The 70,358-nt window shown below is 36.2% G+C and overlaps 1 protein-coding gene across 2 annotated transcripts; it reads right to left on the bottom strand.

Moving 5' to 3' along the window:
- Window positions 1–5,343: 5,343 nt before the first annotated feature.
- MBIP (MAP3K12 binding inhibitory protein 1) lies at window positions 5,344–27,466 on the bottom strand. Of its 2 annotated transcripts, none has more exons than XM_030813641.1 (9): window positions 27,247–27,466; window positions 23,467–23,586; window positions 21,457–21,681; window positions 21,277–21,373; window positions 18,734–18,799; window positions 18,349–18,501; window positions 14,835–14,932; window positions 7,553–7,591; window positions 5,344–5,969 (listed from the first exon to the last, which is right to left on the bottom strand). In XM_030813641.1, exons 1-9 carry the CDS (start codon window positions 27,373–27,375, stop codon window positions 5,865–5,867), a joined length of 1,032 nt encoding a protein of 343 aa, XP_030669501.1. In that variant the 5' UTR covers window positions 27,376–27,466; the 3' UTR covers window positions 5,344–5,864. The 2 variants fall into 2 exon arrangements, with proteins under 2 accessions (XP_030669501.1, XP_030669492.1); XM_030813632.1 differs by having other exon boundaries at window positions 5,344–5,972.
- Window positions 27,467–70,358: the final 42,892 nt, after the last annotated feature.

Here is a 70,358-nt window from a genome sequence, read left to right on the forward strand (position 1 = left end):
CTGTATTTTTAGTAGAAACGACGTTTCACCATGTTGGTCAGGTTGGTCTCAAACTCTTGACCTCATGATCCGGCCACCTCGGCCTCCCAAAGTGCTGGGATTACAGGCGTGAGCCACTGCGCATGGCCTTAAAATATATTTTTTTAAAGTTTTGGCCGGGCGCGGTGGCTCACGCTTGTAATCCCAGCACTTTGGGAGGCCGAGGCGGGCGGATCACGAGGTCAGGAGATCGAGACCACGGTGAAACCCCGTCTCTACTAAAAATACGAAAAATTAGCTGGGCGTGGTGGTGGGCGCCTGTAGTCCCAGCTACTCGGAGAGGCTGAGGCAGGAGAATGGCGTGAACCCGGGAGGCGGAGCTTGCAGTGAGCCGAGATTGCGCCACTGCACTCCAGCCTGGGTGACAGAGCGAGACTCCATCTCAAAAAAAAAAAAAAAAAAAAAAAAAAGTTTTAAGATTCATTGGAACTAGATGGTAAATGGTGATGAGTATTTTTCCTGGCATGAGAGTTAAGATATATTTTTTTAATCTGAAGATCTTAGTAAAGTCCAAATGCCTAACATTAAATTTTTAAAATAGTATCAATTTTTTTAAAAAAATCTATCATATATTTAGGCAACATAAAATCACTTTCAAAGGATTATTTTTTAAAAGTAGCTCAAAAAAATTTGAATACACGTGAGATTGCTTTCCCCCCACCCCCTGACACTTCCTCCAGGAGACCTTGGCCACAAAGAATGTATAAAAGTGTTAGAAAATTTGGGGATTGTGAAATGTTCACATGCTTCTGCTTTTTGAAAAAGTAAACATGCAAGGCTGGCAAGCCTCTTTCCCTATGTAAAAAGTAGGGACAGTGATTCAGGGCTCAGAAGAAATGAGCTATCAGGCTGTTGTGCAATGGCTCATGCCTGTAACCCGAGCAGTTTGGGAGGCTGAGGCTGGTGGATCACCTGAGGTTGGGAGTTCGAGACCAGCCTGGCTAACATGGTGAAACCTCGTCTCTACTAAAAATACAAATTAGCCTGGATGACAGAGTGAGACCCCATCTCTAAAAGAAAATAAATAAATAAATAAATAAATAAATAAATAAATAAATAAAAAAAATAAAAAATAAAGTCTAAAGCTTTAATGACATAATTTTGTCAAATGATGGCGATTATTGCAAAACATTTTCATTTTTAAATTTATAAGCACCAGTTAGAATGATTTTTTTTTCATTTCTACATCTTTTGATTTTTTAAATAAACTTTGTGCACATAGCTATCTTTAGCATTTTTCAACTTAGGAACTATGTCAAGTAAATTTTGATGGATAAACATCATAAAAGATCAAATACTGTTACAGCATTTAGCAAAATTAAATGGTCCAGGTTCTTGTCACAAAATATTGCATGATTAAGCTCTTCTCGTTGAGTACCTGGTTGGAAACACTATTTCCTTGTTGTCCTTGGAAATATATGGTTCACTCCTTCATTCTTGCGTATGAGAAAACTCATCTAGAACATGCATCTTTAGACTCATGGTCTGAGATTTTGCTTACATGATCAATTTCACCAATGTCATCTAGGGTCTAGAGTACTGCCCTCTGTCTCTCTGTGTTCACCTTCTGCTTTAATAATTGTGGAAATTCTTCTGGTTTCTTCTACTTGCTACTATGGGCAAAAAATGAAAAATCCTGAACTCTTAACTGTATTCACTGAAAGCTTAAACAAAAAGGACTCTAAAGATGGTGTTTCTCCAGACTTTCATGCCTTCTTGAAAGATGATGTAATACTTTTGACAATGCTATATAAAAACTGAAGGATGTTATAATAATGATCATTTATTTTCCTATCACATTATCCTTTTAGGTAATTCCATCAATGTTCCATTTCCTTTTTATTTTAGTCTTTATTTTTATAGCATAGTTTGGAATAATTGATTAGTAATGATTAAATAATTCCTAGGATAATGGGATAGTGAGTTTTGAAATATACAGAAAAGATCTCATGTCTTAGATTTATGAGTCCAAAGAACCCATATGAGATTTACAAAATAGGAGCTTTATTCTATTTTTAAAAAGTAAATTTTCTCTTTGTCATTTGGAGGATATCTAAGGAAGAGTAAAAGTCATGAAATATTAATTCTTACAGTTAGAGCTGCTCAAAAAAGAAGCCCCAAACTAAAATTTTTTACAATGAACCTGGATGCTATCTCTTGGATCATGAAGTATTTCCCGTTAATGTCACTGAAAAAAAAAAAAGTATTTCTTATGGAACTGAAAGTTTTATAAAGGCCAGCTGCATTTTCATCAGTCTAGGTAACAGGGTCAGGGGTCTCAGCTCATGCTTTCTTTATTGGAAGTGCTCTTCATTCCCCAAAGGTCTGGGCACATGTGGCTATTTTGTTCTTGGAGATTCTACCGTTCAAGCCACAGGTCATTGTTCTGGGGTGGACAGTTGTCCCAAGTTGAGAATATGAACTCCTGTTCCAGATTTGGAATCAAAAAGAACAAACAAGGGATACTGGAAGCAAAGAGCTAGGTCAGAAATAGCTCCACGGAGCCCAAAGCCCTGGGCAAGCCTAAAGTGCAAGGAAGCAGAAAGGAGGAAATCTTCAGAGAAGCCAGCCTCCAAAGGGAAAGAAGGGCGTGCAGAATCCAGACAATGTGGCCCAGTGAGGGATAAAGGGTAACAAAACCTGCCTCAACTTCCTGCAGTTTGGATTCTTTACATTCTTTATACCACCACCCCTTTATTTTAGAATTGGCTCCTGTTTCTTGAAAACAGCAAATCTCTAAAACAGAAACTAGTGCCAGGAATAGGATTGCTCAAGTAACAGATCCTCAGTGAAAATGTAAAACTAACCATGGAGTTAAAGCAAAGAGAAGGCATAGGGGTAGGGGGTGGACAGAGAGGATTCCCTATTCTATGGAAAACTGGTACTTTGAAGGTAAGTGATAACAAAAGAGCTGAACAATGACCTATTATCTCTTGGCACCCAAACCACATGTGCAGGTTGTCTGGCTAAAAGCAGATAGAGAAAGGCAGGGAAAATGACCTGTTTCCAAAGGGAAATCTGCTGAGATTGCTGGAGACCAGGTCCAGATATTATTCATGAGTTTGAAAAAGCTCAAGAGGCCAGCAATTGAAAGAATATCAAACAGTACCCAGACTAGTGTGGGAATCCTAAGCCTTTCCCACAGGATAAACATGTTGATGCCCAATCCCAGCCCCACCAACCCCTTGTAAAACACTTTTATAGACTGGAATTTAACCTGTGGAAGGGAGGGATCTATAGGGCAGACTAGGGAAGAGGTGCTTTCCAGTCCCTGCAAACAAGCCTCTTTCCAATCACTTGTGCCCCTTTATTCGCTTGAGGATAAGGCCATTAGAAACAATGGGAATAGAAAGCTGAATAACAAAAATCCTGAAGGTAAAAAGGTCATTAGGCAGCCTTGTGATGAAGGGAGCAAATTTATCCCACAGAAATTCCTGGCATCACGTTTCAGTCAAAGATGTACTCAAGACAATGACTGAGAGCCCACTAATGTTCTGGGGTAGTTATCACGAGAAGAACCTTAGTCTTGGACAAGTACCTATCCCAACTCCTATCAAGATGGTGTTGAATCTTGAGCCTCTTCTGCAGGCTCCAGACTCAAGTAGAAAAGGCTGCTGGCACCAGACAATAATTACTCAAGTGGAGAGGAGACTCCTCTCTTAGGTCCCTCAGAAGGTAGGCCTGAGGACAATGGAAAGAGGGAATCATAGTGAGCATATCCTAGGACCCCCAGAGCATGACTTAGCAAGTTATTCTATTACCTAGGCAAGAAACAGACTTATGGCATTTATTGGTCTGGACTAGTGATCAGTGTATGATCCTGTTTTCTAAGTTCCTTCCCTACCACCAAGTCAGCCTCCTTTTCTAATTGATAGTTTTTAATTTTCATTTTCCCTACTGAATGGCTGGTGTGCTGATAGTAAAATGTGTCACTAAATGTGGAGGATGTCTTTCTGACAGGATGATGATCACACGGACCAGAGGCAGAGTGGGTGACAGGTATTTGGAGCTGTACTTATAATACGGGATCATGCTAGAAAAGAACATCCTGAGCGGTAAGTTTGCTCTGCAGAAATGAAACAGCGGTAAGTCATTGGTGGAATCCACCTAGTCCTTATCTTCTTGGGAATGATTCCAATGCCTACATTTTCTATGAGGTGACCACAATTTCAGGGCTGCCACAAATGGTTTCACAAGGTTGTGTGTATATTGCAAACTTCTTATGAAGAGGTTTGGCCCCATCTGACTGAGATGCCTGGTCACATTGAGTCTGGTTTAATCTCTGGAGAATATGAGCTAAGAAACACAAAACATGAGGTAAGCAGCAGTCACTGGAGTTGTGAAGTTCTAGAGCTGAGTTCAGAGTTTGCACCATAGCAGCTCAAACACATTAACAAGCCGAGGCTCTTAAGACAGGACTAATGAGGACAGGACTAACATGTCACTCCATGTGGGGAAGCAGAGATAAAAAGGTGTTCAGAGAAACCAGTCCACAGAAAGATAATACAGTAGGTACACAGATGATTATGTGTAAGATTTTAAAAACAAAGGTGGAGTGACAGAGACAAAGGGAGAGGGAGAGCAGAAAACAAGGTGAGTAGAGGACAGAGACAAACAGAATGAGAGGCAATCAGACATAGAAAGAGATTAATTGCTGGTGACTTTCTAGATCCTACAGGGTTTCACTGTACTTCCTGCAATAAAGTTCCAGATTTCTGCTCCTTTTTAACAACAACTCTTTTCCAAGCTATTTGGTAGATTTCTGATGCTTGTAACCAAACCTTTTTTGTTTGTTTTTTAAGACAGGGTCTCACTCTGTCACCCAGGCTGGAATACAGTGCATCACTGCAGCCTCGACCTTCTGGGCTCAAGCGATCCTCCTACCTCAGCCTCCCAAAGTGCTGAGATTACAGAGTGAACCACCAAACAATTCTTGACCTGAACAACTGCTCCATGAAAGAATTTCCACATAACTGTAGCTGCATCTTTCAAATGTTTAACTTGTAACCGTGGTAATGTATATACTGCCTAATGTAACTGGGGTATTGTAAAGGTGAGGCTCTCAAAAGAGAGGTACTATAATTTCTTTGTAATATCCTAATTGCTGTCCAAAAACAGACCTGGTTTTATAATATTAACATTTACTGAGCAATTTCCTTGGGATAGACAGTTTCAAACATACATGATCTCACCTCTTCTTCATAACAATCAATAAGGTAGTTTCTATTATTGTCATTCCCATTTCACAGACTGGGAAATAAGGACAAAGACAGATTAAGTAAATTGTTCAAAGTCACACAGTCAAAGGGATAAAGCTGGATCTATTGTTTATTTACATGAATACTGACATCTTAAAGATTAAGAAAAACAAGTTCATACATGCATTTAAAATTCATTTCAGTCAATAAATTTTTGTTGAATGCTTATTATATGCAAAGTACTGATTTAAACTAGTAAACTGGTTAACATCAATGTTACAAATATAAAGTCCTTTTAAAGTATCAATATCAAAATAAATCTTCCTTTCTGTGATCCACAAAAGAAAAAAGATGTATCAGCACTTGTAAATTAAGTTTTTCAATTTCCAAAATACCTCCTTTAAAACAGAAGGGAATAAATTCCAACAATGCTGTTTTCAATGCATTCATTATTTCAAAACTTACTGGAATATTTGAAGATTACTTGCTGCAAGCTGGACTTGTGAAAATAAACCTTGACTTCACAAAGAAGTCTACATTGATAAATACATATCCGTTGAATTAATAACAGTGTAAGTTACACATATGTATACAAAAAAGTAAAATGACAAGGATGAGAGGAGTTTTTCATGGAAGGTGGTGGGTTGCCATGGATTCTGCTTCTCTTGATTTTCTGAGGAGGGCTTGTTTGAGGGCACTAATTTTCTCATCAAGTTCAGCCAGTGAATAGTTCTGCTGTAAACAATAACGACACAAATTGCTGAATAAGATTCTGAAGTATCTTAATGCAGATAAAGTGCCAAATGAACTATAAATATTTAAAATATTCAAAAGCATGATCAAATGGTTTTTTCCCTCATGAGAATAATCTTAAAACTGAGCAACTATGTATGTTGACTATATCATAAATTTAAAGGCATAAAATAACAAGGCTTAAATATTTCTTTTTCTCTTTTCTAATGACTAAGCTCTCCTGAACCTTTTATACTTAGAAAGAGTAAGTTAAAAAAAAAAAAAAAAAGCCTGATTATTAGACACTGGAGCCTATTTGAAGATGGGAGGAGGGAGAGGACTGAAAAACTGCCTATCGTGTATTATGCTGATTACCTCGGTGACAAAATTATCTGTACACCAAACCCCTGTGACATGCAATTTACCCATGTAACAAACCTGAAAACCCCTTGAGCTTAAGTAAAAGTTGGAAAGAAGAAAAATGCTAATTATACTGCTACCAGGAGAAAAAAATCATTTGAGACATCAGCTATCCCTTTTAATGGAAAACTTTCTATGTTGATTACTAAAGTTAACCTGAAGTGGAAAACAGTGAAGAAAACACTTCTTTTATCTTCCAGTAAAAACTGGATTTATTCAAGTCTATCTATGTGAACACCCTCACTTATATTAATATTTCTAATTTAGACACAAGTATTATGTAGTGGCTATTGGGGGTAAAGAGAAGGGGAAATTGGGACTGAGTGCTAATAGATACAGGGTTTTTGGGGGGCAGTGATGGAAATGTTCTAGACTTAGGGGTGATGGTTGCACAACATAGTGAATATACTAATAGCCACTTTAAAATGATGAATTTTATGTTATGTGAATTGTATTTTTAAAGCAGCAACAAAGTGTTACAGTTTACTACATAAGAGAATAACTTTTAAAAACCTGATTATTCTCATAATCAATAGTAAAAAAAGTTAACTTTAAAAATAGCTGCTTAAAATACCTAGAAATTCTCTCTTGAGGGATCAACTACAATCATTTACTTCTGGAAAAAATAGTTGCTATCAAAAAATTTACTCAGAATTTTACAAGAAAAAATATGCTACTCTTAAAAATTAGAAAGTTTTCTCCAACTTTAAATTCACATTACCACTGTTAAATTCTAGCAAAGCCTATTTAAGGTTCAACTAATTAGTAAAGTAGCACTTTAGACAGGGCTGGCTGAAGTCAAACTCTGCCAAACACCCTTTTTGATCCAGGTGCTGCTAACTACAAGTGTTCACAAAAGGAAGGGATGGGGGGAGACTGAAATTACTTGAGCACTTGCTATTTTTAAGCACTTTGAGAATGACACATCCTTGTACTACTAAAAGCAGGACAAAAGTTTTATTTATTTAACCTATCTGAGTCATTCCACGCCCTTAAAATAATTTTTCTATTCAAGCATATTAGTTTATACTGCCCTTTTCTTCAGTCCTAAATTTTACCAGGATATGACCTAAAAGCAACCGTAGTAGAAACTTGTATTAATAAGAAAGGTATAAAACTAATCAAACTATTTCAGAAACCAAAATGAAAATGCAGTAACTTACTTGAGGTGGTTGAACTTTTCTTCTTTTTCCAGAAAAGCTCTAGATTTAAAAAAAAAAAAGTAATCAATGTTTAGAAAAATCTAAGCATCATTTTTTTTTCTTTATAAAATACTGTACAAATTATATACAGCCTTGGGAACCCTGACAGAAAAAAAGCCAACCAATTTACCAATACCAATTACTGTCTGTAACCAACATCTACCTTATATTCTGCAAGTTACCCTCTAAAGAGGATGACATTAACAATATATAATAGTAATATTGCAGCAACATGCTCATCCTTGGCAATACATATTTTCCCATCAATTACCAGCTTCTAATGAGCCTGAGTGATTGCGGAAAGAGGTGCTCTGGGGATTTTCTGCTTAGTTTTTTTCCATAACTTTTCCATCCCAGGGTATTGAACAAGTGAAGTGACAACAGACAAAGGAAAAATGGAATCTGGTATATGAGGCCAAGGGGTGAAAACACACACACACACCCTGGACTGACTACAGTGGACACTGTGGTTGTTTATGCAAGCAGCTATCTATCCACTACTTCTCTGTGTGGCCCAAGTCAATGGCTTCCCGGTCTTGTCAGTGACTGAAATGGGCATGGGTCCAGTTCTGGCCAATGAGTAAAGGAGAGTTCTGCTGGAGATTAAGAGCAGAGCTTCTGGAAAAAGCTTCCTCACTTCTTTTGAGAGACAGCCCTCAAAGAAGGCAGTTCCTCAGGATACTGCTGTATCTGGGTAAGACACCTGAAAGTGCTGTACCCATCTTGCCATTTGCCTGTGAAAGAAGTTAACACCAAGCAGAGTTAAGAGGGGAAAGAAACCTATCTTCTTACAATTATGATTTAGCCACTGAATCAATTAAATCTGAAGCTTGTGCTACCATGGACTTCCTATTTTATAATTTACATAATGTTTAAGCCAGTTTTGAGTTCAAATTTCTTAGTTGAAGCTAACAACATTCTCATTGATCCACTAATGAGCCTTTTAAACTTTGGCCTAATGAATTCTTTCTAGACTTTTTCTTAGTTTCACACAAGCACTAGCTTTTGAATGGCAAATTAGTAAATGAGTATATTTGACAAAGAAACTGTGAATGTCAGAGACAAAATGTTCTCATGAGCATTTCTGACTATTGAGATTTTAAAGACAGCATTAAAACTCACATTTTCCTTTGTGTCAAAAGTTGATTCAAAGAACATCTAGGTATGCTTCTTATCAAGTTACAATAAATGGGAAATCATTAAGTATTAGAATTAGTAATTATGAAATAATACAGCTCAGATAATTATGCTCCTTCCTTTGCCAAACCAAGCTGGATACCTGTGGTAGGGCCTATGGGCAAATAAGGAATCAATGTTTAATTTGGTGATTGATCAGTCTCCTAACTTCCTAAGAGGTGGCTTTTTATACACTTGATGCAAATATAATTCCCCTTGGCCAGGCGTGGTGGCTCATGCCTGTAATCCCAGCACTTTGGGAGGCCAAAGCAGGTGGATCATGAGGTCAGGAGATCGAGGCCATCCTGGCTAACATGGTGAAACCCCGTCTCTACTAAAAACACAAAAAACTAGCCGGGTGTCGTGGCAGGTGCCTGTAGTCCCGGCTACTTGGGAGGCTGAGGCAGGAGAATGGCATGAACTCGGGAGGCAGAGGTTGCAGTGAGCCGAGATAGCACCACAGCGCTCCAGCCTGGGCGACAGAGCGAGACTCCATCTAAAAAAAAAAATTCCCCTTGTTCTCCTATCATTTAACCTGTAATATAGTGATAGTTTCTATGCTATTAAACAATCGGATAACTACTGTAATCAAAGCAAGAAATATTAGAATGAGGAAAATAAGGTCATCAGTGGCTCACTGACTTAAAAACAGTAAAATGAGGCCTTTTGGGCTTGTTTTAGGTCTGAGCAGAATATTTTGATAAGAAGAATACTTAGAAATACCATATCTACCGTGGATACACTAGATTAACTTTACTATTTGTTTTAGGTATAAGGAAATCTCAGTACAGTTCCTGACTTATGATGGCTAGATAAGGTTTTTCAAATTTACAATGCTGTGAAAGTGACACACATTCAGTAGAAACTATACTTCAAATGCTGAATTTTGATCTTTTCCTGGGCTAGTGACATGTGATACGATGCTCTCTTGTGATGCTGGGCAGTGGCAGTGAGTGAAGCTCCCAGTCAGTCCCAGTCAGCCATGGGGTATGAGGGTAAACACTCGATACTCTACAGTGTACTGTGCTGCCAAGTGACTTTCCTCAACTGTACACGATAGGCCAGTGTACACATTCTAAACATGTTTTAGGCTAGGCTAAGCTATGATGTTCGGTAGGTCAGAGGTGTTGAATGCATTTTAAACTTAATAATATTTTCAGTTTTTGATGGGTTTATTGGGACATAACCCCATCTGCATAGAAGTATAAAAGGTGGACATTTTAACAGGTTTTGGTACCTGAGAGAAAATAGTTGAGAGCACAGCACACTAAAGAGCTGGAGAAAGGTACTGCAAAATTGTCTCTCCTTACTCATTAGTTTACCTTAGCAGGTTCCTAGTCATGCATCGCTTAATGATGGGGATATATTCTGAGAAATGTGTTAATTTTGCCATTGTATGAACATCATAGAGTATACTTATAGAAACCTAGATGGTACACACCTAGGCTATATGGTATAGTCTATTGCTCCTAGCATATAAACCTTACAGCATGTTTCTGTACTGAATACTGTAGGCAAGTGTAACACAATGGTATTTGTGTATCTAAACACATCTCAACATAGAAAAGATACAGTAAAAATACCATACTATAATTTTATGGGATCACTGTAATATATGCAGTTGACTGTTGACTGAAACATCCTTATGCAGGGCATGACTGTCATACACACATTCACGCACATGCACACACACACATGAATCCAGGGAACCAGTGCTCTAAGGAAACTCAAGGGTAAGGAGGCCTCTTCCATGACTGGCTACTTTCTTTCTTTCAGTTGTAAAAGGAAACTGATTCTATGCGTGCAGTATCTAAAATGTTTTTCTTCCCTTCTAGTCCCAGAGCCCTGATTCAGACCTTCATTTCTCTCTGGCTTGGATAATGACATGTTTCCTAAACTAGTTTCCTTGACTCCAATTTCACTCCAACTCAGACTTTATAATGCCACCAGACAGGGACCTAAATTGCAAGTTTCTCTCTTTTTCTAAAACTTAATTGTGCTCCAATGATACTAGAAGTGCAAACTGATTAGTGTGACCTTCAAGGCCCTCTGAAATACGTTTACAATCTAATTTTCTAGCTGAATCCAGTTGTTCACTCATGCTTCAGACCCACCACACGTTCACACGCACATGGCCTGTGTACATGATGTTGATCTGGTTTTCAGCATTCCCCTCCCCCGATACTTCCCTTAAGAACCAGGACTTACTGTTACGGACTAAAAATTACACTCAGTCAGTGCTTTGAACAAAGTTAACACATCTTCAAAGTCCAATAATGAGCTATCAGCCAAGTCCTATCCATTCATTTGCACATCTACTCGATATCTACTACACTGTGTCTCAAAGATGAACAAGACATCATTCCTGCCCTTGAGAGTTTCAAAATATAAAGTGAAAAACATGTATAAACATACGAGTGATAAATGCTATAAAATGAACAATATACTTGTAAAAGCATGTTGGTGCTTACTGTTTTCAAGTATCATAATTTAAAATCAGTAAGTCTTTGGAGATACTCAAAGGTCATTCTTTTAAATGGACTGTTAAGGCCATGCCCTTAAACTTTTGAAAACATTACATTTAAAGCTTTCCATGACTAATGTGAAGAATAAAGATCTTTAGAACTCTTATATCAAAATGTCCAAAAAGTATTATTAACTTTTGTCATAAATCCTGTTTTATACACATTGTAACTTACTTTGGAGTTTTATGTCTGGTCGTAAAATGAAAACTTTACCTAATCTGATTACGTTTTATAAAACAAATACAAATGACATCTTTTTTCCCCATAAATATTTGTTTTTCTATGCTACGCTTCAATGTTACCCATGATAATCAATCTCTATCCAATTGCAAGAAGCCCCCCATGTTTAGAATTCATCTACATGTGAATCTGAATAAACACATTTCAATGGAAATCTTTTCAGAGTTCAGGAGTTCCAACAAAAGTTCAATCCTTAATAAATTGAATGGGCTCAACACTTTCCTATCTTTAGAAGCTACAGGACTGTGCTACATATGTAGTTTCTTCTGTATACTTTTGAGAGATAAATATGTAAAATTATGCAATTACCATGCATGTACTCCCAGCATGATGGTGAGGGTGATGAATAATGTACTATGTCCTCTGTAAGGTACGTGCTCAACTTCTCCTGTTTGCAAGGACACTCAGAGCTGACTGTATTCTAAGTGAGGTTCCTAAAGCTGGCTCATTTATCCTATTACAGAAGGATGATGAGTATGAAATCTTCTTTCCCATAGGGCTTGTGTCATGTATGTTCACAGGCTTAAAGGTCAGAATGAGTCTGAATGTTTAAACCTTTCCAGTGTTTTGTTCTTCCTTGTAGCTCACTACTAATTTGATGTGTCACTTCCAACACTAATCCAGAAGCAGTTCTTCTAAAAGATATATAGTTTTTTTAAACATATTTGGAAATAACTTTTAAAAAGCACCTGTTTTATCACAGGTTGCCACCATCCATCCTTTTCTGAATGCTTAATACATATATGCCAATCTTCTGTTTACATTTACAAATGCTTCCTGCCCCTGAAATTAGGCAGCCACCAAGCTTCAGACTTCAGGCCTCAGACAATCTGTGTTCCTATCCATGGATGGACTCTCACCACTACGCAGACTCTCCCAATTGTCCCAAGTGTAAGTGCTATATCTCAAAAAGCTTACCTGGTATTTTTACCTTCATAACCTCCTCTGCCTTCAAATTCACATTTCCCACAAAAGTATCTCTCTCTCTAGATTTTCTTATTTCTATCAATGATGGTATCATTTTTCCAACCAGAAACTGGACTCTATCCTTGTTCTCTGTCTCTTTCCACATCCAAACATCAGTATTTGTCCATTTTTTTTCCCTACTTGCATTAATCTTTTCCATTCTCACTCATGTCCCTATTTTAGGATCTAATGTCACATCTAAGCTAGCATAATACCATCTCCTTGTCCTTAATTTCTCTCTTTTGTCTCCCACAACTGTATTAGATAAATCTTTCTAAATATCATGTTCACAAATCACTTCTCTGCTCAAATGCTTTCAGTAGATTCCCCCTGCTCCCTGCCTGGAAAATAGATTTTAAACTTCTGAGCATAGCACTTAAGGTCCTAACAATTTGGCTACTTCTACCTCTTTACCCACTCTATCCTATCGGTAACAGATCAAAACAAAACAAAAAGATTATGATGTGGAGGGCTTGTTCTTTTGTTAAACATATCTATAAGTTTTTTTTTTTTTTTTTCTGAGACAGTTTTGCTCTTGTTGCCCAGGCTGGAGTGCAATGGCACGATCTTGGCTCATCGCAACCTAAGCCTCCTGGGTTCAAGTGATCCTCCTGCCTCAGCCTCCCAAGTAGCTAGGATTACAGGCATGCGCCACCATGCCCGGCTTACTTTTTTTATTTTTATTTTTTTGTATTTTTAGTAGAGATAGGGTTTCTCCATGTTGGTCAGGCTGGTCTTGAACTCCTGACCTCTGGTGATCTGCCCGCCTTGGCCTCCCAAAGTGCTGGGATTACAGGTGTGAGCCACTGCATCTGGCCTATGTTAAGTTTTTATAAATCAGAATCAGAGAGAAGAGAGGAATGATGCTGCAGCAAGTTCTCATTGGAGGCATCTGATTTTACTATACTCTATTGTAAGATCGGTTCTATTGTTAATAAGAATTATATTAACAAGGTATGAAATTGAAATAGAAAAATAACTTTCCTAGGTTATTGCCTTCTTTAATGAAGGCAGTTAGAATGGGAAAAACTTATGGTAGACTACTGTAGGAAAAGTCATTAAAAATCTTTGTGAAGTTTCCTAGGAAGACATTCAAAGAATAATCCTAAAAGTGAGAAGACCTTTGTAATTATGTAGTACAACCAACACATTTTCTAAAATTAGACAACTTGAAGATCAGAGGAATAGAGTGACTTTTCCATGTTTATACAGCTACTTTGTAGTTTTAAAACTAAATAAATGCCAATGAGGTTTTTACCATGTGCTAAGCAGTATGCTAAGTGTTTGATCGGCATTATCTCATGTGATCTTTGCTTCAGCCCTTACTATTTTTATAAACCTCATTTTACATTTGAGAGCAGTAAATCACTAAAACTCTTCTCTGAAATTTTGTCATTTAGGACTTGCTGCTCCCTTTTGTTACATGACCTGCCTTCTTCTTCTGGAAATACTTCTTTTCTGTAACTCACTCTAATACTCAATCTATAACTTTGGAAGATTGCTGTCATACCTAAAATAAATTTTAAATATATTTTCACCACTAACTTATATGATCCATGCTAAAATGGGCTATCTCACATAATTTTTCAGAAATAGGAGTTTTGGTATAATCTCACTTTGATATTATTTTAGTTCTAATATGGTACTGCTTTAAAAAAAAAAACAAAACTTAAAGAAGGCAGCTATTATATATAATCACCTCAGAAGACTGACAAAAACACAATGAGCTCAGGATCATTTTTCTGAAAGACGTTGATGTGCCAAAGATACTAACTTACCAGCACAACACTGTTTCTTAATGTTCTTGGAAAAAGGGGTAAGAATGAATGAATGCTAGAGTTAAGGAATTACAAAAACATAGAAAGTCTAGTGGTTAAGGTAAAGAGTAAGAGTGGCAGCTTGAGGTGTGTGTTTGTTTAGTATTAACTGCATATGAGCTGAGAGAAGGAGCCTGTTGGGGAAGAGAGATTAAAGAGGCAGAGGGATCACTGAAAGAGCAAGGTTACAGAGGAAGCCTCTGTTTTACAAGGTAGCAAGTTTAGAGTGACAGGCCCAACCACCACCCAGGCTGACTTACTATGCCATGAAAATGGCCTAAGTTTGAGAATGTGGGTAATATATAATAGAAGTATCCCTTTTTACAAATTCTAAATTTTAAAAATATTCAGAACCAGAGTTTTTAAGGAACTAGATATATCCCCTACACAGGACTGTGTTCATTCATCTTTGAATTATTAAAAGTGTTTTGCTTATAGATCAATGAGTGACTGTTAAACCACCAAGAATCCAGAATACAATAACATTTTCATTTATTTTTAAAAGACACTTATACTCACTACAGACTGAAAATATTCAGGAGAGATGCCTTCCAATTCAAGGATTTTATCCTCAAGTTTTTTAATTCTCTGATAAATGTCTCTTGGCACTGGACCACCTAAATACATTAAAAAAAAATTCTGAGATACTATTGAGTAATTCTTTCTTCTCACAATTTTTATTCTTAAAATACCATGCAAAGACACTTATGCAAACGAATGGAAAATACTTCAGAAAATAAAAAACAAAAGTAAAACAGAATGAAGTCCTTAGGTCATATTTTTGTATTATACACTATCGGACATATTGTACTACATTTCCTCTCTCCAAACCCCATTTATGCTTCCTCTATTCTAGGAGTTTCATGTTAAATTCATTTTACAAGATATTGAATAGCTTCCATATAGAACAATTTATATTTCTGATAGCTTTGTAGTTACATGGGAGGACAAAAACGCACAGTGACAAATGACGATAATTCAATGAAGTGGTTGCAATATGTCATATTCCTCAATTAATATTTCTCCCTACATGCCATATTTTTTCCTTTGACCTAAAAGAATGTAAAAAAGGGGCTTTACCATACATAATTCTAAACTAACAAACTTTCTGAGGAGGGGGAGAGTAAATTATGGCCACTCAAATTTTAAATTTATGATTATATCAAGAATCCTTCTACTTCTCACCCCCTCCACACTGTGGCCTTTCTGGTCCAGACACTTCCACCTCTCCCTGGATTATCGCAACTCCCAAACTGGTCTCCCTGTTTCTGCCATGCTTCCATAGAGTGTATTCTCGACACGGGAGCCAGTGATCCTCTAAAAATGTAAGTTAGATCACATCATTTCTCTGCTTCCAATACCTGATCATTTCACTCAGATTAAATACTTCCAATACCTGATCATTTCACTCAGATTAAATACCAAGGCCCTCACAATGGCCTACAAGGCCATACACAATGTGGATATTCTCCCTATGCCCACATGGTTCCAGCCACTTGATTACTTTTTTCTGTTATTCAAAGAGGCCAAGCACCCTGTAAGCTTTAGCTGGTTCCCTCTACCGTCATAATCCCAAGTCAATTTCAAGTCTTGGCTCAAAAGTTACCTTATCAGTAACGCCTTCTCTGACTATCCTGTTAAAAATACCAGTACTACCACTCCCCTACCCAGCACTCCCTTATCCTTCTTACCTTAATTTTCTCCATTCCATTACTACTACCCAACATTCAGTATATTTTCTTTCTGTATTGTTTGTTTCCCCATTCTAATGTAAGCTCCAAGAGGACAGAGTTTTATCTGTTTTGTTCATTAGGTAGGGCTGTGCAGCTTGTGCACTGCACAAACCTAGGAAGCATCAGTTCATAAGACTATAATCCATGGCAAAAAGCTGGTGCTTAATATTTACTGACTGAATGAATACATGATTAGCCAATCATTATGCAATTAAAGAATATGGATAAATTTTTATATCAAAATTGTCAACTTGTTATGTATAAAAATTCTAAAAATTTTGAGGATTTTAAAAAATCTTAGGACCTTGGTTGTCCTTGTTCTTAAATAAGTTAACTTAATCATTTGATTTTGCTCTTGCTGCTCCCTTTACCTACAATGTCCTCTGCCTTACTTCTGTATCTTTCAAGAGCCAGTTCAAGCTTCATTGGGTGACGCAGGCACTGCCTAAACCTCTTCATTCGCATAAAGGCTCCTTGTGCCCCCACCATTCTTCAGTGTTCCTGACTTTTTTGGGACAGACTCTCACTATATTGTCCAGGCTGGTCTCAAACTCCTGGACTCAAGCTCTGTTCCCCCCTCAGCCTCCCAAGGAACTGGGATTATAGGCACACACCACTACACCCAGCCTTTCATTACTCCTTTAAAACTCTACTTCACTATTAATCTTTTTCTCATCTAGATTATAAAGTCTTTGAAGCTGGGGACTATGATTATATCATCTCAGTATCCCTTGTGCCTAAAATAGTGCTTGGAGCATAGTAAGCATTCAACAGATATTTTTCCAAAAAATTAACTATTTCATACTATTGAGACTTAACCAGTCAATCCTTTTTTACAGTGGCATTTTAAACCCATCCACTTCTGAGGGAGGAGATTAATTCTTAATGCCAGTGTCTTATTACTCTCAAAGACTTACTCATTCTGTTTTCTTCTTCTACCTTCACCTGGCTAGTATAGCTTCAGATAGCTAGTATACTCCAGCTATACTGGATTCAGGTATCTCCTGAACCATATTTTGTATTTTTGTCCTTTTTTGCAAATGGTGTTTCTTCTTTTTGGAATGCTTTGCTTCTGCTGTTCCCTCTTTTGGGAATGCTTTGCTCTGGAAAATTCCTACTAATCCTTGAAGGCCTCAAATGTCACTTCATTAGGATGCCATCATCCCTTGACCTACCCTGAGAGAGTCAAACACTAACTTTCTGTCCCTCCGTACATATATCTGCAAAGGTGAAATGAGCAACTGTTCATTCGATAAACATTTGAGCACTTGCTTTGTGCCAGGCACTGTAATAGATACAAAGTAATGAATATGACAGACATAGTGCACTCTCACGGACTATCTAGCAGGAGACAGAATTAAACAAACAGAACCATGATAACTGCTTTAAAGGGGAGCAGGGAATACCAGATGCTATATAAGATTATACAAAAGGTGAATCTGCACTGGTCTAGGATTAGGAAGAAAAAGCATGGACAGAAGGGCATGAGTATAAAGATCCTAAAGCAGCAAAACGAGTGGGAGATGGGAAGCCCAGAGGTGTAGCTGGAACTACAGATGTGGACAATACTATGTAAAATTACAACTCCCTCCAATCCCAATCTCCACATTTTTAGCTGGGAAGAAACAAGATCAAACTTGAGCTTTAGAAAAAGCAATCTGGCCACAGGGCAGAGAATGATCTAGAGGAAGTCTAGTGGCAAAGAAACCAGTAAATATCCTTCCATCAGTCCAAGCCAGAGGTCACAGTGGCTTCAACTCTGGTAGTAGCAGCAGAGATAAGACAGAAGTGGGCAGATTTGAGAGGTATTTATTTAGAAAACAGAATCAACAGACATGGTGACTAAATGGAGAGGGAGACTCAGGCTCTGCACCCAGTGAGGACTTGGGTTTGAGCAGGGTGCAGTGGCACATGATTGTAGTCCCACTGACACAGGAGGCTGAGGCAGGAGCATTACTTGAGCCTAGGAGTTCAAGTCCAGCCTGGGCAAGACTGGACTATCTCTTTTCTTTCTTTTTTTTTTTTTTTTTAAAGAGTTGTCACTTACTATCTTAGGCATGTTTACTTGGGCTCTTTAAACTTCAATTTATTTATCTGTACAATGATAACACCACCAACACCTCAAAAGGGTACTATGACCTTTTAAGTGAACTGACATATACATAACACTTTCTGAGTGACTGGCACTTACTGTTCAAGAAATGTTAGGAGCTAAATGAAAATTTGGTGATTACATGAACTGCAATTTTTTAACCATTTGCAAAGGTTCATTATGAGGTACCACTTAGCACTTTGCTTACCTGTCTGTAACCGCAAGTGGGCCTCAATATTTTGTAGTCGTTCTTCTACAGCCTGATTACCACAGTCTCGAAGCATGCTGTTAGGTTTATGACCTGACCCTGGAATTCCTTCAGGTCTAGTCTGTGGTCCGTATGTATTCACAACTCTAGAAACTAAATTAAGAAACTTTTGAGCCTATATACATTATATTTCAAAAATCAGAAATTCTTATTCCCTAACAGCACTTTATATTTTTCTCATAAAGACCATCTAACCACAAGTATGAAGGACAGCAAGATGTTTTGGTTTTAAAATAAAATTTAGATGGGAAAGTTATATCTATTCCATTTTGCTAATAATCTAGACTTCTGTCAGTGACTCAGATGTCATGTGGTGGTTACTTACCTTTTACATGACTTTTAAATCCGGGATAAGGGGTAAAAATCGCATCAGTTCTTGCACAACTATTTTCTAAGGAGAATTTAGATAAATATGAGTTTAAATATATTCTTCCCTTCAAATGTATGAGATTTTAATAAACTTTCAATAATTCATATCAACATTTTACTCATAATAATTTTAATAAATAATAGTAACAATAAATTACTATCACACACAGGATAGAATTTAGTGACCTTCTTTACCTGTCAAAATTTATCATAGTATCTAATATTCTTACCTAATGTTCAGATTTATATACAGAAAAGCCATCAACATTAAGTGGCATAAATTGATACAATTTTGAAAACCAATGTCACTATTCGGGCCACTGGAGAAAATAATCTACTATAGAGTATTTAAATTCTACTTCATCGTAGAAATAAAACTCATCATTTTTACTAGAATTCTTTTAATTCAGCATTTTTTATTTTAATGATCAAATTAGTGAACACCCAACAAAAAGAATTATATAATGAACACATTTTTCAGAACTCCACACAAAGATGACCTCGAAACCTCAAGTACACATACATTTCCACTCTACCTAGATTTCCAGCGCTCATTTTAAAAACCCTTCATCACAAAAGTCATCTACTTCTTCTCATCCTACCACTTTTCAAAAAAGTTTCATTTTAGGAAAGGTCTATTGTGAAAATTTGTTCCTATTTTTTTCCAAGCTGAAAAGTATAGTTTCTTTCAAATTAAGTATCAATGCATAAATTACAAAGGGGGAAAATTGGAAAGATGTTAACATATAATACAACTAATATTAACATAATTGTTATATATTAACATGATACTACATAGTAATAATATATACTTAACGTTTGAAATAATGTTTAAAAGCCACACATTGGCAGTAAATCTCCTGTAAAATTCCCCTGAATATTTTGTAAAAAATGGCTGGTAAATGAGATTCTTAAAAAAAAAAAATTCTTTTTCCCCCCTATGATATTTGATTTTTAAAAATTCCACTGCTTATAGTTAGGTTAAATTTGTAGGTATTAAAAGGAACACACTAACATATTAAAATACATTTATATTTTTTCAGTTGAACTTTCTTTAATAGTTCTGTTGATAAATCAAATAGTATGCATAAAATTCCAAATCCACTTAGCTTTTACATCTAGAGACTAAACAGTCATCTTTCCTTTTTTTTTTTTTTTTTTTTGGAGGCACCGCAAAATATGCTTAAAGAGCCATCCATTCTCTTCCTACCATTTCATGGGGCTAAGGGTTAAAAAAAGAAGCTATCATCCATTCCAGAACTATATTCCAAACATATAGATTAACTGACCCATCAGTGAGAAATTCAGCATGGTGTGAGTGTATGAGTGCTAGTCACTCTCCACAGCAATTCTTGCTAGCACTGTTTTGAGCCAGCAAGGAATTGAATGGGCCAAGGAATCCTGCTGAGCATTTCAATTCTTGTCAATTTCTATCCCCTGGTGGTTTATAATAATAGAGTTAGCAGGGAGAACAGAGGAATAACATTAGTGAAACATGTGCTTGCTCTCTCAACAAACCCTTTCTCATAGTCGCTTGTAGTTGGTTGTAGTACCTGAGATTTTGCCATTGTTGCACCTGTTCTGAAAAGCTAATAGGAAAATATACCAAATTTAGAGATGCACATGTGTAATGTTAATAGTAGCACACAGCTAAATTCAGGACCCAATACCAGCCTATATTATTTCATTAAGAGACTCAGCGTACCAATGTGATATGAGTCATTTCTAGGTTCATCTGACAATTCTATGTTCATAATTAGCCATATTAGGGGCAACAAGAAACATGTTCATTACAATTATGAACTCTTCTCCATAATTTTTCCTAAGAACTACTTGTTCTGATTATTACTATGGTGCCTGAGTATAATCTATGGCACTGCTTTGCAATATTTCGTATTCTGCAGCATACTTGCAGATTTGTAAATGTACTATAGCATCAAGTAGAGAGGTAAAGGAGAATCAGATGAAAAACAGCAAATGTATGCACTATGGCAGAAAGGAAGAAAGCAAGACACCATGGTCTTCATGTTAAATTGGTTGTATCGTGACACAGGACATTTCAAACAGCTCAGGAGTAGTGAGAAAACTGCTCCCTCTGGAGGAATATTAACCTTACTAAGTTCACTTATGTATTAACATCATTATTTCACAGTACATGTATAGGTTTGAAATTCAGAGCTCAGTTCCTTTTACTAGTGAGATTGATCAACCTTCTCACTCATACTTCACCTTCATTTCCTAAAGGAACTTTAAAATAATCTTCACCTGTGATAAACACTTTTAACGTTAGCATTTACTTTGCATAACCAAAATGAAAACCAGTTTGCAATATAGTCTATTAATTAAGCAGAAGGAAACGCTACTGTCTTAATTACTAAATCCGTGAAATAAATTGAATTGTGTTCTTAAAGCTATTCATTTAAAAAAATAAATAAAAGATTAGACCAACTATAAAAATTGTGCTTAAAACCTTATGAAAATTAATTTCTAGGTAGTTACCTTGATTACAATCAATAACATTGCAAAATTCCCTGACGTTGTTTTCATTGATTTCAGCTTGCTTTCTTTCAATAAATGCAGATATTCGTCTGTCAATCTACAAACAACAAGTTTTAACAGTGTAAACATAAGATTTTTTTAACATAATACCCTCTCGCCCCCGCCAAAAAATCTTCTTACTTCTGCTTTTCCAGCCTTTATCTGAACTACTTCTGGATCAAAATGGATCTGTGTCTTTTTCACGTCTCCTAAATCACTTTCTTTGTGCTTTTCTTCCTCTTGTAGGTCGCCAATGGAAAATTTGTCATTTACTTCATTTTTGTTCCCCATTTCTGTTTTTCCTATCTCTTCAACAGCAGTTGTATTCTCCTCTTTAATCGGAGACTGAAGTTTTGCTAAAAAAGGCTAAGAACAACACAATTCCATCTGCTGAGGTTCAATCGGACCAAAATTAATTACACACTTAATATATTTACATAAATTTCTGCTAAGTAAATGAAATACTTAATATCAGTTAATAAATATAAAAATTTGGTATACCAGGACACATAGATCTGACCACACATAAGTATTTACTATTCTCTGCTATTGTAACCATTATCATTTGCTATAAATTTGTTTTTTTAAAAAGGAGAGAGGAAAAAAGAAAAGAAAAAAGAAAAGAAAACCTAAGGAAATTTAAAATTTTCTTTGAGAGAATCATTCTGTCACTCATCTTTTATTTTGTGCCAAATCAAAGCCTTCAGCCTCTGGCACCAATGCCACTTAATTAACATGTCATTCAAATGCCTCCTCAGAACACTAAGGCTTAGTATTTTTCCTCCTTAACACGAGAGCTAGTGCTCTCACTCAGCAAAGCCCTGCATTATCACTATATCACTGGAGATTCTCCACTTGAAACTGCAGTTGGCCAATGTGAATGAGGAAGCATAGACATGAAATATATAGGTGTTAGGCTGAGTGAACACTCAGACTTTTCCTGACATGGCAAGATATCTTTTGGTCATAAAACTAAATTTAAAAAAAGAAAACGAACAAGAAAAAAAAAAAAGATCTATAGGTGAAAACAGGCAGAGGCCTATCACTATACTACAGGGGGAAAACCCCTGTTGTAGAATATAAACTGTATTAATCATTTACTGTTCCCCTCTCCCACTCCCCACAATTAGGTCTCATTTGAGTTCTACAGCTCACTGCTCTGCCCTTTAAAAACAAGGTTAACTATTACTTTTAACATGAAACAGTTAAAATTTCCCACAAAGTCAATGAATGGAGGGCTGAAAATTAATGCCTATTCCATTAGTCAAAACACACTAATACTAATAATGTTCCAATTATTTTTTTCATACCCACAATTTTGCTTCCATTGTTTGCTGTACTACTCTTTTGAAACCTTATAACACCTTAATCACAGTAAACTGACCAATCCAAACAGTTCTTCCACTTATCTTCCTGACACTTCACATTTTACACTTTGATTAGAGATAAACTGCAAACTTACATCAATTATAATTGCAAAGATGTTCAATTAGAAACCAGCAAGGTCATAATACTGTTCAGTTATTAACATGAAATATTTAAAAATCTAACAACACTATTATAAATACCGATTCAATATTAACTTCTAATACAAAGAATGAATTATTTCAAACTGTTAAGGAAAAGAAATGATAAAATAGTGACTGGCTACTTACTAAGATGAGACATTAATGTCATAGAAATTACTTTCTTTTTAAAAACTATGCTGAAACTGTTTAATTGCAATAGACACTCCAGGATGTGTCATGCTGGGATAATGCCCCTTCTTGAACCACTGAAAGCACTCCATGAGCCTCCAAACTCACCCAAGGCATGGAATCATTATCATAGCATGACACACACCTGCCGTGTCTTATTGCTTAATTATAACCCACCATAGATGGAACTGTATTGAATTTTCAGTGCAGGTCTAGAATTGAATAGAATTGCATTCATTCACTCTCATACCCACATTGGTCTTTTGGGATATATTCCCTTAACTGTCCTGATCACTACTGAAATTAACAGATTTAGATTAAATCCGGATGTAAATAACCTTTTATTAGCAACACTATTAATATAGTGTTTAGAACTGTCAAATACTCCAACTAATTTAACCACAATCAATTTCTATTTTCAATATCGGGTTATCATTTCTAACAAGAAATTTACCTGTAAATATAAAATGTGTTGTTCAAGTGCACTAAAGAGCAATGCAGGCTGGAATGCCGAGAGGCTCTGGAGCTTGTTCCAATCGATTGTAATTTTCACCACATCATCTCTGAGGTTAAGCTTCAAAGGGGCAAACCAGCAACATCACAAAAATTACACGATTAAGCTGTACATATGGAATTGTCACAAAAATAAGATTTCTAGAGTAACGGGTCTATTTCGCTCTAAGTTATCAAGTTTTTAATAATACACTGAAATGCTCTACCCAGTTACCATTTTAAAAGGCCAAGAAAGCTACAGATTTTCATAAAAAAACAAAAACAAAATGACATGTCACTCAAATTCTATTCTTGGGTCTGTGTAACGGGACCATTTTAGAGGTAAAACCATTCATGAAAGATGAAAAGATGAAGGCTCTTTTGATACTTCAAAATATGCAAACCTTTGGATGGAGTCCAATATAGGCTTGCCCTATTCAGAATCCTACTACTTCTAGCTCAGAGCCTTAAACAGAGGAAGTACAAGTGTTTTGTGAAAGTTTTAACATGCATCTTTCTCTTTAAGTATGTACACAAATACATATCAGAAATATATCATTATTCTGAGGTCCTCCAAATCACATTTTTAGTTTTTTAACTTTTAGCCAGTTTTTAAACTAATTTAAAAGTCAAGATTATTCATACATATAAAGTGTAGGGATAAATGGCAACATGTTTATTTCAAATAAAAAACTATTATTTAGCTATGGAAGTCTGAAGCTGAAAAACAAAGACTTCTCCACCACAGTGAAATAAGTTGTCAGACTGGATGAAACGTCCAGATCTTTTGCTAAATGCTAAGATGTGACGGCTCATTATATGGAAATTTCTATCAGTTGGTGATCTAATAGAATAAGACCATACCCAGAAAACTACCAAGAACCTGAATATAAGATTATTATCAAAATGAGTGAAAATTTTACAATGGGAGTGCCCATCTGCAGTCATTTGAGTGAATAAACGTGAACCATCATAAACTTTTCTAGGGACATGTGTTTACAGCATAGTATAAGAATATACTTCATAGTAGAATCAAGTTAACATAACTTATTCAAAATGAGTCATCTTTTCTACAAAATAAAGGTGTTACATGAGTTCAAGTACAGATTTTATGAGTCACAATTATAATAAAAAAGATGAATCACCGTACAAAGATCAACAAGATGTAAGGTTACCAATAAAAAGATAATATATTGAATAAATACTATGTGACAGAAATTTACTGCCCTTTGAAGATGAGAATGGAAGTATTTAAAAGTCCATATTAGACAAGTATAAAGAGACATGAAATTTCATGTAGGCTGCACTGGCAAAGATTAGAATATATTAAGATTGTATGTTAAAGTTAATGCATTAATTTATATTACTTTAATTTCTGTAAAGATTTTGTTAGACAACAGCCTGTATTATGTATGGAAGTAACCCATTAATGTACTTTCATAGTCTTCAAGGAGATCTATAGTTGATTACAGAAAACTTAAGAATACAGCTTGGGGATAGAGCAGGCAAATCCTCAACCAAAGTATCATATTTTCTAGAGAAAATAACTTACAGAAAAATAAGTCTTAACGTTTGGTTCATATTCTCATTTCAATTCAGCAGAATTACATAAGCTTCAAGTGCAATTAAGAAAAATTAGTCTTTTAAGAAAACCACATAATGTCACAAATTAATTTTAAAACTATCCTAATACATCTAACTATTCATTCAACAAATTCATTATTAGTAATATGAATTCTATGCATTTTGCCTTTCAGAACTTGGAAAAGTAAACCACTCACTCGAAAATCTCTATTAGTTTGCTATTAATATAGACTATTTAAATATATATTTTCAGTAAAAACTTTACTAAATTAATACAAAAACCCAAGCTAAAAATAAATAATTGTTTAGCTTGGTAAGATGGACCATCCAGAGGCAAGCAAAATGGTTAAAATTAGTAAATTTTGTGATCTTAAGTAAAAAATTATTTTTAACATTCAGTTTTATGTTTCCTACTGAGGAGATCTAATGATACAACGATACTTAGGGATGACACAGGATGAAGTTAGGCATGTTACAACATACATTCTAAAAATCCTTTAAAGTGGTTGCAAAAGAAAATACTGATTTCCCTGGCGGCAATTTTATAAGTATGGAACTCTGATTTTCACTCAACACTTCTCAAAATATAGAGTATTATGAAAACAGTTCGCATTTCATTGATGAAACAATCATATTTGTGACACTTGTATAGGAGGTCCCTTCACTGTGTCATGGTAAAGTAACCAAATATTTACTGTCAACATTTTTGACAGGTGACATAAGTAAATTGTAATCACTTCTTTACTTGTACAGTACTTGAATGTTTAAAATTTTCTAGAGTTTGAAAAATTCAGTATGCAAAATATTTCAAAAGAAACGTTTAAATCATTGCTCAGTATTTTTAAAAAATATTCCATCTTCTGTTAATAGGAGATCATAAACTTTTTTCATCTTGACATTATAAAATAAACTTAAGTTCCAACGTCGCCATAAAAAGTTCTCTAACCTTTAAACTATTTAAAGGTCGTGGGTCTTAAGAATGGAATGTTAATAACAAAACACCCCAAGTCTTTAAAAAATGTTTTTGGTAAGTACTTGGCAAACAACTGAATTTAAAAGTTATATCTTTAAGCAGACTCCATTAATAATTGCGTTATTACATAAAACCGTTTAACTTAACAGTAATGTTCTTTGTAAGACACAACATTCTATGATTTTTAAAAATAGTAACTTTTTAAAAGACTGATTCTCCATCTACGCAAGGCTTTAAAAATAATTTTCACAAATCAGAAAAATGTTCTATTTTCATAGGAATTTACCATTATCTTTGACACAAATGCCTGCTGTGTCCACTTGCGCTAGTACCAGCCCCAAAACAAACTTTTACGGCTAGAAAATGGTCTATGTAAGATCGAAAATATTTCCTTTTAAAAGGCAGGTAAACAAGCATACTTTTAAATTGTTGCTCATTTAAAACTTGAATTTTACACCATGAAACGAAACAGTGACTTGATCTAAGAAGCCCACTTCAATTTAAAGCCAATTTTACTATGACATTTCTGCAAAAGCGACTTATCAGCCAGTTAAACTAGTTAATAGTTAAATAACGACAGGTCTAACGCAAACAGCATCAACGATGGATAACTCATCCAACTTTACACTAGAAGTATTTTAAATGAATTCCTTTTACTTTCCTCCCCATTTGAAAGGGTTATAGATGCACAAAACAGCCCGAAGGAAAAAAGAAATAAACAAAACCAAGTAACTCATAAGAACAAATTACTCCCTCCCCCACCAAAAAAAGCTAATAAGCGCGCGCTTTTCTATAAATCTCAGGCCTACTGACCAACCAATTCCCATAAAGAGTAAGCTGGAGGAAAAGGGACCCTGAACGCTAGGCGCCTCCTAAACTCGCAGTGAAGCTTTTCCACATTCATTCTATCCAAGCCTGCCTCTCTCGGAGCCGGGTTTTCACTTAAGCCAACCTCACCCACTCTTGGGGAGGACAGCTGCAAGGTAAACGACTCTGCAACCGGTACCGCCGTCCTCCTCATTCCGACCGAGGCGGCTGGGCCCGGGCTCCTCCCAGACCTCGGCTTCGGGGACCGCATCCCACACCTCTGCAGGCCTAGCTGCCCCCGGCCTCTGCTAGAGGAAAAGAACGGTGGGGAGGGATCGGATGGTTTCCATATTCCCAATCCCTCAGGCCACCTCTCACCTGTCCAACCAAGGTGTGTAGGGAGCGAAAGATTTCGTAGAGCACCTCTCGGGAGAGGTGGGGGCTGCATCTTCGCTCCAGGCTCCTGTCACCGCTGCTCGGGCGACTAAGCTCCGTGGCAGCAGCCATGATATCTTCTCAGGCCGCCCCACCACCACCACCACCACCAAGGTTTGCTCACAACCCCGCCCCCTCCCTTCCAGCTTTAGTCGCTTGGCGATGACGTAACACGGCGTCTCGTTTAGATCGGGCTTTGAGGCCCCACCCTCTCTATGTGAATGACAAGCACGTTAGACCAATCAGTTGCGGCTGTGACATTGCGTCGAGGCTCTGAAGTGGGTAATTGCAGACCAAAGCTAGGCTAGAATGCTGTTTGGGGTGGTCATTAGAGTCGTGGTCTGTTTAGCGTTATGAAGCCTACCTTGACTCCTAGATGTTCATTGTGAATCTTGGTAAGAGGAGACATAGTTAAATTTTGTAGTTTGAGTCCGAAAATTAAAAGTTGACATTTTAACATGGCGGTGTGGAGTGGGTTTGGAGGAAGCTTGCTGGTCAGGGATGGAGTGGTGCCCACACGTGTTTCTAAACACTGGAAAACTCACACGGAATTATCATGATTGGATAGAACATTTTCATCTCTTCAAGTTTGTTGTTGTTGTTGTTGTTTTGGAGACAGAGTCTCACTCTGTCGCCCAGACTGGAGTGCAGTGGCACTACCTCGGCTTACTGCAACCTCCGCCTCCCAGGTTCAAGCGGTTCTCCTGCCTCAGCCTCCTGAGTAACTGGGACTACAGTTGATATTCTCTGTTGTAACTGTAGAGACGCTTAACCCTAAAATTGTTTCAAAGAAATGAAACGCTGTCAATATAATTCCAACAGGAATTTAACCTGAATAAATAATATCATGCAACCACAATCTTTGAAATTAGGACGTAAAACCGAATTGAAATTTTACAAAGCTATTATTAGCTTTATTATAAAGATGTTTGTGGGGTTTTGTAATCTTTTAGTCAGACTGCGATATTTTTAAAAAGTGTTATCCAATTAAAGTATTACAAGAATTTTTAGTGTTAAGCTTTATTCAAAAACACTTTAAGAAATAAACATCAGCTTAGAGATAAGGAAGGTGGGATTTAAAACTCTTAATTCTGTTAATAGTCTAATGCATTTACAGTAGAGAAAGCAAAGGTGGAAACTTGCACAATGTGTATTCCTTAGTTTTAGGGTAGACTAAATTAAAGGGAAGGACTAACGCATCAAGGAACTAGGATAAGGACTATGGGGATAAAAACTCCTTTGACCTGTCCCTAGGGAGTCTCTTAATTAGGCTTTCATTTCCAAAGACAAATGGGATCACCAGGCTTGACAGAATCTTGGGAAATCTTTTCTGTTCCCTTGTTGGCAGCAAGATATACAACTGATATTCCAGCCTGTTTCTACAGGCAGAAAAATACTTCACAATGTCCAGTCTCAAATTGAGCAACCTTCTTATTCAAGCCACTCATCCCCATATCCAGCCTGAATTCATGATTCTTTGCAACGTTAGCATATTTTGTTTGCTTCTGGTTCTCTTGTTAATAGAGAATAATTGTAATGGGGTAACTGTAAGTTTTTGTTTTGTACCAAATTAGAAATCAGTTTCAGATCATTTTTTTTCATTGAGGTGTTTCATATTTTTTCAAATATGGAGAACACTGATATGCAACACATTTGGGAATATGCTTTGTATATTTTTAAAAATGTTGTCTTTAACAAGGTGCTGCTATTCCTTTCTTTGCCATCATTGATTTTGAATTTTCAAGTTTCGCTTATTCTTTTGAGCCTTCAATATAGAATTAACTGATGGCCATTTGATTTGTGTATTGCTTCTCCATGTAATTCTGTTATTTGATATCCAGACCTGCACTTGTATCTTAGTATTCTTTACTTAGGTACAGATTGAGCATTCCTAATCTGAAAATTCAAAATGATCCAAAATTTGAAACTTTTTGAGTGCCAATACCGCAAGTGGAAAATTTCACACCTGATCCAACATAACAGGTCACAGTTAAAATGCAGTCAAAACTTTGTTTCATGCACAGAATAATTTAAAACATTATATAAAATTACCTTCAAGTTATGTGTATAAAGTATACCTGAAACATAAATGAATTTTGTGTTTAGATTTGGGTCCCATCCCCAAGATAGCTTATTATATGTATGCAAATATTCCAAAATCTAAAAAATCCGAAATCTGAGACACTTCTGATCCCAAATAGTTCAGATAAGGGATACTCAACCAGTGGTACTTAAAATTTGTTAACTCTTTTGTGCATTCTTTCTTCTTTCTAAGGACCTTTCTTACTCCTTCTTGATGCCTATTACCTTCATTTTGGAAATTTTTCTCATTTTCTTGTTTTATAATAGAAAATTCTATTTTAAATAGAAGAGTTTGTAGCCTGAAAAGATTTAGATTCCTTTGGGCTAACTCAAAATAGAAATTTGTAGATATTGTATGTGTATATGTATGTATAACAAAAGTATAATAAATGCTATGAAATTTAGAAAGGGAATAAAGGGAATAATTTGCTCTTTATGGAAAACTAATTACAGTTTATAAAGTGGGTTGCTGAAAAATCTGCTGCCTGGCAGAAATGATTCAAAGTGTTGGTGTTCGCGTTAGCAACAGAGTTAGAAATACTGTCCTGCAGGCTTATGCCAAGAATCAATTGGGAGGATAGAGACTATAAATGAAATCTAGGCTATTTACCTTATCAACAAAAATGTCTTTTATGATGAGCTTTAATGGCACAACTCTATTAAATAACCCAGTTCCCAGCAAAATACCTGAGGTATTAGAAGGGCTCAACTGATGGTTGTTGCATATATGATAATACAGATTTTATTTCAATGCAGAAAAGGTAAAATAAATGGTGTTTGTCATCCTTGTCTCCCCATCACCTGCTGCATAAGTCCAAGTTCTTTAGAATGACATTAAGGCTCTAATGATCTGGCCTTTGCCTAAATTTCCAGCCTCATTTTCTGCCACAAACCATCTGGTGTTTATTGCTTCTGAAACTGCTTTTATGTCTTCAACACTTTACTATTTCTTGCCTCCATGCTTTGATTTTTACCCAGTACCTGTTGTCTGCTTGAGAAACTCCTTTTCCATTTTCAAACTTCAGTTAGAAAATCTCTGGGGAATCACCTCTCATAAAGAGCTTATTTTCTCCTCTGCTAAACTACTCCTACAACTTGTATATACTTCTATTATCATAGTTATCACAGTGATACTTGAATTTATTTGACTATATCTGTCTCCTTATTGAACTATAAGCATTTATATGTTGGTGTACATAAGGCTTAGCATAGTTTCTGGCACAGAGTTAATTACTCAGTATGTGCCTGTTGAGCTGAATTTATTTGCCTTCATAAGTGAACAGATTTATAAAATGGAAAAAAGTAAACAAATGCCTATTGTTGAAGGAAAATTGTAACATATAGACTGCTATAAACAATTTATTTTAAATAATGAAACATGTCTGTTTATTCTCTTTTGTGGCAGCAAATTCAGTGTTCTAAGTTTTCTTAAGGGAGTAAATATAGCTAGCCTTCCTAACCATTCTCAATAATTTTACACATACAAATTAATTGTACCTACTATATACCACGCACTCTAATTAACATTGAGCTACAAAGGTGAATCAGACAAGGACTGTTCCTCAACGAGCTCCAGTTCTAGTAGGATAGGTAGATATATAAACAAACAACTTAATATAATGTGACAATGGCCATATTAGAGGTATGTATAAAGTAATACAGCCAATTAGTTCCTTTGGGGAGGGGGTTGGGTCCAGAATCAGGAAAAGCTATAAACGCTTAAAGTAAAATACGAATTGATATTGATAAAAATATGAATTTGATATCAAAATATGAATTGATAAATAAGAATTCTCGAGGAATTTATAGAAAACATGAACAGCTACTTGAACATGCTTAATATGTTTAGGGAGGATACATTAAATAGAGAAGTATGGCTAAGCAAGCATTTCCTAAAGTGTATTTTATGGAATGCTACTCTGTAAGGTGCTAATTTTAACAAAACAGTTCATGATCAAGTAAATTGGGATAATAATTGGCAAATTTTATTGCCATTTCATGCAGTGGATCACAACATTACTTCCTATTAGCAAGGAGTTTAGCAGTGCAGTCAAGCCCGAGGACGTAACTAAACCAGTCTCAAACTCCCATTTTTGAAGATTTACTTACTGGTATAAATAAATCTCATGCCAATTTCTGTATCAGTTGAGGTTTAATCAGGAAACAGAAGCCATACATGTTATCTGAACAGAGAAAGTTTACTATAAACATTGTTAATTATGGTAAGTGGTTAATTAACTGAAAAGGCAATAAGAAAACAAAGTATCACAGAGGTAGTACATTCAGGAAGCAGCTAATCTCTAGGGCTGGGGGAAACAAAAGAAAGAGGAATTATTAAAATTGTGGAATTTAGAAGAACAGCCCTGTGGAGCCCCTCAGAGAAGAGGGTGTTGCTCTGCTAGAGATGGTTGGGCACCATAAGAGATGATTTGGGAAATATTGAACACTGCAAATGAGCACCTAAGCACTGAAGGACATTATTCAGTCCGAGGTACCTGTAATTGAAATCCTAAAAGGAGACTAGAGAGAGAATAGGGCAATGAAATATTTCAAGAGATGATGACAGGAGTTTCCAAAAACAGTGAAGGACATCAAACCACAGATCCAAGAAGTTTGGAGAACCTCAATATTAGTTACATACTACTGTACAACAAATCACCTCAAAATTTAGTGGCTTAAAACAACATTTCTTATCTCGTAGTTTCTGTGGGTCAGAAATTCAGGAGTGGCTTTGCTTGGTATTCTATCACCCACTCTGAAAAAAAAAAAACAGCAAGACATAAGCCATACCTTTTAGGACCTAGTCTCTCAAGTTACACATTGTTGGTATTTATTTGTTGGAAGCAAGTAATTGTGTCTGGCTGACACGCAAGGGAAGGGAAATTAGACTTCACATCTCCATTTCAGAAATGAAAGAGAAATAAAGATTTTTTTTTTTTTTTTGGAGACAGAGTTTCGCTCTTGTTGCCCAGGCTGGAGTGCAATGGCACCAGCTCGGCTCACCGCAACCTCTGCCTCCCACGTTCAAGCAATTCTCCTACCTCAGCCTCCCGAGTAGCTGAGATTACAGGCATGCACCACCACACCTGGCTAATTTTGTATTTTTAGTAGAGATGGGGTTTTCTCCATGTTGAGGCTGGTCTCGAACTCCTGACCTCAGGTGATCCGCCCACCTCGGCCTCCCAAGGTGCTGGGATTACCGGCGTGAGCCACCACGCCCGGCCAAATATTTTTAAAAGAAAACAAAACTAATATAATTTATTGCCAGTAGAACTGCCCTATAAGAAATGTTAAAGGAAGTTCTTCAGGCAAAAGGGGTGTGATACGAGGAAGAAACCTGTATCTATATGATGAAACAAAAATCTAAAGAAATGGTTATGATAAAGTGACATGAGATATTTATTTTTATTTTTATTTGCCATGAAGATAATTCACTGTCTAAAGCAAATATAGTGGCAAATTATTGTGGATTTGTAGCATATATAAAGAAATGTATTACACCATAGCACACAAATTGGGAGGGAGGAATTGTAAGTACACAGTTGTAAGGTTTCTACAATATAGCAATATGATATTAATTGAAGGTAGTCTAATAAAGATATATATTGTAAGACCTAGAGTAACTAAAAATATTTTAAGAGATATAAATTATAAATTAATAATGGAGAATCATAAAAAATAGTTTATTGAAAAAGTCATGAAAAGAAATAGAAACAGAAGAAGAGACGGAACAAATAGAAAAGGAAGTAGATTTTAATCCAGCCATATCAGTAGTTATATTAAATATAAATGATCTAAACAGAGATTGCACATTGCATTAAAATTAAGATTATGCTGACTAAAGGAAACCCACTTTAAGTATAAAGACAGAGGGTAGTTAAAAGTATTATAAAAAGATGGAAAAAGATATACTATGCAAACATCAGTAACAATAAAGCTGTAAACATTTTAATATTAGACAATGTAGTTGCCAGAAGAGCATGATGTAATGTTAGAGAGTTAATTCCCCAAAGGAGACTTAATACTAAATGTGCATTAACAACAGATCTTTAAAATACTTGAAACAAAAACTGCTAGAACTGAAAGAGGAGAAATATTCAAATCCACATATATACCTGGAGACTTTAACACACCTCTCTCAGTAATTGGTAGAAACAGTAGAAATACAGTATGTGAATTACTAATTTTAGTGGACTAAACCAACTAAAAGAAAATAAATTCAAGGGGAAAAGGCACTTTTAAAATTTCTTTTCTCATTTTATTATAGTTGTTATATATATAGTTATTATATAGAAATACTTCTATAGAAGTTCAATTTGAATCTTAATTGTGTCTTCCATTTCTCTCCTCATTATTATCATGTTTTCTCATATTTTCTTGAACATATAGAGCATATTTATATTAGGTATTTTAATATCTTTCTTTGTTAGTTACATTATGTCTTTTTTCTGGGTCTATGTCTGTTGAATGTTTTTCTTACACCTTCACACATTTAGCCTTCCCAATATATCAATATTCCCCTACCAAAATGGTAAATTTGTTACAATTGATCAACCTACATTGACATATCATGATCACCCAAAGCCCATTTTTACATTAGGGTTTACTCTTGGCATTGTACCTTCTATGAATTTGGACAAATGTATAATGATATTCATCTACCGTTATACTATCATAAAGACAATTTTCACTGCCCTGAAAATCCTCTGTGCTCTGCCTATTCGTTTCTCCCTCTTTCTCATATGGAGCTTAAAAAACAAAAAGTTTTGCTGTCAGGAGTACATGCGCAGGTTTGTTATATAGGTAAACCTGTTTCATGGGGGTTTACTGTACAGATTATTTCATCACCCAGGTATTAAGCCTAATACCTATTATTGTTATTAATTCTCTCCCTCCTCTCACCCTCCTCCCTCCAGCAGACCCTGGTGTCTGTTGTTTCCCTCTGTGTGTCCGTGTGTTCTCATCATTTAGTTCCCACTTGTAAGTGAGAACGTGTGGTATTTGATTTTCCGTTCCTGTATTGGTTTGCTAGGGATAATGCCCTCCAGCTCCATCCATGTTCCTGCAAAGGACATGATCTTGTTTTTTTTATGACTGCATAGTACTCCATGGTGTATATGTACCACATTTTCTTTATCGAGTCTACCATTTATGGCTATTTAGGTTGATTCCACATCTTTGCTATTGTGAATAGTACTGCAGTGAACACAAGCATGCATGTGTCTTTATGACAGGACAATATATATTCCCTTGGATATATACCCAGTAATGGGATTGCTAGGTAGAACAGCAGTTCTGTTTTTAGGTCTTCAAGGAATTGCCACACCGTTGTCCACAATGGTTGAACTAATTTACTCTCCCAGCAACAGTGTATAAGCAAGCATTGCTTTTTCTCTATAATCTCATCAGCACCTGTTATTTTTTGACGTTTTAGTAATAGTCATTCTGACTTGTGTGAGATAGTATCTCATTGTGGTTTTGATTTGCATTTCTCTAATCGGTGATGTTGAGCTTTTATTCATAAGCTTGTTAGCCATATGTACGTCTTTTTTTGAAAAGTGTCTGTTCATGTCCTTTGCCCACTTTTTAATGGGTTGTTTTCTTGTAAATTTGTTTAAGTTCCCCATAGATGCTGGATATTAGACCTTTGCCAGATGCATAGTTTTAAAAAATTTTCTCCCATTCTGTAGATTGTCTGTTCACTCTGTTGATAGTTTCCTTTGCTGTGCGGAAGCTTAGTTTAAATAGATCCCATTTGTCGATTTTTGCATTTGCTGCAATCGCTTTTGGCATTTTTGTCATGAAGTCTTTGTCTGTTCCTATGTCCAGAATGGTATTGCCTAGGTTTTCTTCCAGGGTTTTTATCGTTTTGGGGTCTTACATTTAAGTCTTTAATCCCTCTTGAATTGATTCTTCTACCATATGAAGCTTTTTAAAATTAAATTTGCTCAGCATGAGATAAACTTTTAAAATAGGAAGATGAAGTCTTTTTTTTTAACTTCTGGGAAATTGTTAGTCGTTCTTGCTTAAGATATGCCTTCTGATCATTCTCTCTGTTCTTTCTTTCTGAAAAGATTTATCCTAAATGTCTTATAATATTTCTTTTATATTTCATGTCTTTATTTGTTGGTGCTGGGAGCTTTCCTCAGTTCCATCTTCTGGCTCACTAATTTGTTTTTCGTCTGTATTTAGTTTTCTATTTAGCCCATCTTTTGAGTTTTTTAAAATTTCAAATAGAGTTTTATTTGTAGAATGTCTAATTGGTTATTTTTCTTATCATTCCTGTTTTATTATATTCTATTTTTACCTGCTTGTCGATTTCCTCCTTTATGTCTTTCTGAAGATATTAAAATTATTCCTTTAAAAATTCTTTTCACTCTGTTACCTTTAGCCTGGAGTAAATTCTTCTGTTTACTAAATGTACTTGTTTTTTGTGATATTGGTCTTCTATTTTTTTGACTGGACTTTTTGTGTGTTTGATTGCTGATACACTTTGATTTTACTGGGTTATTGATTTATTTTTAGAGACAGGGTCTTGCTGTACAACCCAGGCCAGATTTCAGTGATGTATCCATACCTCATTGTAACCTCAAACTCCTGAGTTTAAGCGATCCTCCTGCCTCAGACTGTAAGCACCTGGGACTACAGGCATGTGCCACCATGCCAGCCTAATTTTTGTTGTTGTTGTTGTTGAGACTGTGTCTTTCCTGTGTTGCTCAGGCTGCTCTTGAACTCCAGCCTCGGAAAGTACTGGGATTACAGGCATGATCCACAAGACCCAGCCCTAAATCTTCTGTTTTTGATTGTGAAATAACCTCTGATTGTGAAGACACCTGCTTTAAGAACTTTTTTCCCAAAAGAATTGTAAAAACCCAGTTGTCTCTCAGGGGATTTAGCCCCATCTTGCATGAGAAAAAGGTGGAGGTATATTGTCAGACTTTGGACATGTGGACTTCTTCCAGTATTGGAGATTTAGTTTCAGCTTCTCTTACAGTTAGGTGCTGGTATATGACTGAGTTTTGACCAATGAAATGTGGGCAGAAGTGATGTGCACCTTTTCGAGACTTGGCTCCTAAAACCTGCTGCATGGTTCTCTGTGTTCTATCTCTTCCCTGTCTGCTGACAAGATGTAGAGAATCCAGGACAGGATTTTGAGGTGTAAGGAATGCCACAGCCACAAGTTCAGGAGTTTCCATTCTAGGATCCACAGATCCCCTAAACAATTTACAGATAGCAATCAGGGAGTTCATAAACTTGATTATGGAAGAAAAATCACATATTTATTTTCACTATCTTTTATCTGAAATTTAGCATTATCTTCAGTCATGATTGAAGGCAAAAAAAACCTACCAAATTAGTACCTGTGACTTTGATATCAACAGAATTCACAGATTTTTCTTTAATCACAGGATAGTTGTAGATCATTTGTATTAATTACTTCTTCGAAATTATTATAATTACTAGATTCATTTCTGGATTTTATTTCAATACCTTAGTAAAGAAGCATCTATTGCTATTTTGTTATTTTGATAACTGTATTTCAGTATAATTGTTTTCATTTGTAATTCTGTGTTTTGTTTATTATAATCTCATGTATCTTATTTGTAATCTTATTTATTGTCCGCATTTTACTTATACTTTAAAAAAAAATCATTCTGAGAATAAGTCCAAAGCGTTCACCAGACTCCCAAGGGGCCCATAGCACCCAGGTTGACCTGTGATGTGAACAAAAAATAAATCTTTGTTGGTTGAGCATCTGAGATATTAGGGTTGTTTGTTACAGCAGTTAATGGTGAATAATACCGTCTAACTGTAGTGGATTGAATTATGGCCCCTAAAACAGACGTGTACCCAGAACCTCAGAATGTGACCTTATTTTAAATAAGGGTCTTTGTAGATCTAATTGAGGTAAAGATCTCAAGATGAGATCATTCTAGATTAGGGCAAGTCTTAAATCCAATGACAAGTATCTTTATAAGGAACAGAAAAGAAGGAGACAGCGAGAGAGAAGGTCCTGTGAGCGTGGAAGCAGAGGTTGAAGATATGGAGCGACAAACCAAGGAATGCCAAGGACTGACAATAGCTTAGGAAAAAGGCATGGAACGGTTTCTCTTTCATAATCTCCAGAAGGAACCAACCCTGCTGACAACTTGACTTTGCACTTCTTTCCTCCACAACTGTGAGATAATAAATGTATGTTGTTTTAAGCTACCAGTTTGTGATAACTTGTTACAACAGACCTAGGAAACTAATACACTAACCATTTTTTTGAACGTAGCACCTCAGTATCATTCTTCTATACATAAGTATCTACCTTTGGTTTATCTATTCTGTTTATTTTTCCTGTCTCTTCTTTTGCTAATTCTAACACTTAATAGCAGTATGGTTTTAAGTAAGTTAGATCAGGGCTCCTCAACCCCTGGGTTGTGAACAAGTACTAGTCTGTGGCCTGTTAGGAACCGGGCTGCAGAGAAGGAGGTGAGTGGTGGGCGAGTGAGCATTGCCCCCTTAGCTTCACCTCCTGTCAGATCAGCAGCATTTACTACTCATAGGAGTGTGAATCCTATTGTGAACCATGCATATGAGGGATTCTAGGTTGCGCTCTCCTTACGAGAATCTAATACTCAATGATCCAAGGTGGAACAGTTTCATCCTGAAACCATCCCCTGCTTCCCTCATCCCCTGACAACCCCAGGCCATGGACAAACTGTCTTCCATAAAACTGGTCCCTGGTGCCAAAAAGGTTGGGGACTGCTGAGTTAGATAACCTCTCTGTGCCTGCTTCCTTATCTGTAAAATGGGAATAACTATAGTCCGACCTTATATGGTTGTGTAAGGGGTAAATTTATTTTAATACATGTGAAGTGCTTAGAGATCATGGCACTTAGTAAGCACTCAATGTTAGTTATTGTTACTTTTTAAATTTTATTTTTTATATATTTTTATTTTTTATTTTATTTTACATTTTAGGATACATGTGCAGAATGTGCAGGTTTGTTACATAGGTATACATGTGCCGTGGTGGTTTACTGCACCTATCGACCCGTCATCTAGGTTTTAAGCCCTGCATGCATCAGGTATTTGTCCTAATGCCCTCCCCCTTGCCCTCCACTCCCTATGTTGTTTCCCTCCCCGTGTCCATGTGTTCTCATTGTTCAACTCCCATTTATGAGTGAGAACATGCTATGTTTGATTTTTCTGTTCATGTGTTAGATTGCTAAGAATGATCGCTTCCAGCTTCATCCATGTCCCGGCAAAGGACGTGATCTCATTTTTTTTTTGGCCACATAGTATTCCATCGTGTATATGTGCCACATTTTCTTTATCCAACTGTTACTTTTAAATTATGGTGTTTTTCAGCATACAACATTAAACGCTTTGCACAAAAGTTACCAATAAAAGCTATGACTTTTTGTTTCCTTTTTGGAGAACTTAAGATATATGTGACTAATCATAATTAAGTTTGGGGAAAGAATTTTCTGTTAGAAGAGTAAAATATGTTGGTAATTAGACCAGCAATCACAAGTTCATGTGGCAGGGAGTAGCAATTGAAGTCATATATGATGAGGGTTGCTTTATGGGATTAGTAATCTTTCTAGATAGATAAAGAAAGGAGTTGTACAGGTTAAGCATGGTATGTATTTTCAGAGCAAAAGATACCTGGAGTCAAGCAAAATAGCAGTGGAAACTGATAATGAATTAATCACAGAGTTCACTAGGTAGAATGTGTTGAATGATGTTCAGCTTTCAAGGCAAAGGCCATCCTGGAAAAATCTTGCCTGGAATATTAAGAATGGTGGAGCATATGTAAAGGGAGTGTGCTCATTATAGGATGTGGTTAGTGTGACAGTGAAGGCTGGGGTGAGGGTAGGCTTGCTATATCAGCAAAAGAACATAGGGCAAAGTCACCCCCCTAAATCTTGGAGCTACAACTTGTTTCTGTGATCATGCTAGTCCTAGTGATGAACAAAAGTCACCTGACAGGTCAATGCATACCAAATCACTGTGGTAATCCTGGGGAATAATAACAATAAAGTAACATTTATTAAGCACTAACCATGTGCCTAGTTTATTCAGCCCTAACCCTGTCTGTGCATGATCTAATACATGTAAATGACCATATGGAGGAGAGGTCCTGCTTTCAGGTAGTAAAAGTGATATTTTCTCTGCCCTGCCATTTTCTCTCCTGAAGCCATTGCCCAAGGATTTAGACATGACAGAGAATATACAGAAGGCATTTGAGTTCCCATGAATAGTTTGATATGAGAACTCTATGTTGCCAACATGGTGCTTTACCCTTGTCTAGATGTTACTATAGAAGTTGCCCCCTTTGCCTACATTCAGGAACAGGCTCAGTTTCAGACCTGGTAGTTCTCTTCTATTGATTTTTCCTAGCCAGTAACTTTCTGGTACAGGTAAATGTCACCTTAATACAGTCCCCATTTGCCACAAGTCTTACTATAAAACAACACAGTACATAATGGGTATCTTTACTCCTACTAGATACATTTTCATGTCCTTTTTTTTCTCCTAAATATAGCCTCAAAACTCAACATGCTTTATCTTTCACCCACCAGACCCATGATTGTCTCTCATTCCTGCAACTCCTAATGGTGTACATCAGCGAGGGCAGAGCACTGGCACCAAGGAACTGACTAGCAGTTCAATTAAGAGGGTAGATTGATTTTCCTCTAAATGTGTATGTTATCTTTGATTTACCTTTGCATATTTGAATCTGCAGATTACTTAAGTATGTACATTTTAATTTTCACGTTTTTATGCACATCGTTTTTATGGTATAAAAAATTCATGTTTTAAAAGATGAATTTGAGAAAATCTTATGTGGATATGACATTCAAATTTTTAAAAATACTTATTTTCAAGTTCACTGGCTTAACCATTCCATGATTTTTTTTTTTTTTTTTGTCTCAGGCCATCGTTTGTTAGTAAAATACATTAGCTTCTATCTACTGGTTATGCCATTAATAAACCATAGACGTCATACATTTAGTTTCTCAGCTTAGCCCAGACAAGCATAGCCTGTGGCATTTTTGAAATAACTGCTGGTGCCATTCCAACCCGATCTTCAGGCATCCTCCTATACACTCATTATCTCAAAATATATTTGCAAATGTAGTTTGACTGAACTATTTGTGCCTGCCTGCTTGCTTGCTGTCTGTCTCTCTCTCTCTCTCTCTCTCTTTCTCTCTTTCATTTTTACTGTCTTTGGAGCTTTCTTTCTGTTGTGCCCTGAAGTCTTGAATGTTCTACTTTTTTCCAATCCAAGACTTGCAATCCTTTTAAAGGTTATCTCAAGGTCCATATATAACAAAAAACTAATTCTTACAGGCCTTTGCAATGTACCAAATAACTTATTATTTATATTGTCTGTTTTGTCATGTCAGATTGCTATATCTAAAATATAGCAATTGTATAGATTATATAGCAATTATATAGAACAAGGCAGAATATAAATGAATATAATGCATTTCATGCTCTACTTTATGTATGACTTGTTTCCTTTCTAAATACTTCACATTTGAAAGTCTTCTAAAAGACAGTGGTGTTTAAGGACTTTAGAATTAGAGTCCTGGCTCTTGCATTAACTTCCCATGTGACTTGAGGAAGTTTACCTAGCCTCTTTAAGGGGCAGTTTCCCCATTATTTGGGTTGGAGCAATAAGACCTGCCTCACGGGGATATTTTAAGGATACGATGAGATGTGTGTATAATGGCAGGCAATTAAGTAAATAAATAATTGTTATTATTTCTCTAAAAGATAGTAGGCTTATAAGATCAGGGATCATGTCATTTTTTTCAGTTGTTCTTTTTCCATGGTGACTAGCCCAGTGTTACAGAAAAAAAATACTTGTATAATAGACAGGTATTGAGTAAGGACAAACAATTTTCATGGCTTTCTATATTTTATTCAGTTTTTAAAGACAGATATATTTCTAATTGCTTATCTTTTTAGTGCTCCCCTTGTCTCAATTGTTTATTTTTAATAAAAATTTTATGTATCCATTTATCTCACTTTTATCCAGCCATCTTTTCCCCTTCCCAACCCAGACTTCTATACCCCGTAATGCATTTGCTGGTCAGTTTCTTCCCTGGTTTGTGTGGGAATAATTTTACTTCATAGCATTGTGAATATGAAAATTAGATAACATAAAAAATTTCTCAGCATAGTGATTGGCACATATAATAAGCCTACTATTTTTATCCCTTTTTTCAAGACATTTGATTATTTTCCTTTCTTTGATCCACATTTATTTATTTATTTATTTGAGAAAGAGTCTCGCTCTGTTGCCCAGGCTGGAGTGCAGTGGCATATTCTCAGCTCACTGTAACTTCTCCCTCCCAGGTTCAAGCGATTCTCCTGCCTCAACCTTCCCGAGTAGCTGGGATTATAGGCACCTGCCATCACGCCTAACTAATTTTTGTATTTTTAGTAGAGAGGCGGTTTCACCATGTTGGCCAGGCTGGTCTCGAACTCCTGACCTCAAGTGATCCCCCCCGCCTCAGCCTCCCAAAGACCTGGGATTACAGGCGTTGAGCCACTGCACCCAGCTGTTTTTTAATTTTTATTTTTTGAGATAGAGTCTTGCTTTGTCGCCCAGGCTGGAGTGCAGTAGCATGATCTCGCTCACTACAATTTCTGCCTCCCAGCTTCAAGTGTTTCTGGAGCCTCAGCCTCCCAAGTAGCTGGGATTATGGTACACGACCCCACACCTGGCTAATTTTTATAATTTTAGTAGAGATGAAGTTTCACCGTGTTGGCCAGGCTGGTCTCGAACTCCTGAGCTCAAGTGATCTGCTCGCCTCAGCCTCCCAAAGTGCTGGGATTACAGGTGTGAGCCACCACGCCTGGCCATGATCCTCATTTATATTCCCATTCTTACTCTTCTGTTTTCAGCCATCTATTATTTTAAAATGAAAGAAAAGAAAAGTGTACTCAATAAGTCATGTTCCTTCTGCCAATTGTTCTCCCCTTTCATTTTTAATAGTCTCTAAGTATAGATTCCACAACAACCCTTAAGATCAGAAAGTGTCTTTTTGTATACCTCTTGGTTAACTAGGGGAAGTTCTTCTTAATATTCTATATACATGTATTTAAGGGAAGGCTAAACTTACTTCCTGCATCAGTAAGTTGGCTCACCACTCCTAGTTGTTGAGGTGATTATCTTCTTTTTTCTCCATCATGTCATTATCTTTACTGAGTTACTCTGCCAAGTAAATAATGAGTTCTCAGTTAAGTTGGTTGCTATCATTATTATTACCATATTCATCTATAGTTCTAATGTTCAGATTTTACAGTTTCTTAAAATTCTTCAATGCTTAAATTTACTATTTATAATTCTATTTTAAAATAATAAAATCATAGTACTTATTATAGTTTAAGCCTTGTATTTTATTATGTCATAAATCATGCAGAAGAGTGCATGCACAGGAAAGCCACAAAAACAATGGGAAAACAACATATGGAGAAAGATTTAAGAAAAAAACATTATTTTGAAAAGAGAATGATATAAATATTGATGATATTCTTTAAATATATTTTTATACCAAGATAGCACTAGATGTTTTCTTTACTGGATAAGATAGTGAGAAGAGATAATGCAAACAGTGATTTGAGGGCTCCTGTCTTTAAGAGAGATGGAAGGAAAATTTTCTATAGATTTTTAAGGGAGGCAAAAATAAAATTCTTCTCATTGGCAATAAGATTGGCTACATAAAATAAACTTGTCTGATTCTGTGGTTGATTCTACTATTTGCTAAATGTAATCTTGTAATTTAAGAAAATATTCTGAAATACCAAAACTTTTTAGCATAATTATATCCACAATATCTTTCTATTTATGCATGTTTAAAAACTAGAAATATGCAGTTATTCAAATAATATTTGAACAAAGTGGGAAAATGCTTGTTATACTGTGAAAAGAAAAAGATAAATAATAAACTATACATAGTCTGTTAACTACAATGTAGTAAGAGTGCTTTAAAAAGCCTGAAGAAATTCACCAAAGTATTGTGATTGGTTTAGAATGAACTTTTTCTGTGTGTTTCCCCATATTTTAACTTTCCGTAATGACTATGAATTACTTGAATAATCAAGGAAATGGAAAACAATCAATGGGCAAATATTAGCTGCATGACAACTTATTAGTTGTTCAAATCCATTGCGATAGAGTATGTAAAAGCATGTTGTAAACTATAAACTGAAATAGGTAAATTCTTGTTATTATCAATAACTGAAGGGTAATACAGTTTATATTTTGAACTTTTTTAATGGGAGCTCTCTTTTCAGTCAATTTAATCTCATTTATTTTTGTCAATACAAATGGGTTTCCAAAACACTTGGAAAATCTCCCGGAAGAAAATAAACTGTACTATCTGCTTTGTTATTGTTTTTAAACCCTTTCAGCTGGCTTTACCTCCTATCCTTACACCCAAACAGCAGCATCATCTCCCTCACAAAGAAAAAAGGAAAAACTATTGAGATTTCAAGTATAGTTTTACAGCAACTTTCTTGAAAAGGTAAGTTAGTTAAATTATGGGCAAAGAAAATACTAAAATTTATACGAACAAATGTGTGCCTATTAAGCAACACGTTAACTGCAAGCAATTTCATATGTAAATTACCTATAATTTGAATGCAATTTTCTAAATTTTTTTAATGTGAGTAGTTCCAAAAGTTCTTTGGTGTTTAATAACATGTGCTATTATTAAGACAGTTGTTAAAGTGCAGATGTTTTGTTCAGTGCCTGACCCTTTCAGTACCCTGTCTAAGAGAATGTTGTTACTTAGAACTGAAGCTAACTATCTTGGGCCTTTAGGCTTTCTTTCTCCTCAACATTAATTATATGTCTGATGCTTTGGTAGGCAATGGAGATTCAACTGTGAACAAGTCAGATACAGCCCTTCTTGTGGGTTGTGCAGAGTCTAGTCACACAAATATTCAAGTGTCTAATGTGAGTCTGGCCCTGTCCTGGGAATTTTAAAGGAAAAGATACTCCATATGCTTGAAGAGCTTCTGAGTTCTTATCCTCTTGAGTGGTATTTTCCTGAGAACTTCACAGCAACTTACATTGACCCACCTACCTAGTTTTCTAAGAGAGGGGAATTGAGAACAGAGTCAGTCAGCTTCTTTTCGTTTAAAACTAGGAATCCATTTAAACTGAGGAAAATCCAGGTGTCAGAAAATTGGTTAAAATAAAAGATACTAACTCTGCCATAAAGAGTTTTAGAATTGTGCTATATTCAATCATATCATTTTTGAATAAGCTAATGCCATATTGCCATATGTTCTTACAGTCATTTCAAATATGCAGACACATGGAATATGTAAATTCTAGGTAGATAAGGAACAGCATAAATAAAAATCATAGTAGCTAAGTCAGTGGAGGCTGTTCTTTAATTTTTATAGATTTAATGTCCTGTAAAAGGGTCTCATTTATTCAAAAAGGGAATTTATAGGGTTTGTTGTATGGAATTTCCCAAATCTCACAATGGAAGAAGTAAATATTATTTATTACTTTAATATTAATTTTTATAATATCTTGCATTTAACATTTATATACTTTTACAAAAGTTCAGGGTAGGAGTTTATCATGAAAAGGCACTTCTGTGGACACCCTGATAATTCTACAACAGGTTTAGTAATGGTACAGCTATTTCAGAAGTCATGTTGGAATGCAATTTAGAATAGAACAGTTTAGAAGACAGTAATTCATTTTTTATGGGTTAAGAATATGGGGGAAATATCATGTAACATCAAGCTATTTGAGGGAGACAGGGCTTGCCTTTAGCAAAATTTAAAACTCCACTTTGCATTTATTAAATTCCTATCTTTTGTCCAGGCCAATTCTCACCTTCCACCACCACCCTACCTATGTGTTTCCCGTGATCTTTTTCCTGTATGATAGATAATTTTGTTAAAATAGTATTCTTGGAGAAAGTCATACCACCATATGTACCCTGGCCTACTACAAAAATCAATCTCTCCTATTCCAACTGGGTTCTCGTTGCTGCTAGGCTATCTTGATATTGATCTCCCATTTATTCCCCAGCACACTTCCCTTAGCTGATGCTTCAGGTCTCTCGTTGCTCACACATCTAATTCACTACTTACCCTTTCTATTCTCAGCAGATAATAACCATCCTACTTTACTGAGAAATTCACAGATAACTAGTGTGTGCTTTCTCATTTCTGTTATCTCTACCTTAAAGCAGCAAATGTTTATTGAGTATCAACCATATCCTAGGCAATGGTATGCCAGTAGTGATGTAGCTGATTGATTTTTGTACCCATCACACCCAGAACAGTTCCTGGCACATAGTAGGTGTTCAATAAATGTTAAAATGAAAGTACCTATGAATGAAAAAATAGATCTAGTGGCTGAGATGCTTTAGCCAGAGGAGAGGGAAACTAAGGAAACCCACAATAGGTATTGTGACCTCCTCAGATGTTCTTTCATGGTAAAGTAGGATTGTTGCTCTCTCAAAGGAAGAAGTGTTTTTTATTCCCAAGACTAAACTCATACCATCTGTTTGTGCTTCCTCTTTGGACTTGATTTGTGTCTCCCAAAGGAGGACATCTTCACTATACCTGAACACATATACTCATATGCTCACACACTGTCCACCACCAGCTTCAACAACTAAAACTCTACCATGCCCTGTTGACTGGAAGCATCCTATTTTCATACTTCTATTTTGCATAAGTCATTTGCAGTTTCTACAGTATACTCATTTCCTTGCCATCCATATTGTCCCCCTGCATTTTTACTTCTGTTTTATTACTCCTTTTTAAAATAGGTAAAATCTCACCTATTGTTTCTAAGACTCAGCTTGAGACTCACCCTTTCCACCAGGCTTTCTCTGGCCCCCTCATAACTGAAAGCTTCCTTGAGAAAGCCAGCATTGTCTGTGCTATTCCTATGACATATGTCGTTACCTCCTGTCTTAGTTGTTTTGTGTTGCTATAACAGAATACCACAGACTGGGTAATTTATAAAGAAAAATTTATATGGCTTATGGTTCTGGAGGCTGGTACTGGCATCTGCTCAGCATCTGGTGAGGGGTTGCCCATGGTGAAAGGTAGAAGGGCACAGAGTGTGAGAACAAGAGCAGGAAGGGGTCCAAACTCATCTGTTTTATTAATGTAAGGAATCCACTCCTGTGATAACTAACCCACTCTTGTGATAATGTGTCATCACTACTTAAAGGTCCCATGTCTTAATACTGTCACAATGGCAATTAAAATTTAACGAGTTTTGGAGGGGACATTCAAACCATAGCATCTGTTTTCTATTTCCATGCAATATCATGGGTTTCATTTCCCTAACATAATCAGGGTTCAATAAATATTGGTTGAATGAGCATTGATAAACTGAATACCTTAAATGGGAATGGCAAAATTAAAAAATGATTAAAGTTTTACAATGTACTTTTTTTGTGTAATAACTCCAACAATTTTTAATGCCATTTCTTTTCATGTCGTCACTCAAATGAATGAAGTTTTCAGACATTTGTCTAGTTTCAGTCTTAGCTAGCAAGACATTGTTAGAAATGGTGATAGTGATATCTTAGTTCCTTCCTTCTATTGTGGGAGGAAACTAATGTCTAATATAATATGTGTTACAAAAGATTCAATTTATCCAATAAAACTTCAAGACAATTTCAAAGGACCTCTGACAGACTGATTTCTGAACCAATTCCAAGATGTATTACTTAAGACTACAAATGAGGATTTCTGGTTTGCTTTCAAATGGTTCTGATGTTCCTCATTTTGTTATGTTTTTCAGTGGGTGCTGGTATCACTGTGCCTCTCAAATAGCTTCCCCATTTTGACTAAGAATGAAGAGCTTCTTGGATAAAGAACTTGTAAAAATCAGGTACAATAATAAAGTCGTGAATGGTTCTTGCAGTTTGCTAAAATGAAATGCTGCATATAAGTGCAATGTAAGTGCAACGTCTTAGCCATGTAAGATCATTATCATAAGGTAATCATCGTGATTAAAAAAACTCTAATTGAATCATTATTCTTTCCAAAAGATCAGAATTCTAAGAATACTTCTCAGAAGCTCTCAAGTTTAATATGGAGCAGGAAATATTGCAATGAGTCCTCAAGAGTGAGAAATTTTAAAAATTAAAAAAAAAAGTGTCATTCTTTCATTATGCTTTTTAATCATTTCATTATTCATAACTATACAGTACTTATGTGTGGTGAAGAATGTAGTCATAGGGGAATGTATCTGTCAGCATATTGATATATAAAAGAATAAAAGTAAAAACAATAAGAATACTCAGGTTCTCATATTTCATATTTGAAACTTTGGATATATGTTCCTTTTTTGAAACACATGAAAACATTTATATATTTATGCTATAAATAGGTAAAAACAACTCTTAAATAGATCAGCAGAGCCAGATCAGCAATTATCTTGACTAAATGGACATACCAACAGCAAAATAAAGCCAAAAATAGGCATACAATTTTACAGCTGCATCTATGAGGACACAAATGATATTTTAATATTCAATCAGAAATATTACATACAAAAGTTACAGAAATCTGCCACTAAATTTTCTGGTGGTTAAGATTTTAGTGGAGTGTGTGATCACTATAAAATTTTAAAATTTCAAAATAATGTGCCAAGTGTGAAGGGACAATGCATACCAAAGGGGAGAAAGAAATGTAATTGTGAACAACTCAGTAAGAAGATGTTTGAAGGATCTATTGAGCTTAATTCTTTACCTACCAGTTTCAGAAATGAAATGCCTAATCTAATATACTTCTGGATCATATTTGAAGATGCTTTAATTTAGCCAGTCATTCTGTTTTTCAGTCTCCTCCCATTTTGGCATATTGTGTCCCACCTTGACATTAAGAAGTTATTGGTCAGCATAGGAGAGGCTGTGCTGCAGTAATCAACGTTGATGGCTTAAAATGGCAAGTTTGTTTCTTACTCCTTTTTTCATGGTGGCCATAAGTTGGCCGGGGACTCTTCTCTACATTTTCCTCATTTAAGGACCCTGGCTGAGGAGGAGGCTCCATCTTCATTCTTCCACAAATACTGCAGCAAAGAAAAAGTAAAATGGCAAATAGCACACAGACTATTAAAGCTTCTCCCTAGAATTACCATTTGTCACTTCTGATCACACCAATTGATCAAAGCAAATCACATGGCCATGTTAATTTCAAATGGGGTCAAGAAGAGTAATCCCCTCATGTGCATAGAAGGAAAAAAGCCAGAACGTTTAGTGCACTAATGATTTCCACAGGAAATTTCCACAAGAAAGATTAGAGATGGCAACTCTTCTAACCGATTCTTAGTTCAATCCAGATTTCAGTGTGGGATTTCTTCCTTTTCTAGTTGTAGAACTCTGGGAGTATGTGTCAATAACTCTCTTCAAGGATTTATGAGAGAATACCTCTCTTCAAGGATTTATGAGAGAATAGTATATGAAGCATTAGGATCAACTGTTTTACAATTCATTCATTCATTTATTTATAGATTCATGGTCTTTCTTTTGCCCTCAAGTGAGAGGTGAAGCCAGCTGGACTTCCTGGGTCAAGTGGGGACTTGGAGAACTCTTCTGTCTAGCTACAGGATTGTAAATGCACCAATCAGTGCTGTGTATCTAGCTAAAGAATTGTAAATGCACCAATCAGCACTCTGTAAAAACATACCAATCAGCTCTCTGTGTCTAGCTAAAGGATTGTAAACACACCAATTAGCACTATGTAAAATGGACCAATCAGTGCTCTGTAAAATGGGCCAATCAGCAGGATGTGGGCAGGGCCAAATAAGGGACTAAAAGCTGACCACCGGAGCCAGCAGCAGCAACCTGCTCGGTTCCCCTTCCATGCTGTGGAAGCTTTGTTCTTTCGCTCTTCACAATGAATCTTGCTGCTGCTCACTCTTTAGGTCCACACTACCTTTATGAGCTGTAACACTCACCGCAAGGGTCTGCAGCTTCATTCCTGAAGTCAGCGAGACTACGAACCCACTGGGAGGAACAAGCAACTCTGGATGCGCCACCTTTAAGAGCTGTAACACTTACTGTGAAGGTCTGCGGCTTAACTCCTGAAGTCAGCGAGACCACAAACCCGCCGGAAGGAAGAAACTCCAGAGACATTGGAAGGAACAAACTCCAGACACACCATCTTTAAGAGCTGTAACACTCACCACGAAGGTCCGTGGCTTCATTCTCGAAGTCAGCAAGACCAAGAATCCACTGGAAGGAACCAATTTCGGACACACAAGGAGGATATAATTTGGTAGAAAATATAGATCTAGGCTCCATGAATCAATTAGGAGGGTGAGGCTAGCCATCATATCATTCAAGTGAATGGTGATAGGCCACATAATGAAAAAATAAGGACAACTCAACATTTGTAATCCCAGCACTTTGGGAGGCCAAGGTGGGTGGATCACCTGAAGTCAGGAGTTTGAGACCAGCCTGGCCAACATGGTGAAACCCTGTCTCTACTAAAAATACAAAAAAAAATTAGCTGGGCATGGTGGTGGGTGCCTGTAAGCCCAGCTACTCAGGAGGCTGAGGCAGGAGAATTGCCTGAACCCGGGAGGCGGAGGTTGCAGTGAGCCGAGATCGCGCCTGGTCAACAAGAGCAAAACTCCATCTCAAAAAAAGAAAAAAAAAAGGACAGATGAAATTACATGAAAGATTAGTGTTAAGTGGAATCAGTTAAGAACATTTTATTGAGAAAGTGCACCATTAGGTAGACATGAAATACTAGATTTAGATTGATAGAAAGAAGGAAAGAGGGTATTTCTAGTCAGAAACACAGTAACTTAGAGTCCAGAAATGGGAATGGACAAGGAAGAAGCAGAGATGAGATTTGCTCAGTTGGGCAAGGATGAGATTAGAATTGAAGTGGCATATCAATTCAGGTCAAGTTTTCTATGAATTGAAACATGAGGCTAAAAAGTTTAGATGTTTAGAAAAGATTTGTTTTGGTAGGCAACACTGACAAACTCTGGATTCAACTAAAGCCAGAATAAAAAAGTGTTTTAAGTTGTAGGAGTTTTATGGGGTACATCTAAAGAAGAGATTCCTAAGAGGCTGTGTTTTATCACAAATCTTGAGAAAGTTAAAAACAGGGTTCCTTTTCAACCTTAAAGAACTTCAGTCTGGTTGGGGAGATAGTGTTTAGTCTTTGAATGAAAATTTTCAAGTGTGAATTTGGTCATGGAGAGAAACTCTTTCACTTTAAATAGTTAAGAAAAACAAAACCCTAATTCAACTATCCAAAAAAGTTTTGATTATTTTACCTGGAGATAAGAGGTTGGTTTAACTTATGTCATAATGATAAAAATACACGCATATATCATAAAATAGAAAATGCACACATGCTACCTAATAAAAGAGCATGTTGCATTTTCAAATCATAAATAAAAATTTATTTTGTTCTATTTACTAAAACATAAACCACGGTTTCATAGGACAAATATGGTCTTTAGAAGGAGACAGACCTGAGTCCAAATCCAAGCTCTGCAACTTAGTAGAAAAGTAGAGGTTAACTCATTTTATATCCCAAAGCCTCAGTTTCCTACCTGTAAAATAGGGAAAATAATTGTACCTGACTCAAATGGTTGTTGTTAGGATTAAATAATAAAACATACATAAAGTACCTAGCACATAATAGGCATACTGGCAGTAATGACAATGATTATATATAGGCAGTTTCAAAATATTATTTAATTGAATTAAATTTGAGGAAAGGTTTCTTAATGACTTTATATTTGTAAGGATTATAAACTTAATAATTCTAATTTGCTATCTATTAACTAGACTTGACTTCATAATTTTATTTATATTTTATTAAACAAATATGTAAAAAGAAATAAAGAAGAAAATAAAGCTTAAGTCAGATAATACGGTGTTATATTTCTTAGGTATTCGTGAGCCTTTATTGGTTTTGTTCCGTTTGTTGAGCATTGTATTCAACAAATAGGAATGTTAAGCATTACACTCCTATTTTGCAGATGAGGAAGCTATACAAGATAAGTATTGCTTATTTACAAAGTTAGTTGAACAAGCAGTCGTTTCAACTTTTGGCACCAGTTTGGATTAACTACTGTCTTGATTTCTTTTTCCCCAGTAGTTTTACAGTACTTGCCTTTTAGGTTAAAAGTTGTGGTTTTGAGTGTGTCAATTTTCAAATTGTATCCTAACAACTATATTTTAGTCAATCTGAGATTCCTAAGAACTTCATCACTTCACAAAATTGCATTCCTGGTTCTTTCCTCATATGTGTACCACACTTTAAATATAGGAGAATTGACAGTATGATAATCACTAAAATGAAAATGAAGAAATAAAATAGAAATTCTTAACAACTTAAAGGTAGTAATCATTAAATCTTAATTTGAAAATGTCCTAAGAACAGCCATATACCAGTATGCACATTTTAATGTCATATATGGTAATAGGGCCATTAGCTTAATGGAGTATTAAGGTCTGATGTTTCCTCTGATTGGGTAGATATCCACAGTGTGGAAATAATGTTCTTAGTCTGAGCACTTATGAAGAAATAAAAAATGCTAATTATTTTTCTGAAGTATTTATTTTGGTGATTCCTCAAGAAATGGTCCAGAGTTTCTGCTTTCTTGGAGAATCATTCATCCTATTACCCTTTTGGCATTACTGATCTCAGATCTTGAAATGAAGAAAGAGAGAATGTGTGAGTGTATAGGAAAAATGGCTTCAAGTGACAAAGTAAACCCTTTTGTGACTCAGTTGGACCAGGTAAGTATTTATTTCGGCCTTAGTGTTTCACACTAAGTCTGGGAAAATGCGTTTGACAAGCCACCAAGGAAAAGATGGCCTTCGTTGTTATACTTGAGTGTTATTATGCCGTACAAACAAACAGAAATCACACACCACCCTCCCCCCCAAAAAAATAAAGATAGAGAAAAGGAAAGGAAAAAACTCCACAGCTTAATTTAGAGATTTTGTAAGTGTTTGGCTGTTTTATGATTTCTCCGTTGAAACTACCGGGTTTTTTTTTTACCTCTTTCTACTTTTACACACAGCCCAGGAGATGGACATTTGGCGAATCATAATAGACTGCTCCTTTCCCAGGTATCTCCTGTTTGTTTCCTTTATCTGTGAATAGGAAATGGCTTAAAGGCACCTGTGTGATGAAGGTCCCAGGGGCAGCTGCCTGACTAGTGAATGCCTGATTATGTGTTAACATGCTTTGTCAGATATTGGCAGAATCTGTTCTCTTCTTTTGCCTTTTCAGTAAGGGTACCATTGACAGCCTGGCTACCCATTTATAGAAATGTTGTCCATCAAACTGTGAGGAAGGACAATAGTGTTTTTCTGTGGCCAGTGACTGTGGGAAACTTTTCTTTAGCTATTCAGGCAATTTTTGTAGCTTGCTCTGAAGAGGAGAGACTGATGAGTGCAAAAAGTACAATTAAGCAAAGCCAGACTTCAATTGAAGGCTGTAGTGTAGTCTGCTGTTCTCATTTTTTTTTAGAGGGGGAAAAAACCCTATGGGTTTTCACGTTGCTGTGTGGCATTCAGCAGGGGGCTATTACAATCCTAAATTTTTTTTTCTAGACCACCTAATTCTAAGTTAAAATTAAATGTAATGAGAGCCACTTGGAGTTCTGAATATTTTAAAGCATAATTCCCACAGAAGGGATTCGACCTAAACTGCAGTGAGCATCAGTTGGCTAATTATAGCTGCATTTTATATTACAGCAGGTGTCAGATGCAGTCATCTCAATAAAGTCCACATAATACTCTGGGAAATAACAAAGACTTTTCTTTGAATGTGGGTACTAATTTCTTCTAGGTGTCATATGAGCCTTGATACTTCTTATTGGCATTAACAAGAGCGCTGCAGCACTCAGAAATGCTTTTTGCTTGGGATGAATTGATACTGTAAAGCACTTACCAGTCAGAGTTGGCAGATGTCAGTAGTTAATACTAGTGTTGCAGAGGTTGGAATATAATGCAAAGAGTCTTATGTAAATACTCTTAGATGATGGGCTGGTTTTGAGAAGGCGCCTGAGCACTGCACCAACTCACTTAATGAAAGTTAAATAGATAGCAGTGGGGTATCTGCATTTACTTTGGCTCCTGCTTTATCGAAAGTCCTCCAGAAGTAAAGGGCAGATGGTACGGCAGTAAACTAGGTGAACAAAATACCCTGAACTTGGATAAGGACTTGTTATGTTCACAGTGCTTTCCTTGAACTTGTGTAGGTGATTCAAATTACTGAAGTGATAGCAAGTACAAAAGCATGCCTGGAGATAAGGACTCCTTATGGTATTAAAAAATAAATTTAATTTAGAACATATGTCTTCACTTGAAATACAACTGGACAATGGGTTAGGCAAAAAGAATATTACTTTAAAATCATGACATTTGTTCTACACTGCTCCATTCTTCTAGGAGAGTGACATTTTATCCAACCTATTGTAGTCACATTAGTTCATAGCAGATGAGATCAAAATGAAGGATCTATTAAAAATCATACTGTGGAATACCAACTAAGATACAACAAATGTGAACTCTTTACACATATTCCATTCTGGAATCAACTCTGGGTTTTTTGTTTGTTTGTTTTTCCTTTTAAATCTAATTCACAGCCAGCAAAGCAAAGATGGGTTGCCCTTAATTTTGATCCCCAGAAGCAGCTCTGGGTTCTCATTTTGGCAGATTGCAATTTATATACATCTCATAGCAAACCCTGTAGGGTGTTGTCGGCAATTAGCTCTGACATCAAGGAGTTTAACAGTCATTCAACATTGATCCAATGATTGAACACTGGTAGGCACAAAGCACTGTTAAGCCCAGCAGTGAAATTTAAGATGAGAAAGATAACACAGTGTCTGTCCCCAGAGTGCTGACTATCTATTCACAAGAGTAATGTCCCTAATAGCTCTTTTGCAGATTCCTTTTAATTTTCATTTCGATCAGATGTCCATGGATTTTGATAAAGTCTAGGACAGAATTGTGAAATAGTGTGAAAAGTCACAGAGAAATCACTCCAAAGGAGCATAGGTAATCTGCTAATGACAAATTGTTTCTGCATAGTACCCATTCTTAGTAATGTTCAAGTATTTTTAACATCAAAAGTCTCAATTGTGAATAATTTTTATTTCTTATTTTTCTTACATAAATGTAAGATTTGTTTTTTATAGAAAATTTAGGAAACATGTAAAATACAAAAAAGAAAATCCTTATTTCTACTACCTAGGCTCAAATCACTTTATTCATATGTAACAAACCTGCACATTGTGCACATGTACCCTAACACCTAAAGTATAATAATAAAATTAAAAAAAAGAAAATTTAGGAAACATGTAAAATACAAAAAAGAAAATCCATATTTCTACTATCTAGGTTCAAATCACTTTATTCATATTTTTGTGTGTATCATGGTTACTTTTTCTCCATTTATATACATATAAAATCCCATTTAAGCAATGGGATTTTACTATTTTATAATCTTTTAAAACAAACCTTATGATATATTTATAATATCTTTTTAGTATATGTTCTTCCTCAACATCAATTTCAGTGATTTCATAATATTCTAGTACATGGACATGCCATACTTTATTTTTGTCATATTTTAGAATCTCCTATTAGTGCACATTTATCTTTCAATTTTTTGCTACTGTAAATGACACTGTGATGAATATGCATGTAGCTAGATTTTTTTCCCAAGTCTATGATTATTTATTTGCTTGTCACTGCTAGTGGAAATGCTGCATCAAATGACCTTTGCAATTTTAACTGAAGCTACAGATTCTAAGAATTTTCATAAAGAAGGAAAATACCTTTAGCATGAAATTTTTCATTCTTTTCATCTAGGTCTGATATTTTGTTAATAGACTTTAAATTTAAAGTCAAGAGTTTCATGTAAAATACTAAATTGTGAGTAAAACAAGATCTTTCAGTCTAACTAGGAAATCCATCAGTTTTTATCTGATAAAAAACAGATGGCTTCTGTAGCCGTAAGATTTTTGGTATAAATAGGATCTATACACTGCACTTAAAATATGCAGTGCCTGGGCTGGGTGCAGTGGCTCATGCCTGTAATCCCAGCACTTTGGGAGGCCGAGGCAGGTGGATCACTTGAGACCAGCCTGGACAACATGGTAAAACCCTGCCTCTACTAAAAATACAAAAAATTAGCCAACATGGTGGTGGATGCCTGTAATCCCAGCTACTCTTGAGGATGAGGCAGGGGAATCGCTTGAACCTGGGAGGCAGAGGTTGCAGTGAGCAGAGATAGCGCCACTGCTCTCCAGCCTGGGTGACAGAGCAAAACTCCAGCTCCAAAAAAAAAAATGCAGTGCCTGGCAGCACAGTGTAAATATCCAAGGTTACTGGGGCCATTATTTAGACCCTTGTGTGGAAAGAGTTCTGGTATATATTTAAATGTTATACATGTAAAGAGTCCTGATGTACATTTAAGTATTAAGTGTATATTTTAAAACTAGTACTATGCCATATTAAATGTGAATTCATTTAAAGAGTGAAAAGGCCATTAGTCTTTAACTGTTTCCAGTTTAAGCCATCCAGTTTCAATTGGCCTTCGCTGTGACTTAGGATTCCTTTGGTACATCAATTCTTACCATGCTTCACACAATAATTAATCTAAAGTCTTCATTCTTTCCCAGGCTAATCCAAGAAGACTCTAGAATTAGAGAGACTAAAGACATTCATTTCTGTTTTGCATTGATAATAAAATATGAAACATTTTTGCTTTAATAGAAAATCGGGGATAGTAAGTGATGTTGGAAATAGTGTTGGGCTTTACCTTCTTTCTGAGTAGGGTACTATAACCATAATCATTAATCTTAAAAACTTGGAGAGGTTAACGGATCATATAAATCCTGCATCTAACCCACACAGAGAGCTGAGACATTTCAACTTTGGAATATTTTCAATTAAGTCTCTTGTGTCCTGCCTTAGTAATTCCATAATTTAATATAGGCTCTAACTTCCCAAATCTAAGTTATTTCATATAGTAAGCACAAATTGAGCTGATTGCTTGACACTTGGCATTTCTGCAGCAGCCTCTCTGGGCTATCTGTCACTCTGTCACTTGTCTTGGGGGTAACCACTTCTTCCCCACCTCTAGACATTAGTGGAGTTTAACATCTGAGTGCAGTCATGGAAAGAGTGACTGTGGGCTTACCCTGAGGTGTGCTCCCTGAAGAGCAACATCAGAGTTTGAACACTGGGCAATGGAAGGGAAAGAGTTCACTAAAATAATCTAGCCAGTCCAAATGAAGAGGAAAATAACAACAACAAAACCCAGAGCAGGGAGACAAGTACGTATCTTATGTGATCCTCCTTCTTAGACATGATGGTTGATCCGGAGATGGGCAAAATACCAAAGCAGGGCCCAAAAAAGCCTTCCCTGACATGTTTTATGATGGGATATGTTGGGTAAGATTTCTCTCCTCTTTTTTTGAGAGGATCTGGGGATGTGAGCTTAGGGCTGCTGGCAGCCATGTCGCCCATCCAACACAGAGACCTCCTGCAGTGGGAAAGAACAAAGCCGACATGCAGGAGAGAAATACAGCAAGAGGCAAAGGGTGAGGAGCAAGACCAAGAGAGAAAGCATGCAAGAAACAGCTGGGCTCTGCTATTTGTATATGGACACAAATTCTAGTTTGGGATAACCTGATTCTGGTTATCCCAAAGGCCAGCTTCAGTGCCTCTCTTCTTGTGTTATAGCTACATAAGCCAAGCACATCTCCTCTTTTCTGTTACATAAACTAATTGGAATTGAGGTTCTATTACTTTCATACAAAGTCCTAGCTTTAGAACATTCTATTTCTTATTTGTCTATCCTCAGAAAAATCTCTAGCGTTTACAGTGAAAAAATAGAACTTTCTCTTCCTAGAGCTCTTAATTGTGAGCCAAAGAGAAATACTGACAGAGAGCTCACATGTGAGAGTCCACAAAACATTCTAATTTTTGTTTTAATGACTGTGTAATTCCATTTTTATTTTAGTTCTCAAATGAATGAATTCCGTCATTCATCATATAATCATTTATTGATGTTTTTCCATGTGTAAGGAGCAGAAGTAAATAAAATAACTCCCCTTAACTTCAAGAGGCTTACAATTTAGTATAACCACGCTAGCAAATGCATGTCAGGGCATTGTCCTAAGTTTAACTTGTTAATTCCTTTAATGCCCACAACAATCCTGTAAAACAGGCATAATTATTGCCTTCTTTTTATGAAGGATGAGACCAAGCCACAGAGACTGTGCATAGCTTGTCCACTGTCCCACAGCTCAGGAATGATGGAGCTAGGGTGTAAAACCTGAGATGTGAGGCCCTAGAGCCCAAGCTCTAAACCTCTGCTGCCTTTTCTAGTACTAAAGACTCAAAATTTATAATAAGGAGTCTTTACATAAGAAAATATTTGAGGTGATGGATATCCTAATACCCTGATTTGATCATTACACATTGCATGCATGTATCAAAATATCACATGTACTTCATAAATATGTATAATTTTTATGTATCAAAAAATTAAAGAGAAAGTATAGTCATCATACTTAACATATCATATTAAATTCTTTATATAGTAAGTTTCAGAAGTACTAGATCCACTTAATTGTACCTGTATAAAATGAATCTACAAGTTGTTAAGATATTTACTTATGGAGAAATACCCATAACATGGCAGTAAATAGGTTTATTTACATGTTTAGCAATTAAAGCTTCTTCTCATGAACACAAGGCTCCTTAGTGTTTTCTAACACTTAACCACTGTTTTTTCTGATTCCAGAGAAGATACATTTATTTTAAATATACAAAAAATACAGAAAGTTTTAAATTACTCATAATTCCATCATCCACATATATTCATTGATAATATTTATTATCCATTTCATGTTATAATCTTATCATTTTATGTTAGGTAGAACAGTAATACCAGCAAGTTATATTTCTGTATTTATTTCAAATAGGAGAATGTTGATTTTAATACATTATAGAGTTTCTATTCCAATTTAGATTCACAGAGATGCTTTTCAGTATATTATTGGGTTTTTTTTCTATAATTTCCATTGAGATTGGTTGATGCAACACCAAGCTACATTAACATAATTCCTAGAAACTAAGAGTGAGCACTAATTGTATATTTTACAGCTATTATACCTCATTTAATTTAATTGCTGGATAGCCATAAGCAGGGAAAATAGGCCACTGCTTATTTAAGAAGCATCAACCAAATTCCTTTTCTTCAAAAAATAATTCTCCTTACCTCCTGTCTGAAATATAACTTTAAAAAATAGACTCGCCTGATATTTAAAGGGATTTGATTCTTAAGATTGTGTTATTAAAATGTGAGTACTCTGAAATCTTAATAACCCTAACTAATATCAACCAATGTCAACATGTAAACTGGAAATAGTTGAGTTAGTGCTCTGAAAAAGAAACCAGTTTCTGGGAGTGAGGAGAATGAGAATGAAAGTTTAATAGTCAAGTGGCCTGGGTTCACATCCTGCTTCTACCATGGTCTGATTGTATTTAACTTCTCTGTACCTCAGTTTCCATGTCTGAGGAGCAGGCAACATTATTAATAATTATTTTCATTGATTGTTGTTACTATTAGTGATCATAGGTCAGCATTAGATGAGTTAATACATGTAAGATGCCAAGAATGTTATGTTATTGAATATATTTTTAGTGCCCACTATGGGCAGGGCACTTAAAGGTGCTAAGGATTCAGCAGTGAGCAAAAGAGATTAGGGGAAAAAAGCCTCTGACCAAACAGTTTGTATTCTGCTGGAGTGAGAAAGACAATAACCAAATAAGTAAATATATAGTATCATAGATAGTGATGAATGTTGTGGAACGGGAGAAAAAAAACGAAAGAGGATAAGAGTGTCAGTTTGAAAATAGAGTTCAATGTTAAATAGGGTGTTAAGGGAAAGCCTTGCTAAAAAGATGATTCTTGAGCAATCATGTGAAGGAGGAGGAGAGAGTAAGCCCTGTGACTATCCAGGGAAAGGGAATTCTATGCAGAGAGAAGAGACAATGCAAAGGTCTGAAAAAGCTGCAGTGGTGGATAATGCAAAATAACTCTGATATTTAGAAACTCTGAAATGTATATGGGCTATGGACCATGCCTATTCAAAAAGAATGTAGCCAGTTAAGAAGGTAAGCATTGAGTTAGGGAAATCAACCGGCATGATAGCATGAGGAGCTTTGCTGACCCACTTTCCAGTGAAACTGGTTAAAATTTTAAAGACAAAACAAAAAATCAGCCATTCAAAATATCTGGAAATGGTCCTAAGGACAAGTGGCAAGTGAAGAAACAAATATTCAGTAAACTCTGTAGTTATTTCTTATCTTTTGCTAGCTTTGGGATTTGTTTGCTCTTGGTTCTCTAGTTCAATTAGTTGCGATGTTAATTTTTTTCAATTAAAAATGATTTATTGAAAACGTGCTATGCACAAAATGAAAGAGGCAAGGTTTCAAAAACATTCACATGTCCAACGAGCATGGCTGAGTTCCTCCCAATGCCAGGTATATATACTGGAGTCTGCAGAAATAAAGAAAATCATTCCCAGTGACTACACTAAATCCCACCAAGGAGACAAATCCAAAGAACAATTAAAATACAACAACATAGTATATTGTGAATCATGCAGTGATAGAGGCAGGTCTAAGTGTTATGAAAACACTCTAAGTAGGGCAATCATTTAATTCATCATTAAACCAGAACGCTTTGAAAGTAGAAGGGGGCATTATCAATAATTGTACTGTGGCAATGGGCATAAACTGGGACTGTTCCTGGACAAACCAGGATGAATATCATCCTAGTTGTAAGGAATAAAACTGGGGAGAGGCCAGGCATGGTGGCTAATGCCTGTAATCCCAGCACTTTATTTACTTTTTATTATTATACTTTAAGTTCTAGGGTTTATGTGCACAATGTGCAGGTTTGTTACATATGTATACATGTCCCATGTTGGTGTGCTGCACCCATTAACTTGTCATTTACATTAGGTATATCTCCTAATGCTATCCCTCCCCCCTCCCCCTACCCCACAGCAGGCCCCGGTGTGTGATGTTCCCCTTCCTATGTCCAGGTGTTCTCATTGTTCATTTCCCAGCTATGAGTGAGAACATGCAGTGTTTGGTTTTTTGCCCTTGTGATAGTTTGCTGAGAATGATGGTTTCCAGCTTCATCCATGTCCCTACAAAGGACATGAACTCATCCTTTTTTATGGCTGCATAGTATTCCATGGTGTATATGTGCCACATTTTCTTAATCCACTCTATCATTGATGGAAATTTGGGTTGGTTCCAAGTCTTTGCTATTGTGAATAGTGCTGCAATAAACATACGTGTGCATGTGTCTTTATAGCAGCATGATTTATAATCCTTTGGGTATATACCCAGTAATGGGATTGCTGGGTCAAATGGTATTTCTAGTTCTAGATCCTTGAGGAATCGCCACACTGTCTTTCACAATGGTTGAACTAGTTTACAGTCCCACCAACAGTGTAAAAGTGTTCCTATTTCTCCACATCCTCTGCAGCACCTGTTGTTTCCTGACTTTTTAATGATTGCCATTCTAACTGGTGTGAGATGGTATCTCACTGTGGTTTTGATTTGCATTTCTCTGATGGCCAGTGATGATGAGCATTTTTTTCATGTGTCTGTTGGCTGAATAAATGTGTTCTTTTGAGAAGTGTCTGTTCATATCCTTTGCCCACTTTTTAATGGGGTTGTTTGTTTTTTTCTTGTAAATTTGTTTGGGTTCTTTGTAGATTCTGGATATTAGCCCTTTGTCAGATGAGTAGATTGTAAAAATTTTCTCCCCTTCTGTAGGTTGCCTGTTCACTCTGATGGTAGTTTCTTTTGCTGTGCAGAAGCTGTTTAGTTTAATTAGATCCCATTTGTCAATTTTGGCTTTTGTTGCCATTGCTTTTGGTGTTTTAGACATGAAGTCCTTGCCCATGCCTATGTCCTGAATGGTATTGCCTAGGTTTTCTTCTAGGGTTTTTATGGTTTTAGGTCTAACATTTAAGTCTTTGATCTATCTTGAATTAATTTTTGTATAAGGTATAAGGAAGGGATCCAGTTTCAGCTTTCTACATATGGCTAGCCAGTTTTCCCTCAATAGATGTGGAAAAGGCCTTTGACAAAATTCAACAGCCCTTCATGCCAAAAACTCTCAAAAATTAGGTATTGATTGGACATATCTCAAAATAATAAGAGCTATTTATGACAAACCCACAGCCAATATCATACTGAATGGGCAAAAACTGGAAGCATTCCCTTTGAAAACTGGCACAAGACAGGGATATCCTCTCTCACCACTCATATTCAACATAGTGTTGGAAGTTCTGGCCAGGGCAGTCAGGCAGGAGAAAGAAATAAAGGGTATTCAATTAGGAAAAGAGGAAGTCAAGTTGTCACTGTTTGCAGATGACATGATTGTGTATTTAGAAAACCCCATCGTCTCAGCCCAAAATCTCCTTAAGCTGATAAGCAACTTCAGCAAAGTCTCAGAATACAAAATCAGTGTGCAAAAATCACAAGCATTCTTATACACCAATAGCAGACAAACAGAGAGCCAAATCTTGAGTGAACTTCCATTCACAATTGCTTCAAAGAGAATAAAATACCTTCGAATCCAACTTACAAGGGATGTGAAGGACCTCTTCAAGGAGAACTACAAACCACTGCTGGACGAAATAAAAGAGGACACAAACAAATGGAAAAACATTCCATGTTAATTTGTTAACTTGAGATCTTCCTAACTTTTTGATGTGGGCATTTAGTGCTATAAGTTTCCCTCGTAACACTGCCTTAGCTGTGTCCCAGAGATTGTGGTATGTTGTATCTTTGTTTTCATTAGTTTCTAATAAATTCTTGATTTCTGCCTTAATTTCATTATTTACACAAAAGTTACACAGGAGCAGGTTATTCAGTTTCCATGTTATTGTATGGTTTTGAGTGAATTGCAGTACTATTCATAATAGCAAAGATATGGAATCAACCTAAATGCCCATCAACGATAGACCTGATAAAGAAAATATGGTACATATACACCATGGAATACTATGCAGCCATAAAAAAGAACAAGATCATGTCCTTTGTAGGGACGTGTTTGGAGCTGGAGGTCATTATCCTCAGCAAACTAACACAGGAACAGAAAACCAAATATTACATCTTTTTCTTGTATGTAGGGGCTAAACATTGAGAACACTGGACACATCAAGTGGAACAACACACATTGGGGCCTTTTGGAAGGTGGAGGGTGGTAGGAGGGAGAGGATCAGGAAAAATAATGGTTACTAGGCTTAATACCTGGGTGATGAAATAGTCTCTACAGCAAGCCCCCATGACCCAAGTTTATCAAGTTAACACACCTGCACATGTACCCCTGAACTTAAAAGTTAAAAAAAAGAGAGAATACGTTGAAATAAAATAAAGATGCAATGATGGTCAAGAAAAATGAATAAATCTATGAAAAGTAGGTAAGAAAGGTGAGAGTCTGTGTATTTGAACGGACTGCTTCCTCCTTCTCCTCTCTTTAATCAATGACCAGAGACCCTACTCCAGCCAAGAACACAGGGCTCTCTCTCTCCACTGGGTCTCAGATAGAGTGCTTCCGTCCTGAGAGGAGCAGGATTTTGGCATTTCTCATCCTTCCCCCGGCAGCTGTTGCTGAGGCTAAGTTCTAGGAATGCAGTTTAAAGTTGGACTTTCTCTTACAGACAGAGTCTTTACTTTGTGTATGGCATGCTGAGACTACTGGGACCCTGATAACCCTATTCCTGGCTCCTCAAGTGGTGGTCCCATGCCAGACAAGTTGAGAGGACCTCAGGCTGACCCCCAACACCAAGCACTCAGCTCCTACAGCAGGAGTGTAAAGCAGAGAGAAGCACTATTCTCCCTGCCTTCAGTTCCAAAGTCCTGTTTCAGAGATTTTGCCTGAGAGTTAGATCCATAAACCAGATTTTTCCTAAACTCTTCCCAAAGGAACTAACTTTATTCGCAAGAGAGTGTGAAAAATTTAACCTATGCATGATCTGAAGAACAGGAGAGATTGTGGTAAAAGGTAATGAGGAGATTTGTTAAACTAATGAGGGTATAACAAGACTGTAGGCTGGCTAGTTTGTAGGAGAAAAGGATGAATAAGACAGCCAAGAGGAGACCTCCTAGGCTCAAAACTAGCATCAAATTCTGACAAAAAATATTTCAATGTAACTATTATAAAAATGTTCACAGAGCTAAGGGAAAGCATGATTAAAGAAGTGAAAGGAGGTGTGATGACAATGTCACACCAAATTGAAAATATCAATAAAGAAATTATAAAAAATAACCAAATAAATTCTGGAGTTGAAAAATATAATAATAGAAATTTAAAGAAGGGCTCAGAAGTAGATTTGAATTTGAGTTGGTAGAGGATAGAATTTGTGAACTTGTATATAGATTAATAGAGATTATGCAGACTGAAGAACAGAGAAAAAAGGAGAAAAATGAATAGATCTTCAAAGAAATGTGCAACACTATTTGGCATGCCATCGTACAAGTAATGAGAATATCAGGAGAGGAGAAAAAAGAGAAGAAAAAATATTCCAAAGAATAACAGCTGAAAGCCCTCTCAATTTATTGAAAAATAATAACATGTGCATCCAGGAAGCTCAACAATCTCCAAGTAAGATAAATGCAAAGAGATTCACAAACAGACCCATTACAGTAAAAATGCTAAAAGTTAAACATGGGAGAAAATCTTGAAAGCAGCAAGATAAAATAAATGAATCAATTACATGGGAGCTGATAATAAGATTATCAGCTGATTCATCAGCAGAAACAATGGAGGCCAAAAGGCAATAAGATAACATATTCCAAGTGCTCAAAAAAAAAACCCTGTCAACCATGAATTTTATATTCAGCAAATGTATCTTTCAAAGTTCAAGGTAAAATAGACTTTCCAAAATAAACAAAAACACAGATAATTTGTTGCTAGCAAACCACCCTGTAAGAAATACTAAAAGAAGTTCTTCATGCTGAAAGTAAGTGACCTCAGACTGTAATTTAAATCCACACAAAGAGCAAGGGCTCCTTGGATTAATGTGCCTGAAAATAGGAATTGCTCAAAGAATGATAGAGATGTGTTAAAGAACACACAAGCCAAACTGAAGGGACTTCCACTGGATAAATCGGGGATAAGTTGAGCACCAAAATAAAAATATTGATTAATTGATTATAAACTATTAAATAGTAAACCATGAGCACACACTGATTAAATACATAAATTTATTGATTGATTGGAAGTGTGATGAGGAATGGGATATTAACAGTTTTAAAGCATATTTCCACCAAACATTTATTAATTACATAAAGAAAAAGAGTAAACTCTGGTAGATAATACTTAATTTAAATAATAGATATGAACTCCATAATAGGGCAAACTGAACTTACAAGCCACTATACAGTGTGAAGAACTAAACATCTTTTTGTGATATTCTGGAAAAAGAATCTTTACCTGGGCATGAGGAATCATGAGAAAACATTGGACAAATCCAAATGGAGAAACATTTTACAAAAACCCAAATTAAGGAAGTTTCTAGAAGGTAATATTCAAAAATGTCAAGACCACTATAGTGGATAAAACCTAAGAGGATAAGTCTTCCCTCCCTCTCACCTCCCTGACCCCCCCAGTGATCCCTGCCTTTTGATGTTCATGCCTTTGTATAATCTCCTATCCTTTGGTTTGGGCAGGATCTGTGACTTGCTTTTAACCAATAAGATATGGCATAGGTGATGAAATGTCACTCCCATAATTACATCATGATTTTTATATATGTAAAATCATATAAAAAGTTATATATACATATATATGTCTATATGTCTCTGTGTGTGTGTGTGTGTATATATATATATATGTAAAACTGTAGCTTGCTAACAGAGGTGCTAGAGAGACAACTCCTTACTGTCCTTGAGGAAATAAGCTGCTGAAGTAAGTGGCTATGTTGGAGAAGCCCACATGACAAGGAAACGTAGACAGCTTCTAGGAGCTGAGGGTGGTGTCCAGAAGGAAGCTAAAACTTCAGTACTGAAGGAGCAAAGAAATGTCTGCTAACAAGCTGAAGGAGCTTGGAAGCAGATCTTTTTTAAGTCAAGGCTCTGATGAGAACACAGCACTGGCTGACACAGGGACTTCAGCCTGGTGAGACATAAAACCCTGTCAAGCCTGATCCACAGAAATTTTAGATAATAAATGTGTGTTAAATTTTATCTTAAATAAATTTTAAGATAATACATTTAAGCTGTGAAATTTATGGTAATTTGTTATGAAGTATACAAAATTAATAGAGTTAGAAAGTCAACAAAAGACTGAGAAGCTGTTCCAATTAAACAAAACTACAGTAATATGACAGTTAAATGCATTTAATTATTCTGAAATGGATCCTTGGGACAGTTGGAAAAACTTGAATGGGGTCTGAGTATTAGATAGTAGCAGTGCATTAATGCTATTTTCTTGATTTTGATGGTTGTTTTGCAATTATGTAGAGGAAACTGTGATAGGAAGTAATAAAAAAGTATTCAAGAATGAAAAGTATGTAGTGAAAGTGTTGTTTTTTCCTACACTTTGCCCAAAATGATTGACCATTTTTCTGATTAATTAAAGAAATAATGTGGTATCCTGTAGACAGAGCTAATTCAGCATTGGTTCCTTTTGCCTTCTAATGGTTAGAGAAGGGGATAAGATAGTGGGAATTAATATTTGGTGATTAGTTATTGTGTGCCACAACTGTAATATCCATGTTACATGACTTATCTAGTTCAATCCTCACAACACATGCTAAAATAAATATAACTATCCCTCCTTTATAGATCAAGTAGATAAGATTCTCATCCTCAATTCTTCACTGCCTCTCTTTGCCATGTGATTTTTCAATATTTCCCACAAGAGAAAGCAGAGGCCATTTCTTCATTGAATTGATGTTCAGATTGGTCATGTAACTTACTTTGACTAAGTATATGTGGGCAGACATGATGTGAACCATAGGTTAGATGTTTGTGTGAATTAGGTTCTTTCAGCCTGTGCTTCTGCTGTTCACCATTTAAAGAATCTACCTGTACTGCTACTGTTTTGAGAATAACGAAAAATGTGGAGTAGACCTAAACTTAATTCAGAGACTGAAGCCAAGCCAAACCAACCCAATCCAAGCTGAGCCCAGAACTACAATCCGCCCAAAGACTTGGTGAATGAGTAATATATGCTTATTGTCACAAGCCATTGAAATTTTGGAGTTGTTATGCAACATTATTGCAGCAATAGCTGACTGATAAACTGGCTTAAAAATCATACTCTCAGTTAATTGGTCTGTTTCACTTTAAAACTTGTCCTCTTTATTACTTACTACACTACTATAACACAATTCAGTCTAGTTATGAAAAATATTATTGTTAATTGAAATCTTTTCAGTGTCTTGATTAACTTATTTTTGCTTCCTACATTACATATTTATATATAAATATATATACATGTATATATATTTTTATGTGTATATATGTATTTATATATGTTTATAAATATGTATAAAATATATATATGTATTTTAAACCATCATCTTTTAATAGTGTCCTTGGGCATTTATCATAAAATCTAATAAACTTGACATATCCATACTGGTAACTTTAGGACTGAGCTATCTTGGTATAGGATATATTGCTTACACTTTTTAAATGAGAAAGAGACAGTATTAGCACTCCAGGAGAATTATTTAGGATATTGCCAAAGAGTTGCACTCCAAATAATTAAATTCCTAGGTGGCTCATGGGGATTTGAAAATTTTTCAGGTTAAATTCATTTGGTATAAGAGAAGCCTCTGGTACTTCATGTTGTATCCTCTCAGCTTATTTCTGATTACAGCCGTGACTGTGGTGGACAGTTGATGCAAGTTTAGTCTTAGTCTGATAGTGTCCCACTTCAACCGTGCACTGTGTGTTTTTCAGCCTTTTGTCCCAGCGTCCTCTCCAAAGATACAGGAGCTTGCTGGACCCACTTGCAAGGGAAGCCTGGAAGTTGGGGAGTTAATGCCTTCGCAGCACTCTCAACCAGTGAGGCATGAGGTTAGTGGACAAATGCTCTAGCTTTCTGCCATTGGGTGGGCCATTCTGGAAGCCATTCTACTTATTTCTCAAAGGTCCAGGTGTAATTTCTCAAAGGTCCAGCCACCTTTGCTGAGCAAATGCCTTGATAACCTTTTATTGATAGCTTTTATTTCCCTGCCCTGCTCTCTTTACTCTTTCACCCTGCCTCCCAGGGTCATCTCCCAAGTAAACTATCTGCACCCAAATACTTCTTAGGCAGGAACCCAAACTAAGACAGAGGCATTTCCTAGAAGTTTAGGAACAAATACTTCCCTTTTAAACCCCTGTCATGGCAGGGGAGATTAGAAAGGCAAGCTTAGAGCTCACTGGGTATGCCCTCATGTTTTGTTACTTGCGTCACATTGCCAGATGGCCATTTGGCACCAGGAGTGCACCCTGCCACACACTGACCTTGAAAAGGATCTGGACCACATTCCCAGTTATTGGCAGGTACTTACCTTTGTTTTTTATTGAGGGGACATGTTGCTGTGACACAGAACAGCAGTGAGGAGGAATGACCTTTAGTGCTCAAAGCCTGACTCTGTGACTCAGCAGATACCTTTGGGCCTGTTGCTAAACCTCAGTTTACATTTCTGGAAAGTGAGGATAATAATACCAACCTCATTAATTTGTTGTGAAGATAAAATGAAAATCATGTAAGTGTAACGTTTTATAGATTGTAAAAGACCTTAAAAAATACTGGAGTCCCCATTGCATATTCATTATGAACATCAGGAGTAAAAAACTACTTGAGTCCAACTTGCTAGTTATGTAACTTTGGGCATGTTACTCTTTGTACCTATTTCCTCTTCTTTCAATGAAGATAATGACAGTACCTACTTCAGAGGGTTCTTGAGAAGATAAAATGAGATGATAAAATTCGTGTAAAGAATTTAAATGGTACCTGAAACATGGTTAATAAATACTAAGTATTATTATTAATAAATGTTAAGTATTATTAAATGTTGTGTAAACAAGTTATTGAGTGCCTGAAGTAGGCAAAGTTCTGTGCAGGAAACAATATTGTTGTGTCGTGTTGTGTATTGTATTGTAAGCATCTGATGTTACTTACCTTGATAAATATAGCCCTTATTCAGATATGTACAATACCAAGCAGTCTGTACAGAAAGCTGATGGAAGGCTAGAGTTGAGCAGAGCAGGCACTGAAGGATGGTTACTATTTTGACATATGGAGATGCAGACTGGGTGTTTTGGTTAGCAAGAGGTACAAAAGCAAAGGCACAGACATAGGAATGCCATGGGATTTAAGGCTAGAGAAGTGTGTTGGGTCTAGATTGTAGAGTTCAGAATTGCAGGCCCTGGAGTCTGGATTCTCTCCGGAGAGCAAGAGAGAGCCACTGAAGGACTTTTGAGCAATGTGATGTGAACAGACCACCACTTAAGAAAATTAACCTGATGGCGGCTTCTGTAAAAGAACAGTGGAGGGAAGGCCTAGACACGAAGAGATCAGTTGAAGGAAATGTGCAGTACTCTAGAGGTAAAGTGATAAGGGCCTGTACCAAACTAGGGCAGTGGTAGCAGAAAAGTCAAGACAGATGTGAGAGGCATATTGTTAAACAAGCCAAGAGGATGACAGATTCTTTACTGGGTACTCAGAACAGAGCTTACCTACCTGGTTCACCTCAACAGATAGCATAGTCAATATACAAATAACCAGAGACTCATACACAGGTGCACAGCACATTCATACTTATGGTATGCTTTTGTGGGGTTCACAAAAGGTAACCTTTCCACCACGAGGCTTATGTTTTATCATGCTGAAGTCCTTTGAAAGGTGACACTGGAAACATTTAAAGAGGAATTAACAATAGATAGTAGCAAGTGTACACATTTCTTGAGCAGTAACTATTCCTGCTGATGAATATTCATGATGTTAGATTGACCCTGTAAACATTACTGCAGAGTCGCTGTTGAATATTATTAATATTATTATCCTTATTTTACAATTAAGAACATAATGGTTCAAAATGAGAACCTTATAAGCTCTCAAATCCTGCCCATCCTTTCAATCTTTTCGCAAATGTCATTTCCTTCCTGAGGAATTTTCAGAGCTGGGAGCAATCTGAACTCACTGAATGCTTATATTCTTTCATCACATGTAGAGCTTGCATTAGAGTCATTTGTGTGTGTGTGTTATCTCATGTATTAGACTGTAGGTTTCTTTAAAATGAGGCTTTTGTATTCATTTTTGTATTCCCCATAGAATCCTAGTGCCTGACACATAGTAGGGGGCTCAATAAATGTTTGTAGAATTGATTAAAGTGTGAACACTGAAAAGCCCGAGTCTGCTATGGATATGTTTATTTGGATGTATAATTGGTAGTTTCCCCATGGATCCCTTCAAGAGTGTGTTGATACCTTAGCAGCTTTTTGAAGTTATGGTGCATTTAATTAAATGTGTTATCTTTTTAGAGTTCTTGTACCAAGAAAATAGATTGCATATTATAATGTATTCATTGTTCATTCCAAAAAAAGACCTATGCATCTGTTTAAGTATTCAGTTAACAAAGATACCAGAGATGAGAAATAACAGGTGTTCCAAGTAATTACCAATTCTAGTCAACCAAAAATTAGATATTTAAAAAATCTTCTCTTTTCTATTTCATATTCTTTTTTTTTTCCTTTTGATCAGAAGTGATTCCTTCCTAGATAATTCCACATGGTTCTGTTTTTCTTATTGTCTTGACATTGTGTAAGAATTTGAAAAAGAATGTTGCAATCTGTTTCTCTGAACTGTGGTTTATCAAGAGGATCTGTTTTAAGCCGAAGAGGGTTTTCTTGTATGGGATCATGCCAGGA

This window comes from Nomascus leucogenys, chromosome 1a (assembly GCF_006542625.1).
Source record: "Nomascus leucogenys isolate Asia chromosome 1a, Asia_NLE_v1, whole genome shotgun sequence".
Classification (NCBI taxonomy): domain Eukaryota; kingdom Metazoa; phylum Chordata; class Mammalia; order Primates; family Hylobatidae; genus Nomascus; species Nomascus leucogenys.

Excerpts from the sequence above, each read along its gene's own strand:
- MBIP (XM_030813632.1), bottom strand. The coding sequence starts at position 27,375 with ATGGCTGCTGCCACGGAGCTTAGTCGCCCGAGCAGCGGTGACAGGAGC. Across the intron at positions 7,592-14,834 it reads CTGAATATTTTCAGTCTGTA|AGCTTTTCTGGAAAAAGAAG; the intron begins GTGAGTATAAGT and ends TTTTAAATCTAG. Across the intron at positions 5,973-7,552 it reads GAAAAGTTCAACCACCTCAA|CAGAACTATTCACTGGCTGA; the intron begins GTAAGTTACTGC and ends TATTGTTTACAG.